This window comes from Punica granatum, chromosome 2, assembly GCF_007655135.1.
Source record: "Punica granatum isolate Tunisia-2019 chromosome 2, ASM765513v2, whole genome shotgun sequence".
Classification (NCBI taxonomy): Eukaryota; Viridiplantae; Streptophyta; class Magnoliopsida; order Myrtales; family Lythraceae; genus Punica; species Punica granatum.
Window position 1 is genome coordinate 33,859,922 of NC_045128.1, and position 63,237 is coordinate 33,923,158.

The 63,237-nt window shown below is 39.8% G+C and overlaps 10 protein-coding genes and 1 long non-coding RNA gene across 13 annotated transcripts in view; 4 read left to right on the plus strand and 7 right to left on the minus strand.

Annotated features, from left to right (window-relative positions):
- LOC116193896 (probable leucine-rich repeat receptor-like protein kinase At1g35710) overlaps positions 1–3,913 on the minus strand; it is an 11,161-nt gene extending 7,248 nt beyond the window's left edge. Inside the window, exons 1-5 of the mRNA XM_031522639.1 lie at positions 3,770–3,913; positions 3,459–3,639; positions 2,678–3,004; positions 255–359; positions 1–42 (exon numbers count right to left, since the gene is read on the minus strand). The exon at positions 1–42 is cut by the window's left edge and continues 110 nt beyond it. Coding sequence (XP_031378499.1) covers positions 1–42; positions 255–359; positions 2,678–3,004; positions 3,459–3,639; positions 3,770–3,913 — 799 coding nt within the window. The remainder of the gene's footprint in view (positions 43–254; positions 360–2,677; positions 3,005–3,458; positions 3,640–3,769) is intronic.
- Positions 3,914–11,694: 7,781 nt separating this feature from the next.
- On the minus strand, positions 11,695–14,196 carry LOC116195101. Its single transcript, XR_004154579.1, has 3 exons — positions 13,942–14,196; positions 13,106–13,211; positions 11,695–12,322 (listed from the first exon to the last, which is right to left on the minus strand). It is a non-coding gene; the product is annotated as an uncharacterized LOC116195101 (long non-coding RNA).
- Positions 14,197–14,734: 538 nt separating this feature from the next.
- Positions 14,735–15,493, minus strand: LOC116193897 (leucine-rich repeat receptor-like serine/threonine-protein kinase At1g17230). Its single transcript, XM_031522640.1, has 2 exons — positions 15,103–15,493; positions 14,735–14,799 (listed from the first exon to the last, which is right to left on the minus strand). Exons 1-2 carry the CDS (start codon positions 15,491–15,493, stop codon positions 14,735–14,737), a joined length of 456 nt encoding a protein of 151 aa, XP_031378500.1.
- A 2,358-nt stretch (positions 15,494–17,851) lies between these two features.
- LOC116193898 lies at positions 17,852–18,427 on the plus strand. Its single transcript, XM_031522641.1, has one exon. It carries the CDS (start codon positions 17,852–17,854, stop codon positions 18,425–18,427), a length of 576 nt encoding a protein of 191 aa, XP_031378501.1.
- A 1,693-nt stretch (positions 18,428–20,120) lies between these two features.
- On the minus strand, positions 20,121–23,804 carry LOC116197945 (receptor-like protein EIX2). Its single transcript, XM_031528227.1, has 2 exons — positions 20,884–23,804; positions 20,121–20,338 (listed from the first exon to the last, which is right to left on the minus strand). Exon 1 carries the CDS (start codon positions 23,760–23,762, stop codon positions 20,907–20,909), a length of 2,856 nt encoding a protein of 951 aa, XP_031384087.1. The 5' UTR covers positions 23,763–23,804; the 3' UTR covers positions 20,121–20,338; positions 20,884–20,906.
- Positions 23,805–32,971: 9,167 nt separating this feature from the next.
- LOC116197066 (non-specific lipid-transfer protein-like protein At2g13820) lies at positions 32,972–34,733 on the plus strand. The gene is made up of 4 exons (XM_031527080.1): positions 32,972–33,407; positions 33,502–33,528; positions 33,677–33,730; positions 34,237–34,733. Exons 1-4 carry the CDS (start codon positions 33,059–33,061, stop codon positions 34,449–34,451), a joined length of 645 nt encoding a protein of 214 aa, XP_031382940.1. The 5' UTR covers positions 32,972–33,058; the 3' UTR covers positions 34,452–34,733.
- Positions 34,734–35,194: 461 nt separating this feature from the next.
- Positions 35,195–40,068, plus strand: LOC116193564 (ATP-dependent RNA helicase SUV3, mitochondrial-like). 2 transcript variants are annotated; one of them, XM_031522309.1, is made up of 16 exons: positions 35,195–35,537; positions 36,269–36,389; positions 36,548–36,669; positions 36,770–36,960; positions 37,305–37,445; positions 37,603–37,725; positions 37,864–37,941; positions 38,059–38,227; positions 38,312–38,424; positions 38,525–38,605; positions 38,700–38,765; positions 38,848–38,912; positions 39,098–39,143; positions 39,236–39,352; positions 39,503–39,594; positions 39,686–40,068. In XM_031522309.1, exons 1-16 carry the CDS (start codon positions 35,477–35,479, stop codon positions 39,801–39,803), a joined length of 1,704 nt encoding a protein of 567 aa, XP_031378169.1. In that variant the 5' UTR covers positions 35,195–35,476; the 3' UTR covers positions 39,804–40,068. The 2 variants fall into 2 exon arrangements, with proteins under 2 accessions (XP_031378169.1, XP_031378170.1); XM_031522310.1 differs by lacking the exon at positions 37,864–37,941.
- A 162-nt stretch (positions 40,069–40,230) lies between these two features.
- LOC116193565 (pentatricopeptide repeat-containing protein At3g22670, mitochondrial-like) lies at positions 40,231–42,086 on the minus strand. The gene has a single exon (XM_031522311.1). The coding sequence runs from the start codon at positions 41,944–41,946 to the stop codon at positions 40,306–40,308; it is 1,641 nt and encodes a 546-aa protein (XP_031378171.1). The 5' UTR covers positions 41,947–42,086; the 3' UTR covers positions 40,231–40,305.
- Positions 42,087–42,166: 80 nt separating this feature from the next.
- On the plus strand, positions 42,167–44,215 carry LOC116193568 (protein RDM1-like). 2 transcript variants are annotated; one of them, XM_031522313.1, is made up of 3 exons: positions 42,167–42,302; positions 43,079–43,245; positions 43,712–44,215. In XM_031522313.1, the coding sequence occupies exons 2-3, from the start codon at positions 43,089–43,091 to the stop codon at positions 44,092–44,094; spliced, it is 540 nt and encodes a 179-aa protein (XP_031378173.1). In that variant the 5' UTR covers positions 42,167–42,302; positions 43,079–43,088; the 3' UTR covers positions 44,095–44,215. The 2 variants fall into 2 exon arrangements, with proteins under 2 accessions (XP_031378173.1, XP_031378174.1); XM_031522314.1 differs by having other exon boundaries at positions 42,186–42,302; positions 42,996–43,245.
- LOC116193563 (pentatricopeptide repeat-containing protein At3g22690-like) lies at positions 44,207–47,003 on the minus strand. Its single transcript, XM_031522308.1, has one exon. The coding sequence runs from the start codon at positions 46,791–46,793 to the stop codon at positions 44,235–44,237; it is 2,559 nt and encodes an 852-aa protein (XP_031378168.1). The 5' UTR covers positions 46,794–47,003; the 3' UTR covers positions 44,207–44,234.
- Positions 47,004–47,095: 92 nt separating this feature from the next.
- On the minus strand, positions 47,096–50,375 carry LOC116193566 (serine/threonine-protein kinase STY13-like). Its single transcript, XM_031522312.1, has 6 exons — positions 49,315–50,375; positions 48,687–48,808; positions 48,335–48,543; positions 48,056–48,230; positions 47,839–47,973; positions 47,096–47,651 (listed from the first exon to the last, which is right to left on the minus strand). Exons 1-6 carry the CDS (start codon positions 49,649–49,651, stop codon positions 47,442–47,444), a joined length of 1,188 nt encoding a protein of 395 aa, XP_031378172.1. The 5' UTR covers positions 49,652–50,375; the 3' UTR covers positions 47,096–47,441.
- Between the last annotated feature and the right edge of the window lie 12,862 nt (positions 50,376–63,237).

The window sequence follows — 63,237 nt, forward strand, 5'->3', positions numbered from 1 at the left end:
GCAGCCGCCAGCCTCCTCTCCCAGTTTCTCTCCACAGAAAAACTAAACTTCCAGCAAAAAAAAAAAACCCTAAACCTAAATGATCATAGGTTTTTATATCTCCCTCAAAAATAGGAAACAAATAATGAACATATCTTAAAGATTTCCTAAAAAACTCCCATTGTAACTGAAAGGGATTCTAAGATTTGCAAATAAATCGAGAATTGATTCTAAACTCCCTCTCGGATCGGTTGTGCACGTGGTGCACCACTAACCAGAAGTCCTTGTATCCTTGCAGTTCCATCTAGATACTTCAATGGTCTCCAATTCATCCCGAACATGCATCAAATTGCCTTCAATTCTTTTCTTGGACAATTTTCCTATAAATCGTCATCCAAGCATCAGATACCATGAAAACAACATAAAACCGAGTCTAAATTTTACCATTTCATGGGACAAATCCTCTCTTATCAAATTCCCCCACACTTAAAAACATTGCTCGTCTCGAGTAAGATATCAAGAAAAATCTAGCTCCCCAGTATTAACAAGACGATACATACCCAAATGAGTATACAACTAAATCATTTGAGAGCATAAAATTGCATAAATGAACTTCCCTCTTACTCCAAGAAACGTCGCCTAAATGTTGACATAGTAAATCCTCACTAGGGATGTGTATGCGCTCTCTCTCAAGTGTTTAGGCTATGTGTTTGTCACTCAAATCCAATTTCATGAGCATGCACTACCATAAGCTTGCTTTTACATCTCATCTCCATTATAATAACTTGCAAGACATGAATCTGAAGGACTTTTTTCTGAATGTAATGTAGCTTGGACAAAAAGAGGTGGAAAAATTCAGGTTCATATAAGCACAAGACAACCATAAGAAAAGCAGAGCATTTAGACTACTAGAACACGATTCAAACAAATTAACACATTTCTCCCTATATTCCAGATCCCATGATGATGTGCAATTGATACCGATATGGATGAGCACCTTTTTTTCTTCTTTCTTTTGATCATTTTCATTTGCAGCCTTTCTTCTTCTTCTTCTTTTTTTTTTACAGCCCTCTTTCTTCTTTTTCTTTTTTTTTTTTTTTAATTTTTTTTTGAATAAATAACTTCATCTCATTGTTCTCGCACACGAAATATTCACCACTCATTTCCCCCATTCATCTAAGCTAAATGCTCGACTTTCCTTATGATCATGAAGAAAAAAGGAACATGGTTTTTTCTAAAAAGACGTCTTGTGCATAGTTTAGGATAAGGCAATATGGATGAAGAAAGGAAAGGCTTACGTCACCAAGGCTCGAAGGGGTTCACTAAGGGGATAAACATGATGGGCAGGTTGTTTGGCTCAATCGATAATCCTATGCCTTCATCATTTCCATGCTTGCAATTAAACAAATTTCAACAAGATTCCAAGCAAGTTCTAGAGTACTTAATCATGAAATGACACATTCAATCAAAAAAATTGATGATAGAGAGGTGTATCAATCATTGGCCCAAGACCTCACATAGGTGTTTTTTTTTATTACTGTATCAACCACGCTTCGGTACCGGATTCACAACTCGAGCTATGGGCTAATTCTCTTAGGCAATTCATCTATCACATGACTTAGCTAATCTCACTCAAACATGTATAATCTTGCTAATCATATGGGGGTCCCTATCATGCAAATGTCATGAGTATGCAACTATCTAGAATGCAACATGTGAATGTCAATGAGATGTAAGTGATATGCATATAGAATAAAACCCCCCACACTTAAGACGCAAATGGTCCTCCATGTGGACAACACAACACAATATGCAAGATGCAAACACAAACTATAAAACAGAATGAGATACACAAAGAAAAGAAAGAGGAACAAGACTCCCTACGACTGGTGGGGCTGTGTGTGACGGTGATAGGGATGCGTTCCAACATCCGACCTTGGTGCCTCTGTTCTTTCTCGTAGCGGTCCAAGTGCGGGTGTTGGATCGCCATGGGTAGCTGGAGAGTAGCTGAGAGGCTGCGGCAGTAGTGAAGAGGTAGGAAGTGGACTGTGTTCCTAGAGAATCGGATAAGACTCGATCAGTGCAATGTGTCCGCGTAAAAAAAATAAATAAATAAAATAAAATAGGGAAACTAAAATAAAATGGAAAATTCAAGATTGGGTTGCCTCCCAATTAGCGCTAGTTTAATGTCGTTAGCTCGACGATGCCGTTGACCTGCTAATCCATGTAGATGGGGTGCGATAAACGCATTTCTTCCAATAGAGACACTGCAAAATTCTCGACAAAAGGTTTCAATCGATGTCCATTCACCTTGAAAATTTGGTTCGTCTCCAAGTTTTTGAATTTCAATAACCCCATTAGATAACACATTATAAACCACAAAGGACCTTTCCACCGGGAACGTAACTTACCGGGCATGAGTTTCAATCTTGAATCAAAGAGTAATACCTTTTGGCCAATGGAGAAATCCTTCCGAAGGAGTACCTTGTCATGAAGCAATTTAGCGCGTTCCTTATACATGGCTGCATTGTCGTATGCCTCAAGGCGGATTTCCTCCAGTTCTTGCAACTGGAATTTCTTTCCTCACCGGAACGCCTCAAATCCATATTGCATTGTTTGACCGCCCAAAAGGCTCTGTGCTCAATTTCAACCGGTAAATGACAAAGCTTCCCAAAAATCAAACGGTACGGTGACATACCTATTGGAGTTTTATACGCAGTTCTGTAGGCCCAAAGCGCATCATCCAATCTCAAACTCCAATCCTTCCTTGATGGGTTGACCGTCTTCTCTAAAATGCTCTTAACTTCCCGGTTGGACACCTCGGCTTGGCCATTGGATTGAGGATGGTACGTGGTGGCTACACGGTGATGGACTCCATACTTCTTCATCAATGCTTCGACGGAGCGATTGCAAAAGTGGGTTCCTTGATCGCTTATGATGGCTCGTGGAATTCCAAACCTGCTAAAGATGTTAGACTTCAAGAATCCTACAACAACTTTAGCATCGTTAGTCCGAGTAGCTTTTGCTTCAACCCATTTAGAGACATAATCAACGGCAAGCAAAATGTAGTTGAAACCAAATGAACTAGGAAAAGGTCCCATGAAATCCATGCCCCAAACGTCGAAAACTTCACAAAATAGCATGGGCACTTGAGGCATCTCGTTCCTACGAGATATATTCCCGACTCTTTGACACCTTTCACAACCCTTACAAAATCCATGTGCATCACGGAACAACGTTTCCCAATAGAATCCACTATCCATAATTTTCCTAGCTGTTCTCTTGGGCCCAAAATGCCCACCACATGCATATGAATGACAATGTGCTAGGATGGAATGAATCTCATTGTTGGGAACACAACGACGTATGACTTGATCGCTACACGAACTTCCATAAATATGGTTCATCCCATATGTAATATCTAGAGTCACTACGCAGCTTGTTCCGTCTTGCCTTAGTTAATCCAGGGGGAAATGTACCTGTTACAATGAAGTTTACCAAATCGGCATACCAGGGTTCTTCTCCTTGCACGTGAAAGAGGTGTTCATCTGGGAAGGAGTCGGAGATAGGAAGGGGTTCCTCATCTCGCACAAGTCGGCTCAGGTGGTCTGCCACAGAGTTCTCAGATCCTTTCCTATCCTTGATCTCTAAGTCAAATTCCTGCAGCAAAAGGACATACGAATTAAAGGAGTGGACTCTTTCTTGGCCAATAAGAACTTTCAGCATGAATCAGTAAACACAACAATTTTCGATCCAGCAGATATGATCGAAACTTTTCTAATGCAAATACAATGGCCAAAAGCTCCTTCTCTGTGGTCGAGTAGTTGCGCTGCGCTGCATCCCAAGGTTTGGAGGCATAATAGATCACATGGCTGCGTTTATCCATTCGTTGCCCCAAAACAGCTCCTATAGCGTAGTCGCTTGCATCGGTCATGATTTCGAAAGGGAGCTTCCAGTCAGGTGGTGGATGATTGGAGCTGATGTAAGGAGCTCCTTGAGCTTATCGAACGCTTCCCTGCAATTCTTTCCGAATACAAAATCAGTGTCCTTCTGAAGTAAATGACACAATGGTTGAGCTATCTTTGAAAAATCCTTTATAAATCGCCGATAGAAACCTGCATGGCAAGAAAACTTCGAATACTTCGAATGTTAGATGGGTATGGCAGATTTAAAATTAGATCAACCTTGGATTTATCAACTTCAATGCCTCTAGAAGATATCACATGACCTAGAACTATACCGTGAGTCACCATAAAATGGCATTTCTCATAGTTAAGTACTAGGTTCGACTCAATACAACGGTGCAAGACCTTGGACAAGTTAGCTAAACAACGATCAAAAGAATCACCATGGACTGTAAAATCATCCATGAACACTTCTATGCAGTTTTCTATCATGTCAGAAAAGATACTCATCATACAACGTTGAAATGTTCCAGGGGCATCACACAATCCAAAAGGCATACGACGATAAGCAAAAGTACCGAACGGACAGGTAAAAGTTGTTTTCTCTTGGTCTTCTGGTGCTACCACTATTTGGTAATATCCCGAATACCCATCGAGAAAACAGAAGTATGACTTACCAGCTAGCCTTTCAAGCATCTGATCGATAAAAGGCAAAGGAAAGTGATCTTTCCTAGTAGCCGCATTAAGTTTTCGGTAGTCAATGCACACTCGCCACCCGTTCTGCACTCTTGTCGGAACCAACTCACCCCGCTCGTTTTTCACCAAGGTGAGTCCTGTTTTCTTAGGAACCACATGTATCGGACTTACCCATTGACTGTCAGATATGGGGTAGATAATTCCTAAGTCCAGGAGCTTAAGTATTTCCTTCATAACGACTTCCTTCATTGTTGGATTAAGCTTCCTCTGTGGGTCTCGCTTTGGTTGTGCATCTTTCTCCAATAAGATTCGGTGCATACACACAGAGGGACTTATGCCTTTGATGTCTGCGAGCGTCCATCCAATGGCGGTTTGGTTCTCTTTCAAAACCTGAATTAGTTGTTCTTCTTGTACCTTTGTTAGTTCCTTTGAGATGATGACTGGTAAGGTCTCCTTTTCACCCAAATAAACGTACTTCAAATTCTCTGGAAGCTTCTTCAATTCTAACTTGGGGGCCTGCACAATAGAAGGGAGAAGCCGATCGGTGGAAGTCGGTAATGGTAAAACTGAACTTTCAAACCTTCTCGACACATCTATAAGTGATTTTAAAGGCTGAATTGAATCTTTTGCTCTTCCATCTTCTTCCCATTGGGCATCATAATCCTTGTTTTGTTGGATTGCCCAATCGACCTCTTCCTGCACAAAAATCTGTTCTGCCACATCTCGAACAAACGAATCAATTACATCAACACAAGATATAGATTCCAAAGTATCTGGATGTCTCATAGCATCGAATATGTTGAATGTAATCGTTTCTTTATCAAATTCTAAAGAAAGTGTCCCATTATGCACATCGATTTTTGTTCGGGCCGTTTTCATGAATGGCCTTCCAAGCAAAATGTGTGACGAGTTAGAATTGTGCTTGTCACCCATGTCAATGATATAAAAGTCTACGGGAAAGATGAATTCATTGACCTTAATTAACACATCTTCAATCATTCCCTCTGGGTATGAATTAGACCTATCAGCAAGCTGAATGATAATTTTAGTGTCCTTCAAAGGCCCTAAATTCAAAGTCCTGTAAATGGATAAAGGCATGACATTTATGGATGCACCTAGATCTAGCATGGCCTTCTCAATTCTTTTCTCACCTATAGTGCATGGAATGGTAAACATACCTGGATCCTTGCACTTTTGTGGCAATTTCCTTTGGATGACGGCCGATGCATTCTCCCCTACACTTATTTTTTCGCCCTTACTCAGTTTCCTCTTGTTGGTGCATAATTCCTTGAGGAACTTAGCATATCTGGGCACTTGTTTGATCGCGTCGAGTAGAGGAATGTTCACTTCTACCTTCCGGAAGGTCTCGAGAATTTCTTGTTCCGCTTCCTCTTTCTTAGCTCTCGCGAATCGACTTGGGAATGGTGGAGGAATGACTATCTTTTGGATGGGAGTGTTAATGATGTCTTCCTTCGTCTCGTCGACCGACTTCTCTTTCTTTGTTTCACCCTCATCAATTTTGTCTTGTGCCCGATTTTTAGAAGGAACTGCAGGTTCCAACACCTTCCCACTCCTTAGCGTGACTGCACTTGCATTCTCCCTTGGGTTTATTTCCGTTTGGGATGGTAGCTTCCCTTTCGCACCTTCTAGTTTGCTTACGGTGGTGGCAAGTTGAGACATTTGATTCTCCAGATTTTGAATGCTCGCCCTTGCCTCTTTTTGAAATGAAAGGGTGCTAGTTGCTAAGCTCTTGACGATGTCTTCCAATGATGTCAAAGAGTTTGATTCCTGGTTATGTGGAGGATCGGGTTTCTTATATCTGAAAGCTTGTGGTGGTGTCTGCTGATTCTGCTGTCCATATCTCAAATTGGGGTGATCTCTCCATCCCGAATTGTACTGATTGGAGTATGGATCGTACCGCCTTTGCTGATTTGAGAACCCGCTAATGGCATTTGCTTGCGGATCAGGTTCATCTTGTAGCTGTGGGCAAGCGTCGGTGGCGTGGCCTTGGAGGAAGCATATGCCGCATTTCTTGGTGTTTTGTACTTGGCCCAATACCACTTGCTTCATCAAAGTTGTTAATTCTGATATCTGGCCCTCTAGGCTCAAGCTTCCCACCTCGTTCACTCTACTGGGAACTGAATCTTGTCTACCTCCAAATTTTTGAGAATGAGCTGCCATTCTAGAGATCAAATCTCGAGCTTCACGTAACGTTTTATCCTCTAATGCTCCTCCACTTGCTGCCTCTAATAAGGTTCTATCCATAGGGAGCAAACCCTCATAGAAATACTGGAGCAGGAGCTGGTCTGAGATCTGATGATTGGGGCAGCTCTCGCAGAGTTGATTAAACCGCTCCCAATATTCATATAGCGTCTCGCCCGAGAATTGTTGAATGGCACCGATTTGCTTTCTGATGGTGCCTAGCCTCGAAGCTGGGAAGAATTTTTCGATAAATTGTCTCTTCAGATCGTTCCATGTAGCGATGGACCCCGGCGGTAAGTAATAGAGCCAATCCTTGGCCTTGTCAGCTAAGGAAAAAGGAAAAGCTCTCATCTTAATCTGCTCCTCTGTCACCCCTCGGGGTTTCATCGTGGAGCACACGGTGTGGAACTCCTTGAGATGCCTATGTGGGTCCTCTCCTGAAAGTCCGTGGAAGGTAGGTAGAAGGTGTATCAGCCCTGATTTCAGCTCGAAGGCGGCCTCTGTTTCTGGGTATGTAATACACAATGGTTGTTGGTTCAAGTCAGGAGCTGCTAGCTCCCTCCATGTTCGTTCTCTAGCCATTGTGGTTGCAGTCAATTCTTGTTCTTCTTCACTCTCACTGTCGTCGAAAGAAGAGGTTGGCTCCACGAGCCCGTCGGCTAGCCTTTTGGCTCTTCGATTCGCCCTTGCGGTCTTCTCGATCTCTGGATCAAAGATAATTTCACCTGTACGAGAAGAACGGGGCATATATTAGCTCAACAATTAAGAGAATTAAATTGCCTCCCCGGCAACGGCGCCAAATTTGGCAAGGCCTGTCGAAGCCCCCAAAATAAAATCGGTTTCCCCAAAACTTGTAGTAAGAAAAGGGTGAGAGCCGAGTCGAAATCCCAAAGGAGGCTAAAAGATTCTCTAAACCAATGAGCTAGCAAAGTAACGATAGGGGAATTTTGATAATCAAGAAACTAAATTGCAGCAAAAACAATTTAAAAGTGCAAGGGAGAGTAAGTAATCAATAATCGAGAGACGTATGACTTGAGTTCGAAAACCACCTAGCGTTTGGTTGATCATAGAAGCATCAGAATGTAAATTTCAGCAGCTAAGATTCGATTCCCGCGACCGCAAGGAATCAACTAGCATCTAAATTCTAACTAGTCAAAACACCGTCTAACTAGTAAGTTCATCAACTAGTTAACAAGGTATCAACCGATTCCCTAATTAACTAAGCGACAGCTTTAAGCGCAAGGATGCCTTAACCTGAGCGATTAATTGATTCATCAATTAATTGACTCGTCCTATCATTCTCTAACCAATTAGGGCAGCAACTACCGTTTGTTCCTAATTAGTCTTGCTTCGAATCGATTTCTACAAACACCGTAGTAGTCGTCGATAAGCTAATTTACAAATATCCTATTCACAACCATGACAGAATACTTGTAACGATGACATCCAAGAATAAATAAGTGCTGAAATCGAAATATTAAAACCTGCTCCTCACAACCAAACCGTGAGGTTTCCGTTCTCAAGTCAAACGAAACAAATTAGCCACGCATGGCTATGCAGGGATCCATGAAAACTGATGATCGTTGGAGGAACACTCCGCAGCCGCCAGCCTCCTCTCCCAGTTTCTCTCCACAGAAAACTAAACTTCCAGCAAAAAAAAAAAACCCTAAACCTAAATGATCCATAGGTTTTTATATCTCCCTCAAAAATAGGAAACAAATAATGAACATATCTTAAAGATTTCCTAAAAAACTCCCATTGTAACTGAAAGGGAATTCTAAGATTTGCAAATAAATCGAGAATTGATTCTAAACTCCCTCTCGGATCGGTTGTGCACGTGGTGCACCACTAACCAGAAGTCCTTGTATCCTTGCAAGTTCCATCTAGATACTTCAATGGTCTCCAATTCATCCCGAACATGCATCAAATTGCCTTCAATTCTTTTCTTGGACAATTTTCCTATAAATCGTCATCCAAGCATCATATACCATGAAAACAACATAAAACCGAGTCTAAATTTTACCCATTTCATGGACAAATCCTCTCTTATCAGTCGATGTACTCTAGTCTCTTAAAGTGCTCGATTTCATTGCCAGTTTACCACTGAAATTGTTCCAGCCCAGATCAAAGAATCTCAATTTATCTTGAAAGCAGCTGGAAGGATTGGCTAGTATTTTATAAATATCTCTGGTGAAGTAGTTGAAGGACAACCTCAGCGCAAACAAGTCGCAGAGGCTGCTGAGATTCTTTGGCAGTTCGCCTTGCATGGAATTGTTATTATTCGATGTTGTCTCAGAGCGGATGTTCTTTGTGTTTTGATGTCTTTGAGGCAGTTTGGTCAAGTCCTTTTTTTAGGGTAACTAGCTGTTGTGTTTTTCTAAGATAAGTTTGTTCTGTTTGTTGCTGGTTTTGTGGACCAAATAGTCGTTTAGTGGAGTAAATAGTTGGTTGGTGGACCTAGAAGTCGTTTAGTGGACTAAGTGATTGGTCAGTGGAAAAAACGTGTAGGTTGTTCAGCAGTTACAAGGTATCGTTTCTATATATATGCAGTTCTGACATTTAAATAATAAAGTTCCCTTCCCCAAAATTCCAGTTTTTCTCTGCAGTTTTTCCTTTTGTCCACTGATCTACAACAGTGGTATCAGATCAAAAATCAAAAACAGTGGTAGCGGAGCTCCCCTAATCTTTGTGGGACCTGTGAGAGACTTCTGAGTTTGATCGAGTGACTTGTGAGATTGATTTGAGTGGTTTGTCTACATCCATAAAAGTCAAGGAAAGATGGAGGTAAGATCGAGTGGCTTCTCAGCCATGGCTCCACCAATGTTTGATGGAGAAAAACTATCAAGCCTGGGCTGTGAGGATGAAAGCTTATTCGGAGGGTTACCACTTGTGGGAAGTTGTGGAACAAGACTACAATGTTGATCCTCTTCCTAACAATCCAACCATGAACCATATCAAGTATCATAAGGAAAGGACAATTAGGAAAGCAAAGGCCAAATCATGTTTGTATGCTGTTGTTTCCCCAACCATCTTTAGAAGAATCACGGCGTGTGACTCAGCCAAAGCTATATAAGACTTCCTTAAAGCCGAGTATAAAGGATCAAAAGCATGAAAATGCTGAATCTGATAAGAGAGTTCGAGAGACGGCAGATGAAGGAGTCAGAGACCTCAAAGAGTATTCTGACAGATTGACTGACATTTTAGACAATGTGAGGATTCTAGGCATTGACCTCTAGGCTGGTGCAGAAGATCCTTGTCTCTCTACCTAAAAAATTTGAGGCGACCATTGCCTTTTTGGAGAACACCAAAGATTTGTTAACTAGTAGGCTGGCAGAGTTGCATAGTGCTTTGCAGGCACAATAGCAAAGGAGATTGGTGAGGCAAGAAGGAAGTGTAGAAGGGGCTTTGCAAGCCTAAGTCCAGCGGAGTTATGGTGGAAAAGGGAAGAAATGGAAAGGGAAGAAACGGAATGGCAGTGCATTTGAGGTTGCTGTGAGTGAAGGAAATACAAATGCTTCAAGCAGCAACACAGGGGGAAGATTTCCTCCCAATCAGCATTGTGGAAGAAGGAACCATCCACACTACAATTCTTGGAGGAAGCCTGATATGAAGTGCAGAAGGTGTCACAAGCTGTGACATGTTGAAGCCATTTGTAAGGAGAAAGACACTCAGCATCAAGTTGAGGCACTATAGTCCAACAAGAGGTAGACCAATTATTTGTTGCTTCTGGTTTCACCTCTTGTGCTTCAATTGATAGTTAACTTGTTGATAGTGGTTGTACAACCCACATGACAAGTGATGAGAAGCTGTTAAGGGACCTTGAGAGGTCGGTAACAACAAGAGCCAGAATTGAAAATGGAAGGTATATCTTTGTGAAAGGGAAAGGAATAGTAGCCATTGAGAGCTACACAAGAGCAAAACTGATATATGAAGTTTTGTATGTTCTTGAGATTGATCAGAATTTACTTAGTGTTGGCCAACTTGTTGAAAAAGGTTCCAATAATATTCTAGAATCTAATGATTATACAACTACTAATATACTGATAATTAATATAGCGATATATAATTTTGATCTATTTATCATTTAGATGTTTATGAATAATTAATATCTTAATTAGATAGTATATTAAGATTTTTTTTCATATCATTTTTTTGAATTCAAATAATATTTTTTTTACAGTTTTTTTACTAAGCTAATTCCATTCCTTTTTTACTTTTCATTTTATCACTACTCTTTTATTGCATGACTTTATGTCATCTATAACAAAGTCTAAATAGAATTAAATAAATAAATAGAATTTCATTTCATAATAATAATTTCTTAATTTAATAATTCGATTCGAATCTTCCAAAATTTAGAAAAAAGAAATTCTAATATATAGAATATAATGTATATGTATTAGAATTAGAATAATATGCAATCCAGACCATACATAATGAATGAGACATTCTTCTGTTGTGATTCAGAGAAGAAAGGTGAGAGAAAGTGTCTGATCATTGATTCAATTGGTCAGGAGTTACCCAGAATTAAGATGCATGGTAAAAGCTTCTCTTTGAATCCACTGGAGATGAAGCTTGATGAGCTAGTGGATGATCAACAAGTCAAAGGGACACAGTCACTTGCAGATATACACTAAAGATGCAATGTGGCTGTTCCGGAACCTGTAAGATATAAAGAAGCTCAGGGAGATCAAAGATGGATATAAAAGGAGCCATCCATGATTGAGAAGAACCAGACTTGGGAGCTGGTGGAAAAGCCTTAAGACAGGAAGGCGATTGGAGTCAAGTGAGACTTCAGGACAAAACTAAATCTTGATGGCTTAGTGAAAAAAACCAAAGCCAAACTAATGGTGACCTTATTTTCTTAAATGGGGTCACTCAAGATGAGATTTATGTTGAGCAACTAAAAGTTTTTCGTGTACCAACACAATTCAGCTAAATGGATGAACACTTGCTGAACTTAGGCTATGGAAAAAGCTTGAGTGAATCAACACTCCATGTTATACGGGTTTATTCTAAGATGGACCAAACACTTCAAGGTCAAGTATTATTTTCTTCGAGAAGTACAACAAAGTGGAGAAGTGAAGCTAGTATATTGCAGAACAGAAGATTAGCTGACAGATATTTTCACCAAGTCTTTTCAAGTTGGAAGGTTCGAGCAGTTTGAGGAAAGATTGAAGTTTGCAGCAGCAGTGTCACAACCCGAAAATCCTACAAAGTTTCCTTTAGAGTATCACGATATCCATTTTACCAAATTTAAACCAGTTAAACAATTCCATAAACTCTCAACTACATCTATCCCAGCCAACCACGTCATATTTATATCGAAAGAGCATATCAAATCTTCAAAGTAACTTCTAGCATGTTTTTCAAAACCACCCATGAACAACTAAATAAAATTTTTCAGATCGTAACTATTCACGAACATTCTATACATAGCTTAATACCTACTATTTATACAAGTCTAGCTACAAATTTTCCACGATGATCCCCGAAGTCCAAAAAGTCCTCCGATATAGCTAGTCTAGCCTCTAATTCATCTGTAACAAGAAATATGCAGGAGGTGAGTTGCATCTCAATGAGTTGCATTTCAATGAGTACTAAATTCCATAAGAAAATGAAGTATTAAATTCACATTCTATATCACTTTATATAACTCAACTCACCACCAAAATATTTAAATAACAACATATCTTACCTACATCAATTTTAGTACCAACATCCAATTTAACATCAGTAAACTCAAATGAAATTTTTATTCAACAATTTAACAATCATAGAGGTCGCATTCCCTCGCAACAGAGTTATGACGGTACCGTAACCCCGCACACCTCATCTCCAACTCCTCAAATTCATTACCACAAGCAGGGGCCGCCTATTATTCTCCGGCGGTAGGAGTCTAGTGTCCATTTTATATTCTATCGGATCAGCGGTCTAGTGTCCTTGTTTATATCCCGTCGGATCAGCGGTCTAGCGTCCATTTTGTATCACGCCGGTTCAGTAGTCTAACATCCCTTTTATATCCCGCTGGATCAACGGTCTAGCATCCGTTTTTATATCCCGCCGGATCAACGATCTAGTGTCCATTTTGTATCCCGCCGGTTCAGCAGTCTAGAGTCCCTTTATATCCTGCTGGATCAGCGATCTAGCATCCATTTTTATATCGCGCCGGATCAGCGGTCTCACAGCCATCACAACAACAGTAACCACACTATATCGTAATGATTGAATTTCACTTACCTTCATCTTAACAAATAAGCATCTAGATTCATGTATTCTCTTAATTTCATTAATCTTAACTCAATGCACTTTCATATATTTACCCCGAATATAACCGCATTCTATTATGGAGTAGAGTATTCACCGAACTCCCAAAATTATCTTATTGAGTCGAGCCTTCAGGATGTATGGTCTCGGTCTCCTTGGCCCCTATTAAGTTCAAGCATAAAGGTTAGATTATATACCAAATAAGAGCATAAATATATGTCAGTTCAACTTGCTTGTTCCTTCATTTATGTAGCTATAATATAAGACTTTCATAATTAACAAGTTCTTTTACTTATCCCTTTCGGGTTCCGATTAACTCTTCAAATGGGGCACGATGCAAAATGATATGCATATGTATTTCTCAAATCACATCAACTTAGGATATGTTGCAAATAATATCAAACGGATGACCGATTCAATTAGCCAAGTTCAAGCAGAGGGTACAAGTAATTCTAAGTACTTCCTTTATTATAAAATACTAATAAGCAAGAGCTTAGTCACTCAATCCACCACATAATATCACCATAGTGTATAATAAATTCCCAAATCAATTTCATACGCACATTGTTCTCAATCAGAGCAAGTCAAACTCAGCCAAAGAGTACATATATGCATTGGAGACATACTCAATTCAATCAAGAGATTCGCTTCCTGCCTCAAGACCGAACACTTCAATTCCCATTTATCCCCAACCCCACCAACCTCTACTCTAAAAAGGATTCATCAGCCACAGAAAACATGAAACTCAATATTAAAGAATGAATAACCACGGAGAACAAAATTAAAGCCGAACTACTTAATTTGGCAATAGATAGAATCCTAGACCGATTAAAGCCGAACTACGTCTAAACTCAGTGAACAAGGGTGTCTAGGGTAGGGAATATCAACTTACAATCAAGAACTCCAATCTTGACCCTCTTCCTCTTCGACTTTGGTCACCTCAGATCGTCACTCTCTCTCTCGCTGTCTCTCTACTATCTTAAGTCCTGTTTTGCTCTGTTCTTTGTTGCCTGAACAGAACTAAAACTCAGCTAGAAGACTCCCCTGAACCTATCCTTCCTCTTCTTCTTCTCCACTGTGTCCTCTCGACTCAACTCTCTCTCTCTCTCTCTCTCTCTGTGTTTTTCCTTCGTCCTCCCCAGCCGGAAATAAAACACAGAGAAAGAAGGAAAAGAAAGGAACAAATGAACTGAGATGCATGCGGTGGAAAAGGGTTGTTTAAAACACGTGGAGCCCATGCCAATTTATTCTTCCTCTTCTTTTTTTCCCTTCCTCCAGCCACATATCAGTATATTATATAATATATAAACATATGTAAATATATGTATATGCATGCATGTTGAAAATTAAGTGCCGGGTCTCACAAGCAGCTGATCCAAGGAGGAGTATGTTGGATGTTGCCTCAGAGATGATGTTCTTTGTGTCTTTTGATGTCTTTGATTCGGTTTGGTCAAGTCCTATTTTTTAGGGATAACTAATTGTTGTTTTTTCTAAGATAAGTATGTTCTATTTGTTGCTGGTTTTCTGGACCAAACAGCCATTTAGTGGACTAAGTAGTTGGTCAGTGGACCAAGAAGTCGTTTAGTGGACTAAGTGGTTGGTTAGTGGACAAAACGGGCGCTGAGGTTGTTCAGCAGTTAGAAGTTATCAAGTCTATATATATATATGCAGTTCTGACGTATAAATTAAAAATGTTCCTTTCCCCAAAATTTCAGTTTTTCTCTGCAATTTTTTCTTTTTGTCCACTTATCTACAATAGAGGTATCAGAGCAAAAATCAACAACAGTTATACAGATGAAGAAAGGCGAGCTGTTTGTTATTATTAATAATCTCAGCGGGAAAGAAGAGGGCTCCTTGAAAACTAGAAGAAAGATCGAGATGTCTGATGATAAGTTCAGCAACCAAAGAGGAACCGTGGAACCTAAAGCATTGTCACTTAGGTCGAGAAACTCAAATGAAATGAATTTAACGTGCATGGTGGGAGCAACGTCTAGAAGAAAACAGCCCCCTAACCCCCAAAAACTGAAGAGAGTGCCCACCGACTGCAACCAACCTTGGCCGTTCCTGACAGTAAGGTCAGACAGGTCAAGGCGTTTCAAAGAAGGAATGTCTGATAGCCACTCGAGGTTGTCGACTGATATGGCGCTGGAATTATAGTTGTACCCGATAATGATATTGAGATCAAGATACTGCAGACTAGAAAGCTTTCCGAGGTGAAGCAGAACCTTCCCATAAAAACTTTCATTGGAGAGGTTAAGATAGACCAAATCTGAGAGGGAACCCAAGAATGCCGAAATTTCGGTGTACAAAAAGTTTTTCCAGCTTAGGTTGAGGTACCTTAAGTGCAGCAGCTCGATTAGAGAAAGATGTACCTGACCTGTCAAACTGCAGTCCCCGTACTCCAGTACCGGTTCAATCATCACGTCATAATGGATGTCAGACATAGCACATGGACTTCGAAAGTCAAGTGTCAAGACGTGGCCTGTTCTCTTACTGCATCCGATTCCCATCCAAGAACAGCAATCATCCTCAGTCCATGATGAGAGGCAATCAGAGTTGTCGACTAAACCCAGCTTGAATTTCAGAAGAGCCTCCCTCTCGGCCTCGATGAGGGATTTATTTGGGAAACCAGCACAGGCAGCATACCCTCAATGTCCCAATGACCACAAGTGAGAGTGCGAGCAGAGGCATTGAGATCGAAAATGACATTTATGGTCAGCCCCAGGCGAGATCGATGTTTACCATATGTGCTTGTGCTCTCATATTTATAGCCGCGATGCAAATAATATTAGTAAGAGCAATAGTAGTACTACTGTAGTAATTTATGTAACATCAATAATAATTCTTTTTGCCGCTATATTATTAGCCTAACAGTGAATCTGCAAAATTTAATTTTTCTCAAATTATATTTCATATCAGTTTGTACATTCGTAAACTTTATATAGTAAAACTCACTTGAGTAGGAATATATGCTTTTGAGTTAATGTAATGAAAATAGAAAAAAAATTACTTGTTAATTATTGGAATTAAAAAGTACTTCAAAGATATAGCAAACGCGTTGTAAATACAATTTTTTATACGTATAGTAAAACTCACTTGAATAACCATAAATGTGCTTGAAGGAAAGACTTCATAGGGATTACCTTTCGTAGGAAAGAAGTGCCAGTATTCTAGTACCTCGACGTTACGGCATTAAGTCAATCACTAGCATCCATGAAGGAATTACTTCTTTAAGTTCTAGTCTTCTTTATTTTTTGGGCATATCCTTGCACGCCTTCACACAAATTTCACACAGCAATCCTTGCCCATCGTTTGATGTTTTACCCAACTCCGCGTATTATGGGATGGAGTTGTTAACCCCATAAATCAACCTTATCCTTGAGGTGTTTGTCCTACAATTGCAGAAGCATTACCTTATCTTAAAATTAAAAGAAAGAAAATTTGGGGGATTGACTTACTGTAGACTTGTTCACATCCTAAAATCAATTTTGTCCAAGTAACATAACTGCGACACAATACACACCACAGAGGGGAGATTGCTGGATACTGAGGTGGACTATGGAATCACAGTATACACAATGTAAAAATGCTTATATGTTATTAGTTCGTTGGAGAAACAGCACAATCAAACCCCAAGTCGGATGAGAGCAACAAATATTTAATTCCCAGATAAATGTTTCTATATGATTCTATCTGGTGATTCTGGTGGCCCATCTGTTACGGCAAAATGAATAGGATCACAATCCCGTGACCCAATACTTAATTAATCTGAATGCCATTCCATCATGATGATGATCTGCATCCCAAATATAAAAGTGAAATGAAGTCGGCACGTACCCCCTAACCAGTTTCAAGTGGTCGAATTTCGCTAATCTGGCTCTACTTTTCCAATTTTGGCCAATATAAAATATTCAATTTGTTCAGTAATAAAAGTTTCTTCCAACTTGAGCCTGTAAGGTTATGAGCAGCAAAACACAGAAAGGAAATTCTGGCCTTCCACAAAGAAATGTAAAGCTTAAAAGTGAGCAGAATTTCTTAAATCTGATCAAAAACATTCACACTCAGGCCTTAAAATGCTTTAATTTAATAGAAGGATCAACCTGATACCTCAAACCGCAATTCATTGGGAAGAGTTATCCTTCAAAGTTCAACCTGAATGTGGTGTCGTGTTAATTTCTGGTGATCAAGTTTCGAGATAAGGCCAATTCTGCTGAATATAGATTATTATTCCTTTCCAAAACGATCTTCTGCGGCGCATAATGATAGATGATTGGATTTTCTTTCTCCTGTGAGACCTTTCTGACTTCATGAAGGGCTGCCATCTTGACCTCGATGCTGGTTAACATCGATGGATTCAATTTTCCTTTGGGAAAATTCAGAAGTACTGATAGCGGAAAATGTGTAAATGTTGGAGATAAATGCATCAGAGCTGTTGTGTTGTTTTTCTTTTTGGTCAAATGTCAGTTTTGTTTGTTTCCTTAGTTGCTATTTTTAAGGATTCAATTAGCATTTGTTTAGGAGTTTTTTGCACGTTAAGTGCAGTTATGGTCATGTTGTATTTAAGCTTTCTACAGGAGTCCAGTGGTGATAAGAAAATGAAGTTTTCTTCTCTCTCACAGTTATCCTTTGTTCTCCTCTCCCTCTATGTGTGTAAGTGATTTTGAGAAACACTAAGAGAGTGAGAGTTTGAGAGATTTAACAGTGGTATCAGAGCACCCTTGATCTTAAGGGACCTGTGTGGGTGAAAGACTTGTGAGGTTGATCGAGTGTTTTTGACTGCATCCATAGAAGTTCAAGGCAAGATGGAGGCAGGTTCGAGTGGATTCTCTGCCATGGCACCACCAATGTTCGATGGGGAGAATTATCAAGCATGGGCTATTAAAATGACAGCTTTTATGGAAGGTTGTGATTTGTGGGAAGCGGTGGAAGAAGACTACGAGGTGGCTCCCCTTCCTAACAATCCAACCATGGCTCAGATCAAGCTGCACAAGGAGAAGAAGACCAGGAAGGCAAAGGCAAAATCGTGTCTTTATGCTGTTGTGTCACCCACCGTTTTCACCAGAATCATGAGGCTTGAGTCAGCAAAAGCTATTTGGGATTACTTGAAGGAAGAATATGAAGGAGATGAGAAGATTAGAGGTATGAAAGTGTTAAATTTGTTGAGAGAATTTGAAAGGCTTCAGATGAAAGAGAGAGAGACCGTGAAGGATTTTGCTGATAAGCTTGTGGAGATTGCTAACAAGATTAGAGTGCTGGGAACTGATATGAAGGATGATAGGCTAGTGCAAAAAATTTTGGTTTCTGTACCAGAAAGGTTCGAGGCAACTATTGCTTCATTGGAGAACACTAAGGAACTTTCAAACATCAAACTTGCTTAAGTTCTTAGTGCTTTGCAGGCTCAAGAGCAGATAAGTATGATGAGAAGAAAAGGGATTGCTGAAGAAGGAATGATTGAAAGAGCTTTGCAAGCCAAAATACAGCAAAGTTTTGGTGGAAAAGGAAAGAAGTTATATGGCAATGCTTATGAAATTGTTGCAGCAGAAAGATCGAATAGCAACCAAGGGGGAAATCATCCTCCTTGTCAGCATTGTGGAAGGAGAAATCATCCACACTATAAATGTTGGAGGAAGCCGGACATGAGATGTAGGAAGTGTCAAAAGTTGGGGCATGCTGAGATCATCTGCAAGGAGGAGGAGACTCGGCAGCAAGGTGAGGCACAAACTGCAGTTGAAGAAGAGGTAGAACAACTCTTTGTTGCTTCTTGTTTTAGCTCAAGTGTTTCAGATGGTTGTTGGCTTGTTGATAGTGGTTGTACTAACCACATGACAAGTGATGAGAAGCTCTTTAGGGAGCTTGATAGATCAATAACAGAAAGAGTAAGAATTGGGAATGGAGAGTATTTGGCAGTGAAGGGTAAAGGAACTGTCCAAATAGAAAGTTGTGTTGGTACAAAACTGATATCTGAGGTTTTGTATGTTCCTAAAATTGCTCAAAGTTTGTTGAGTGTTGGTCAGCTTGTAGAGAAAGGATACAAGGTGATGTTTGAGGAGAAAAATTGTTTGATTTTTGATTCAAAGGGTCATAAGTTATTTGAAATTCCAATGAAGAATAAGTCTTTTTCTTTGGATCCACTGAAGATGAAGTCTAAGGTGGATGATGATCAATCTGTTAAAGGGAGAAGGTCCATTGCAGACAAAAGTTGGAGTTGCAAAGTTGCTATTTTAGAATCTGCAAGATGTGAAGAAGGCAAAGCCCATCTAAAAAGGATAGATAAAATGAAGGAGGAGTTGGCTTTTATAGAGCCCAAGACAAAACTCGTTCTTGATGGCTCTATGAACAAACAGGAGGAGAAAGTCTATGGACTGAAGGAGACTCCTAGAGCATGCAATGGTGTTCAGATTGTGGAAGAAGGAAGCACTGATGTGTTCGTGAACGATCAAGCAAACTGGAGAAGTGAAGCTAGTGCATTGCAGAACAAAAAACCAATTTGCAGATATCTTCACCAAGTTCTTTCTGATTGGAATGTTTGAGTTTCTAAGGGAGAAGATTGGTTTGTGCAACAGCTACTGATCCAAGGAGGAGTGTTGGAGATAAATGCATCAGAGCTGTTGTGTTGTTTTTCTTTTTGGTCAAATGTCAGTTTTGTTTGTTTCCTTAGTTGCTATTTTTAAGGATTCAGTTAGCATATGTTTAGGAGTTTTTGTTTTTGCACGTTAAGTGCAGTTATGGTCATGTTGTATTTAAGCTTTCTACCGGAGTCCAGTGGTGATAAGAAAATGAAGTTTTCTTCTCTCTCACAGTTATCCTTTGTTCTCCTCTCCCTCTATGTGTGTAAGTGATTTTGAGAAACACTAAGAGAGTGAGAGTTTGAGAGATTTAACAGTAAACTATAGTATATGCATATATACACGAAAGAACTGTTTTATTGCATTCTCTCGGGCCATTATGCTCAGCTAATCACACTGCACGAGCCTTGCTGTGATATATAAAGGCTGCTTTGAGCAGAGCATGAAGAGCAGAACCAATCAAAAGCCACCAAAGTCAGAGCCACTCGACTACCAGTGCACCAGTCCTCAATTGGAGCTTGATTATTGGAAAGGAAGTCGAGGTTATTGACACTTATACATCAATAGAACACGAGAGAAGCTCCCACTTGCTCACTTATACAGAAAACCTTAAACAATATTACATCATGATGATTATCCCACTGTGCAGTTGCTGGAATCTTCCACGGGTCAGAATTCCTTCCGCATGAAACCATCTCTTCACTTTGGACATCATTTTTATTGCTGAATTATCAGATAAGAGATATCAATAGTTAGTACATTTCTGTGGACTGAAAGTTGCTCTTAAAGCACCCAACTGAAGAAGAAAACGTGTCTATGTTACATTCGTAATTATGTCCGAAAGCCCTGGTATCAGTCAAGACTTTTAGATACTCAATGCTTTCATATCACGGTCAAGTATCTGAAATGAGTCATAAACTAAATACCGGGTGCAAGTCTTAATATAAACATGGCATGCGAAAATACTTTTGCTTTAGACCACTGGGGTTCACTGTGATTTTTCCCGAAATGATGGCATGCTATTGAGAAATGATCACTAAATCAAGAAATAATCGAATCAGTCCAAAAGGATATTTCAAAGTTTCTAGTTACATTGAACTAAAAGGCAGTAGCTATGGGATTGGATTCGAAATGAAACCAAGGGTTCTGAATTCATACCTCTACAGCCAAAAAAAAAAAACAGAGAGAGAGAGAGTGCAACTACAAGTACCTTCTACAATAGCTATGGTTGGTGAATAGTGAAGGGAGTGAGAAAGAAGCAGACTCACCCGATTTGATTGTTTTTGCATTTTCAGGAAGCCTTCCGTAGCCGAGCTATATTAATCTCTACCATCACTAGCAGCTGTGTGAGAATTTTGTCTGACCAACGAAAGAAGGACTGCCTCCAAGAGCGCTTGAAATATAATGAGCCACAGACCACTAAGAATCCCGTGGCAAAACCCGGTGCAATGCCTGCGTATAACCAACGAGTATAGAACTCATCTTCGCTTTCTGAATCATCATCAATCTGTTTATGAATATCAGGCTGCTCATGATCTCCTGGGCAATTCTTCGAAAGCGGAGGCCCACACAGTCCATCATTTCCGAGATAGGAGTCTCCTTTTAATGTACTTAGCTGGGCACCTGAGGGAATCCTACCAGACAGTTGATTGAAGGACAGGTTCAGATAACTTAGGAAGTTTAACTCAGATAAGCTCTGTGGAATGGGACCCGAGAATTGGTTGACCGATAAATCAAGAGACTCCAGCATCTTCAGATTAGCAATCTCTGAAGGGATTCTTCCTTCGAAGTTATTCCCTGATAAGTTCAGATTTTGAAGGTTGTAGAGCTGCATCAACCCTCCTACAATATGGCCATTTAACCCATTGTTTGAAAGGTCAACAGAGAACAGATATTGAAGTGTGGTGGTGTATAATTGGGTTATGCTCTTAGTGTTCACCTCAACTCCGAACCCGTAAAACCCAAAAATGGCAGATTTTGGGTCAGCCAAGATGGTTAAGTTGTCAAAGCAGAGTGGAATGACTCCTGAAAGCTTGTTCTGTGCTAGGCTTAAAACCCGGACATTTGCAAGTTGGCATATTTCCCTAGGAATTTCCCCATTGAAGGTATTGGACTCAAGATTCAGCACACTTAACTGAAACATTTGACCAATCCAGGAGGGAATCCGACCAGAAAATTCATTTCGACTCAGATCAAGCACACGCAAGGAAGTCATATTGCTCAAGCATCTTGGAAGAATCCCATGGAAGTCATTATCGGGTAGTCCCAGAAATGTGAGCGGTGGGGAGCACAAGGAAGTTGGAATCTGGCCACTGAGATTGTTGTTTCCCAAGTTTATTCCATCTAGTTGTCCTAAGCTCTTCCAACAGTCGGGGAGTGTTCCGGATAGCTGGTTGTTTGAGAGGTCAAGCGCGAACAAGTCTTTCATCTTGCACAGAGAAATGGGAATGCTGCCATTTAAGTGATTTCTTGTAAGAGTTATGTCGCGTAATTTTGGCATCATATCACCAAATCTTTCGTGAATTTGTCCAATCAACTCATTTTTCGACAAATCCAGACCTTGAATTGTTGAAGAACTGCTGTAAAACCAGTCAGGGATGGCATCCGATATGCTGCTATTGGACAGAGCTAGCATTGAGATGTTCCTCTGTGATCGAAGCCAAGAAGGAAATTGAGGCCCGACTTTGCAGTTTGACATGCTCACAAACTTAAGTTGAAATGGAGGAACCCATGTAGGGTTGATATCAACTGCCAAATCATTTGATGATATCTCCAGTAAAGATAAGCTCGTGAGATTAACCAAGTGATGTTCGTTCAGTACTCCACTCAAGAGATTGTAAGATAACTCTAAGCCGACTAGATTCGACAACAGTCCAATTCCTTCTGGAATACTACCAGTCAACTTGTTATACATAAGATTCAAATACTTCAAAGAGGATAGCTGAACTAGAGATTCTGGAATTGGACCCTCGATGGAGTTGCTGGCAAGGTCGATGTACTCTAGACTCTTGAAGTGCTCGATTTCATTGCCCAAATTACCGCTGAAATTGTTCCAGCCTAGATCTAAGAATCTCAGTTTATCTTGAAAGCAGCTGGAAGGATTGGCCAGTATGGTAGCAATATCTCCGGTGAAGTAGTTAAAGGACAACCTCAGAGCAAACAAGTCGCAGAGGCTGCTGAGATTCTTTGGCAGTTCGCCTTGCATTGGATTGTTATACAGATGAAGGAAAGCGAGCTGTTTGTTATTATTGATAATCTCAGCGGGAAAGAAGAGGTCTCCTTGAAAACTAGAAGAAAGATCGAGATGTCTGATGGAGGTTAGGTTGAGCAGCCAAAAAGGAACTGTGGAACCCAAAGCATTGTCACTCAGGTCGAGGAACTCGAGCGAAGTGAAGTTAACATGCACAGTGGGAGCAACGTTTGGAAGAAAACAGGCCGCTAACCCCAAGTGCTGAAGAGAAGGAAGCATGCCCACTGACTGCAGCCAACCTTGGCCGTTCCTGACAGTGACGCCGGACAGATCAAGGTGTTTCAAAAACGACAAGTTTGATAGCCATTCCAGGTTATCGACAGTTACGGCACTGGAACTATAGTCGTACCCGAGAATGGTATTCAGATCAAGATACTGCAGATTAGAAAGGTTACCAAGGTGAAGTGGAACCTTCCCAGTAAAACATGCATTGGAGAGGTTGAGATAGACCAAATCTCGGAGGGAACCAAGGAATGCGGGAATTTCAGTATGAGAAAAGTTGTTCCAGCTTAGGTCAAGGTACGTCAAGTGCCGCAGCTCGATTAGAGAAGGATGTACCTTACCTGTCAAACTGCAGTCCCCGTACTCCAATACCGGGTCGATCATCAAATCATAATGGATGTCGGACATAACACATGGACTTCGAAGGTCGAGCGTCGAGACGTGGCCTGTTGTCTTACTGCATCCAACTCCCATCCACGAACAGCAGTCGTCTCCAGTCCATGATGAGAGGCGACCGGAGCTGTCGACTAAACCCTGCTTGAATTTCAGAAGAGCCTCCCTCTCGGCCTCGATGCAGGATGTATTTGGGAAACCAGCACAGGCAGCATACCTCAATGTCCCTATGACAAGAAGTGAGAGTGCGAGAAGAGGCATCGAGCTAATCGAAAATGACATTGATGCTCAGCCTGATCGAGGTCGATATTTACCATATATGTATGTACTCATATTTATAGCCATCATAGACATACTTATAATAGCAGTACTAAATTACCAATATAATAATTGAGATATATAACAGCAATATTTTTTCATTTTGCGACTATAACACGAGTGATCATTTGGGCGGGCCCAATTCTATGGGCCATCCCATGAAAGACGACCATCCAAGTAGAAACAAAGCATCCATCGAAAATTTTCTCCATGTAATAGTAATTTCTAGCTGCCGCCCACTATCCATATGCAAGTTGCTTCTGAATGAATCACCAACCCATTTTGCCAGTTGCAAGGGAGAGACTCTCATACGGCATATCTTTCCAAAATGGAAATCCCTTTTACTTTCTTTTTTTTTTTAATGTATTTTGATATCCGGAAATCCATGGACTTTCGACCAATCCAGGGGTAAAATCCCTTTTACTTTGCAGCTCTACATACGTGCAGCCGGATTCTGGATGGGAGAGACGGAATGTGGCCACCGATGAACTATGGAACTCAGTTTAGTCTGCTAGGAAAGTCCTCCGGTAATTAATTTTATAAACTCAGTACTCTGCTCACCGAAGGATGGGGACCGCTCTACCCAGTATATATTATTTAATAGAATAGCCCAAATAACTTTCACGAGATGCACAAATATAATTGTTTGAAACACGCGTTCGAGATAAATTAATCAAGCTTTTTTGAATTCTTTTCCAGCGTGCACCATGATATTCGAAAATACAATGAGATTTGACAAATCAAGTTCGAGCTGAATCGACCCATTAAGGGATATAAAGTTCTTCCATTCATGGATTTTTTGAAAATTTATATTTGTTTTCTTTTCATTACCTACGTAAAAAAAAAAAAAAAGGGAATAAACTCTACGTTTGGAGGCTCAAACGACGCATCCATCCATCCATCCAACCCGACATTTTTCCATGGAAGACTTTAGCAAGTGGCCTTAATGCATGCATGTGATGCTTTTGAATGATAGCCCGCCACCAACTAATTTTGTAATCTATATATATAATAATCCTATCTCTTACTGCTAAATTATTTTTATAGGAAAGGCACTACTATACCGGAAAAAGTGTGTAGAGTAGAATCCAAAAGAAGGCAAGACGAGCCCCAATTAGGTCTTTAAAGTCTTTGTTTTTGCTGTTCCAGAATCCAATCATTTTGACCAATAATTTTCTCTTGGCAAAGGTGGAATGGAAAATTCAAACTACTCCGGCCAACCATGGAGCTGCCATTGATTCTTAATTACAAGAGATAATCATACGATTGCCTCTACGGGCCCCCCCCCCTGATGTCTCACAATTCGTAGCTGAACTTGACTAAAAACTGTCCTTATCTCCAGTTTGTATTCCTATAGATCTACTTATCCAAAAAAAGATGCTTCGCGTGGTCCCGAAAATGGCCTTTACTTTCTGTCCATGCTAGCACGGAAGAGCCATTCCCATGCTCCGGAGTACTCTTTTGGGCCAACCCCAAAATGGCCTGACATTTCGTGATCATGATATCAAGGATGTGTTTGATTTCAGAGTTAAAGTAATTTTGATTTTGATTGTGGAAAAAGACAAATGAGATGAGATTAAAAATTTGACTTGGAAAACGTGTATTTTTGTTGTGTAGTGTGTTGAGTTAAAATCAAAATCATGATTCTAAAATCACACTAATAAATCAAACGCAGCATATTCTGAGCTTCAGCCATTTGCAGGATGACATTTTGTAACCACCCGAGTGGCTAGGCTTGGGTATGTAAAAACGCTTCTTATATGTTATTAGTTCGTCGGAGAAACAGCCCAATCAAACCCCAAGTCGGACGTGGGCAACAAATATTTTAATTCCCAGATAAATGTTTCTATATGATTTTATCCGGCGTTTCTATTGGCCCATCTGTTACGGCAAAATAAATAGGATCACAATCCCATGAGTCAATAATTAATTGATCTGAATGACATTCCATCGTGATGCACGATCAGCATCCCTAATATTAAAGCGAAATGAAGTTGGCACGTACCCCTGACCTGTTTCAAGTGGTCGAATTTCGCTAATCTGGCTCTAATTTTCCAATTTTGTCCAATTTAAATCATTCAATTTGTTCAGCGATAAAAGTTTCTTCCGACTTGAGCCTGTAAACTGTAAAGTTAGGAGCAGCAAAAGACAGAAAGGAAATTCTGGCCTTCCACAACGAAAAGAAAAGCTCAATCAAAAGCGAGCAGAATTTCTTAAATCTGATCAAAAAGCGTTCACACTCAGGCCTTAATGGAGCAAAGTTAAGTTATTTAAAATTGAATAATAGTCCCACAATTTTTTCAATTTTAGAAACTTGCCCCCAGCTCCCCTCTCTCCTCTCCATCACCGCACTGTTCATCTTCTTCCTCAAGTCGATCATCGCACTGTTTATCTTCCTCCTAAGCACCTCCCGAGCAAATGTAGAGGTCCATCGAGCCGGTCGTACAGTCGCCAAAAGCCAAGTCTAAACCGGCGGCGTCCATTTCCGTCTCCGAACAGAATCCGAGCTTTGGCCTCTGCGCGGATTCGAAGCCCAATCGAATCTCTGGTGTCCGTGTCGAAGTTTCAGATCATCCACTTCTTCTTCTGGTGTTCGTGTCGAAGCTCTGGTGTCCGTGTCGAAGTTTCAGATCATCCGCTTCTTCTTCGTGTCGAAGCCTAATCGAAGCTCTGGTGTCCGTGTCGAAGCCCAATCGATCCGGATTCGAAGCCCAATCGAAGTCTAAACCGGCGTGATCGGGGCGGATCTCGCCTAGTCGAAGTAGAGGGCGGGTTCGGGGCGATGAACAGTGGAGGGGTAAAGAAGAGGAAGATGAACAGTAAACGAGAAGGATTGGGGCAAAATTGGAAAATTTAAAAAAATATGGGTTGTTCTGAAATTTTAAAAAGTTTGTAGTAAAGTTGAACTAAGTTTAACACTGTTTCAAACAGGCAAATTCTTTAACTTAATAGAAGGATCAACCTGATATCTCATGCCTTAATGGTGCGTTTGGTTTCAAAATTAAAGTAATTTTAATTTTGATTATGAAAAATGATAAATAATTGTCTAGTGTGTTGAGTTAAAATTAAAATTAAATTTTTTGTGATTTTAACTGCGAAGTCAAACGGAGCTTAAAATGTTTTCACGTTGATGTGTATAATATATTTTAAAGATATATTTGAATTTTTGAGTTTTTAATAATTGTTACTGGATTAAAATTTGTGGACTGGTCATTTATTTTTGAATATTTTCATCATATCTTTTAGATTTATGAATATTTCACTTTTATTTGTATAACATATTTTAAAATGTTTCAATTTTCAAATGATAGCTTAAATCTAAATAAGTATTTTTAAATTTACGAATTTTTTTTACAAATATGAGTTGGTTCAAGCAATTTGACGTTTGTTCCCCTAAGCATGTCTCGAGTTCGAGTCTTGTAAATGGAAAAGTTTATATTATGAGAGGTTTACCTCTTAATTGCCGACCCCGGCTCGACTGGATTAGTCAATGACCAATTGGACTTCCGGATACTTGAGTTCACACTGAAAAAACAAGTATTTTCAAACAAAATATACTATCTACAGAATATTTCTCAAGCTTTTAATAATTTTAAAATTTTCTAAGATCAGATATCTTTTGAATTTGAGCTTTCAAACTTTATATATTTCATGAGTTTCTCCATTTCTAATATTGTCTAAGGTTAGTTACCTAAGCAAGTATTTTTTAACAAAATATATAATCAACATAATATTTGTCAAACTTTTTATAATTTTAAATAATATCACATCATCACATAAATAATATGTTAAGAGAACTCAACAATAGTACAGGAAATATAAAGGTAAGGGAGATCAAGATGAGATGAATGAATAGAAAAAAAAAATAGCGGTTTGATCAGTTTGAAAGTGATTTTTCCTATTGAAGAGGTAAAATTGCTCATAACCTTATTTTGTTCAAACAAAAATAAATGCACAAATTACTCAATGAGATTTTCTAAAACTCTTCATTTATTATGAATTAAGTCTAGAACATTTCAGTTTTAAATTTTTAGTATTATTTAATAGTTATCAATTTCTAGAAATGTTAATTTTAAATGACTATTTTCCAATAAAATTCAATTATCCGTAAAATATTTTTAGAATGTTTTTATTTATAATATTTTAGAGTATTTTTAGAATATATTTGATATATTTGTAAATTTTGTAATTTTGTGATAGTTCATTTTTCCAACTTTTAATTTTAAATTTTGATATATTATAAGAAGATGTGTTATCTATATCTTCTTTTGAGTTTTTTGACTTTTCAAATAAATTTAAGAGACCCTGGTATTTTTCCAAGTCTCTACCATCCATGACATGTTAGTCTCTTTTCTTCTCTTAATGATTCTCACCACTCCGTGTCTTGCGGTGTAGAATTTACCAATCCCATAAAATCAACCTTATCCTTGAGGTGCTAGCCCTAAGCTTTGTGGAAGCACTGCATTACGAATTCTTCGAGCAGCAGATTAAACTGAATCTGGTAGATTTACTTCGTATGAAAGTTAAATCGACGCTCTATTGATTTGAATGTATCAGTACAAAAGAGTTGGCAACTTTTCCTATTCTGGATTTAACAGCGGCCTTTATTTATGCCTCGAAGTGATGCTGTTTGGTTTAAGTTTTTCCAAGCGACAGTATGGTTGAGATGCAGTTCACGACAACCTACGCCAGAAGAGAGCAAAGAATGTTCAACAGATGACTAGTGCGCATATTGCCCAAGACGACCAGCACAAGACACTATAAGAGAAAGACCAATTAGCGACCAATGTTTGCCACCGAGAACCAAAAATGGACTTTTTCTTGACAGAAAATCGAAGAAAATGGTTAATACAAAAAATCAATCAAAGGTGCAAGACCAAAACGAATGAAGGGCAAAAGAAAAAAGGTACTAATTAAGAAGGAAAGACCTCTTAAGGTCTAGTCTTTCTTTAGTTTTCTTTAGTATCTGGTCGAAGTCTTTGATTAACCATCACACACACATGTATTCCTTTTCTTCTTTTGATAATTTTCCGACTCCATGTCGTGGCTGGAACTTATAGGCAACCCCATGAATAAACCTAATCCTTAAGGTGTTAGCCCTAAAATTACAGGAGCGCCACATTGCTTCGAACTTGAAAGAAAAAGAATTTGGAGGGAACGGTTAACCATGACCACATAGTAACTAAATATCGAGAACCCACAGACTGTAGACTTGTTCACGTCCATGAGTTATAATTAACATCGACATCCCGAGGAGGTGACCAATAATGGAATATATCAATTGGAAGCCAAAGAGAAGAGATTACTCAGATTACAATTACTGGACACATCCAAAAGAAATTTATCAGAACAAATTTATCAGAACAATTAGAGTGTGTTTGGATTGAGAGTTGAGTTCAGTTCAGTTTTGGTTTTAATTGGTTTGTAATGATTGTATTGTTGAATTATAAAAAAAAGTGTGAAAAAGTAATAAATAATTGAGAGAAAATAATGATTAAGTAATAATTGTGTTGTTGAATTGTGAAAAAGTAATGAATAGTTGATAGAATTTAATATAAAAAATTGAATTGAATGGTTAAAAATATTTAAAAAATAAAAAAGTAATAATTGTGATGTTGAATTGAAGATAACTGGAGTTGAGTTGAGTTCAGCTGAACATTGTTCCGAAAACAAACACACCCTTAGCTTTCCATTCCCTTGACTCGGTTCCTCCACAGTTGAAATATAATACAGTCGTGTTATGCTGCGACTGAATTTGTGATCTCGGAAGGCCACTATATATGAAGTATATAAACCCTATAACTAATTAGAACTATATACACAGATGTATTTTTTAAAATTTCTAGAACTATATATACATATGTATTTAATAAAAAAAAATTATAACTTTTCATTCATACTTTAATCCTTGAACTTTTGATGTATCTGATAAAATTTTACTTCCATAATTTCAACAAGTCCTAAAATTTGACTCGCCAAATAAGTCGATGTAATATTTCATCGGTAATTGATCATAATTTATTTATATGATAGCCACATTTACATAATTTTAATCCGATGTAACTTTTTAATTTTATTTTTGTATAATGATTTGTTTTACTCAATTCATAATTTTTATTTACATAACTTTATTTCCTGCCTATTGCATTGCATTAATTCTATGTATTTGGGCCTAGTTATTATGCCTAAGCTTAAACTTCTGACGACTGTCTCTCAATATAGATGCCTGGTGAAATATGTGTCATTGAAAGTTCCTAGTTATTGTTCATGGAATTTGCAGAAATTGCTACAGTTAAGACATATGCTCTTGCCTTATGTCAGTTGTAAAATTGGTTCGAATGCAAATGTATCTTTTTGGTTTGATCCCCGGCTGCCTATAGGACCTTTGATTAAGTACGGTGAAAGGGCAACCAAGTGTTTCCCAAATATAGGACGGCATGCCACAGTTAGTGCAGTGTTGGTTGATGGTAGCTGGGTTTGGCCGAGAAGTTCAGATCTCCAACCTACGTCCATTCATGCTTTGGCTATTCAAGCAGAACTTGTTGCGCAAGATGTTGCGGTCTGGACACCTCGTGATCTGGACAATACTCTGCTTCCAGCGCTTGGGGCCGCCTTAGGCCAAGAGGACGCAAAGTGCAATGGGTGGGTGCAATTTGGTTTGATGGGCATACGCAGGGGCGGAGCCATTAAGGCTCCAGGGGGGGCAATTGCCCCCCTGACTTTTCCATTTATTGGAAATTTTACATACAAATTTATAAAAATTTCAATTTTTGCCCCAAAAAAACATCATTGCCCCCCTGAATTATTCTAACATTTGACTTTTGTCTCAAAACTTTTAATTTGCCCCCCTGAACTTTATTTCTGGCTCCGCCCCTGATACGCATAGATCATCTTTTATTATCTGGTTATGTGTGCTCATTAGATTAAGTATTAAGGACAGATGGGTAAAGTGAAAAGTTGATGTTGCAACTACAAAGTGTGAGTTTTACAGTAGTCATTTGGAGTCTCGTGATCACCTGTTCTATCCCTGCGCTGTTACACAAGCAATATGGAGAAGTCTACTAGCTCGAATTGGAGTACAGAGACCTTACCTCCATTGGCATATAGAGTTGCAATGGATATCATCCATCAAAGGCACGAAACTTGACACAATATATTTGAAACTTTTCTGGACGCATTATATATATTAAATATGACGTGAACGAAATGCAAGAATCTACAAGAAGAAGGCAATGTCCATATCAGTTTCATACAACAAATTCTAGTTGAGGTGAAAGAATGAATTTTGGTTCTTCCTAGCGTTTCTTTGAAGCTTTTACATTCTGTCTATGCTAAATCATTAGCTAACTGAATGTGGTTAGGGGAGATTGAGTTATATTATATCCCTTTGGGGATGGTTTGTTGCTTATTTGATGGACTGCTTGGGTAAGTGGCCTCTATATTGTAAATATTTCTTGGTTTTTAATGAAGTTTTACCACTGATCTATGTATATAGATGCCTTCTCTATCTTCCAAGTTCTATGTACTTGGGAGTTGGGTTTGCTGTCAATCTCCACTTCCTTGATCTGCACAACGTTGACAATTCCTCTGCTCAACCAAGTCTGCAAAAAAAATTGGGTATTTAGATCCCTATCGAGGAAATTCGTCTTTTATTACGTCCTCTTGATGCTTCTAAGCTTGTCTCAAAAGCTGCTAATGGATCGCTACTTCACGATCCGTAGGCTTGGAGTTCGCCCGGAACAGGCCCCCCACGAGACAGTACCCTTCATCTCCTCGTTGCGGTAGGTTTGTGAAAGAGGTGCTTTCGGCCTTTGAGGAAATCATCATTACAACCTCCAGCCTGTCGAGATAAATCCTTTTAGAACCCACAATTCAAGTCAAGCAATTCAGGCCCAGTATGACAAGCAGAACGGAGAATTTTACATGAAATTAGGGAATAAAACATAGGTAATAAAAATTAAAGCAACAAAAGAATTAGCTAATATGGGAAAAGAAAAAAAAAAGGACATGATAATATGATTTCAAAGAGGTAAAACGATAGTTATTCATAGAGGGGACAGTAGAAAAAATAAGAAAAAGTTATACGACTTCATCAAGTATCACGAAATCAATTTTCAGTAAGTCATACTGAATAAAAGAAGCAATACTATAATATACTCGCAAAGAAAGATCAAGAAGTCCAAACGAAAGGACATAAGATGCAGTCTATTACAATACATTCTCTGCATAGTTGAAGGGCAATTGACTCGCTGCAAAAACAGTACAGCTAAAAGAAGCATGGGTCATCTTTAAATGAAATTAGTACAAGGAGGACCCTATAATCCTCGATGATGCTGGCTCAATCCTTTCAAAGTGCAGAGTATCTAAGTCATGTCCATCAATGGGGCTTAACAGCAGATTCATCGATTCAAAATTCTGCTAAGACAGCGAATTCATGCGACAGTAATACGCCATAAATAATGTGCTCAAGGTATTTAGTGGGAGTGATCTTCATGCCTCTGTTCTGGCTAGCCACCTACTGTGAGTAACTGGAGGCATATAATTATGAGTAAAAAAAAAAAAGGTGCTCATCAAGTAAGACTACTAATCGGATTCTGAATTCGTATGAATCAGCACCATAAATGCCAGAAAGAAGAAAGAAGGTAACCCGGGTTATAATTTGTACACAAAATTAAGGCAATTCAGTACAACACCAGGCCATTGAAATATGCAAACAGAATAAGTGTTTTTTTTTTTTTTAGTGAGAAAGACCTCCAGTATTTATTTATTTAAATCAGTAGTTCGAATCAAAAGTCTGATACAAATGCATAAATAACCATCGCATTATATTTCTCATACCAATATGTTTGGTCAATCACATCGCACAAAATATACGAGCGAAATTGCGCATTAGGCAAGAGATATTGCTGCAATATGTAAAGGCTGCTCCGGGCAGAGCATGAAGAACAGAACCAATCAAAAGCCACCAAAGTCAAAGTCAACATCTGGGGTCCACTAGAACACCAGTACACCAGTCTTCACCTATGCTTTAACACTTGCCTTCCATACACTGAAGTTAGTTATATGGTAGTTGATCTCCAACACCAACTTCAAATTCCGTTCCCTGCTTTCCCTCCACAAACCACTCCATATATATATATATATATATATATATATATGTCTTCTTCCACTCTCTCCCTCTCAACTCGAAAACTTTCTAACTCGATCTCCATCATCCACAAAACTTTCTCTACTTCGAAGTCCTTCGAGAATAAAATACAATGGAGTTCTCTGCTGCACCGCCTCGCTTCATTTCGGCTTTATTCCTAGCTTCATTGGCAATCTCCATTAGTCCCGTGAACTGTCAGGTCACGACATCATGCACTTCTTCAATGATCTCGAGCTTCACTCCGTGCATCAATTTTGTGACAAACAGCAGCCCAAATGGGACTTCGCCTTCCCCGACTTCTGAATGCTGCAGTTCCCTCAAGTCCCTCATGGGCAGCGGGATGGATTGCTTGTGCCTGATTGTTACTGGAAACGTCCCTTTCCGAATTCCAATCAACCGGACACTCGCCATCTCTCTCCCTCGCGCTTGTAAAAAGACCGGAGTGCCCCTCCAATGCAAAGGTGACATAGCTCGTAAATTGATTTGCTGTGAGGTACATCTACAGATGTTGGAACTAAATTGCTGATGGAAAGTCGTTTTCTCCTTGATTTGCAGCCTCTGCTGCTCCCCTTCCTGCCCCAGGTAAATTTTCTTTTCAAATCAGAACATTTTCTTATATCATCATCACTACACGACTGATCCAAGTTCATAGAACTAAGCAAATTTCTTATATCCCATTCACATGAATAGCAGATTCAGTATGCTGAATATGTTTCCTTCTTTATTTCAGGTCCTGCAGCTCTTGGACCAACCCGTCCTCCGAAATCTGCTGACACTCCTCGAGGTAATTGCTCAGTCAGTTCGAATTAGTCCATCCACTCCCACATAAATAAATACCTGTCAGGATCTTGGTTTTTTGGACCTTAATCACCTGCAAATCACGAGCCTCGAGTGACTTGCAAAAAGGGAAAGAACGGGAGTGTGCTAAGAGGGTTTAGGGGTTCTTGGTCGGTATTTATAGGAGTCCCGAGATATTTATATCGGAATATCGTAATCTGTGCAGAATATTTAATAACAAATAACAAATAGATGTATTTGCCATATAATATATATATATATATATATATCATGAGAATATTTTAAAGATAATATGAAAGATATTAAGAGATAGAGGCAGAGAAATATGTTTAATAAGATTTAGTTACCCAATTTAGAGTATTAATGTGGGCCCAGAAAAGTAAGTCGGGCCCCAGACCGAATGGGTTGGTCTGATTTTCTGATCTCTAACAAAACCGATTTGCTCTGTGCTACATTTCTTATAATTGTGTTCTTGTTCTTACTCTCGAGCAGCATCACCTTCTGTTCCAGAAGCTGAGACACCCTCTCTGGCGCCAGAAGCAGACACGACACCATTCCTTACCCCGCCATCTCCCCCGACAGATTCAGGGACCCCAACAATGCCCACAGGAGTCCGTCCAGTTCTGATTCCATCCTCCACCACGACCTCTTACGTCGTATCACCAGCTTTACTGCTAGTTGCTCTCGGATCTCTTTTGTTCAACTAAATTCAATCTCTCTTTCGCCCATTTTGGCTTCATTGTTTTTGGGGCGTGAGGATTGTTATTTATAGAATTTATTTGATTCTTTGGAGCCGTATTGAACAATTATTGAAATAGAATATGAGTAGTATGAGAGTTTGTGTACTACATGTATTGTAAGGGTGGAAATAAAAGCATTTTTGTTTGTAAGATTTGCCCCCATAACCGCATGACAGTACCGGAAATAACTTGTATACCAAGCTTTGTGTTTGGTAGAATCAAATGCCATGCTCGTATTTGTTCATTGAACTACAAAGATCTGTCGAGTTCTGCTTCAATAGAATCGAATTGGTGGAGATATTGGCACTTCATAGTCAATGAGTGAAAGGGAAAATGTCCAAAACTTCCCTCCAAGAGAGTCGCCTCAATGCCAAAATTGTCCAACCACCGCCACCGGCCAGTCGGCCACCAACGGTTTGCTTACAAATGGCCATAACCACACAGGGTGTAGCGCATGTTCTTGGAAGAGGTTTCAGGTGGTGGGACTACTCATATACTATCCCTTTATTAGCTATTAGAAATTTTATTGTGTATTATATTAAGTCCGTGTGCCCTCTTTGTAATCGAGAAAAAGAAGGGTCAGAACCAGTGCCACATCCTGACCACGACAGCATGCCCAGGCCACGTTAAGCCTCAGAGCTCAGCCCAGGGGGCCCTCTGAGCCCGGCCCATTAACCCGCGCACTCATTTCCTTTCCCTCCCTGTTTCTGTGGGCACTCGCCTTCAATGGTGACCGTACCTCTCCTCTTCACATGGTCAAGCCGACACGAAATCAGCGCCCGAAGCTAAATGAAGGACATGACTTTCTCTCCTTCGAGCTCCGATAAACCAGTAGTTACTTCGTCAACCAAATACATACTTCGACCAGAACCGAACATGTCAAACTCGTCCTAGACACCCAGTTCTCGCTCTTGATGTTCCTCTGAGAGAACACTGCCAATTGGCCCAATTCATCATCGTCACCAACTGGGCAATCCCGGAAAGGTCGGAAAATGGCTTCCTGGTTGCTTCGCCGGAGAGTCTTGTCTCGTGCTGTCTCAGGCATTATACATGGTTCGAGCTCTGACTCTTTCCCATCCTCTTACTTGGTGATCTCTCTTGTGCTATCAATTGGTTGCTAAGAAGCTGGAGATAAGGGGAGCTCAATTACTGTCACTGCGCCTTTTTACGAATAAAGATTTTTCTTTCTTTGGTGGCAGTGTAATTTTGTCCATAGGCAATAAGAAATCAAAAAAATGTAACCAGAGCTGGTGATTTGCTGTTTTCTTGCGCATGTGGACCATTTCTGAATTTCTGGAAATGCCCATTTTGTCACTTCTAATCCGTTCTATCTAAAATCTGGAAGAAGAATATGTGAGTTCTGACTAAGGCGATCTCAAGGGACATTTTTTTTCTAAAATGTTCAACTCCACTAGAGAAAGAGGGAGCTGAGAAATATTTGTTGGGTGAGTGTGTGGAAAGACAAGAATGTTCATTTGCAGCAGCTTTTCATTAATCCGCCAACGTTGTAGGAAGCGAATACTGCAGCTTATGGAAGCTTAATCTTAGTACTATGACTCAAAGGATGAGTACTCAAATGTATCCATTTGTATTGTTGGGGTACCACTATGGTCTAGCAGATTTACAACTTCTTGTGATTCATTGAGTTGGGATCTAGGGGATTTAGAGAGATCTGGAGTGTGTGTATATATTAGTTCTGTGGAAGCTTAAAGAAGTGGTCGTGTGTAATTGCTCATATCGTTCTGCTGCTTCCTCAAGTTACTCACTCCTGTGTATGTTCCCAGGCAATGTGGAGCCCTCTTGGCTGCAGCTGGAATTGAAGATCGGATGTCTGAATAGGGTATTTAATGTAAGACAGTATGGAAGCATTAGCGGCACTAATAAATTTGACGTCACGGACTTGACGTAAGATGCTATTATCTTGCCACAATTTGTGACTTGATTTGATTATGATGATTATGAATGGGATAAATTCAATGACAAGAAGATCCGTTTGTATTACTGAAAGAAGTTAGTCCTACCATTATCTGTTCAAACTTTTACATGTATGTTAATCATTCCAGTTGCCCTCATAAATGGTACCCAGCTGCACGAAGGAAAAATCGCAAAGTTATACTCCATGTGGGTCCGACAAATAGTGGCAAAACTCATGGTGCTCTAAAGCAACTTGAGTCGAGCGCTTCTGGTATGTTGTCTGTCTCTTTGAGCAATCCAATGTTCTTCACTTAACCATGTTACTATAGCATTTTGGATTATGCATCTGCATCACTTATGTTATTCCATAGGGATATATTGTGGGCCTTTAAGGTTGTTGGCATGGGAGGTGGCCAAACGCTTGAACAAGGCGAAAGTTCCTTGCGATTTGATTACAGGACAAGAAAGGGAGGAAATTGAAGGTGCAAAGCACAAGTCTGTGACAGTGGAGATGGCTGATGTAAGCTCAGAGTACCAGTGTGCCATAATTGATGAAATACAGGTACGTGAACTCTTTCTAGCTACTTTTGCTTTTTGGTAACAAGTTATCGCGTGGCTAGTAGGTACTTGTCGGAAGTGCTTGGGTTCACAAAAACAAGAAATTACTAATGGTCCATCTAATGCTCGGAAAGAGAGAAAGGATGCATTTCCGTATTATAATTTTTATGTAATCCACTCCTGAAAGAGAATGCATGTCATTCCGTCATGCTGAATGGACAATCAATGGTAGAGGAAACAGTCTGCTTCGGAAAAGTGGTGACTTCTATTGGATTTCATTCCCTTGCCATTTCATAGTACCAAGGTGTGGCATTCCATTTATGAATTTTTATCTTGTGGTTGTTGCAGATGCTTGGATGTTTGACAAGAGGATATTCATTTACAAGAGCTTTGCTAGGAATAGCTGCTGATGAACTACATCTCTGTGGAGATGCAGCAGCAGTCCCTCTAGTTCAAGAAATACTGAATGTGACTGGGGATGTTGTTGAGGTCTGACATGCGTTCATAGGAAACTTTCTTGCAAGCCTTTTTTTTCTTTTCTCCTTTTGTGAGAGACAGATCTGAGGAATTTTATTTCAAGCAAACTTAGTAATTCATTTGAAACCGATGTATTCTATTTCACCAATTTTTCTCTATTATATTTTAGGTACAATATTATGAGAGGCTTTCACCTTTAGTCCCCTTGAAGGTTCCTCTTGGACCTTTTAAGAACATAAGAACAGGAGATTGCATTGTGACCTTCTCACGCTATGAAATATACAAATTAAAGGTCTGAATCTGTTCTGCCTGTAATTTCTCGTCTATTCATAATCTTAAGTGTGCAGAATACTGTTTGGCAATTTTTCTTAAGTTTGCTGCACTATCATTTAGTAATACTCCCCAAATTTGTCTCGCCTTCTAAATTTAGAGATATATTGAAAACGGAGGGAAGCACCTATGTTCTGTGGTTTATGGTTCTCTCCCACCTGAGACTCGAACAAGACAGGTATATGCACATGGTTGTTCCTTGATAATTATAAGAATGTTTTGCTACTGTCTTATCAAATGGTGCTGTTCTCCCTCCCCCTTGTTTTCCTAACTGAACTGCCCTTTAGGACTGCAGGCAACAATGTTCAATGATGCAAACAGCGAGTCTGATGTTTTAGTCGCGAGCGATGCCATCGGGATGGGTCTTAACCTAAACATCTCCAGAATTATATTTTCAACAATGAAGAAGTTCGATGGAATTGAGATGCGAGAGCTCACCATACCTGAGATTAAGCAAATTGCAGGTACCCTGATAATGATAAGTTGCCTAATCAGACTGTTACTTTTTCCTGAAAGTAATTGGTTTTTCTCTTTGATAATTACTTTAGGGAGAGCAGGTAGGTATGGGTCAAAATATCCAGTCGGTGAAGTGACTTGTATAGATGCTGATGATCTACCATTGCTTCACTCTGCTATCAATGCCCCATCTCCAACTATAGAGGTAATTGTACATTAAATTGGAGTGTGCATTTGTGTTTACTTAATCCACCAATTCTTGCTGATAATAATCTTTTTCAATTGACAAACGTCTTACTCTCTAGCGTGCTGGGCTATTTCCGACATATGACCTCTTGTTCATGTATTCACGCTTGCACCCAGAATATGGCCTTCAGCAGATTCTGGTACTTTGTCTTCTATTTGTTTGTTTTTATACATATCTATTTTTGTCCAGTGCACTTTTTTCCGTGTTCTTACCCTCATAACACCTTACAACAGGAGGACTTTGTGGAGAATGCAAAGTTATCTGATAATTACTTCATCGCTAATTGCGAAAATATGTTGGTATGTCCTGGCAGTTCATAAAAATATTTGCACAATGCAGTTTTGCCTTTCATAAATATTCTAATTTGTTAATCTCAATCAGAAAGTCGCTGCTGTTCTCGATCAGCTGCCGCTTGGTTTGCAGGATAAGTACCTATTCTGTATGAGGTAAGAAGATCCCACATTCAATAAGTGCTGTCCTTTCTTTACTTAGTCTCAACATTTTGAGATTGTGATATGATGATATCGTGTCTGCAAATGCTAGTCCACTTTTACTGTCTCCAACAAAGGGTGTAATTATGTTAAATATCGAGTCATTGTGCTTGCTGATATTAGTAAACATGGTTTTGCAGCCCAACAGAGATGGACGATGAGATTGTATCTCAAGGTCTTACACAGGTAAGATCATGTTTCATCCCTCCTCGAAATACTTTAGTATAATCTTCACGACTGGTGAAGCTGAGATAACAAATATTATTGTGCTCAATCAGTTTGCCCAGAATTATGCGGAGAGGGGAATCGTTCATCTTCGAGAAATATTTACACCTAGGACTCTGGAGGTTCCAGAAACCCATACGGCAATGAGGGATCTTGAATCAGTTCACAAGGTGAGGTATTGAATTAACATCAGTAAATATTCAGCAAATTATATGGGAGAAGTTCAATCTTTTTTGCAATTAAGGGATCTCATTTTCTGACTATTCTTCCCAGTGGATCTGCTGCTAAATTTTTTCTATTGCCTCTGCTTTGCAATTAAGGTCCTCGATTTATACGTGTGGTTGAGTTACCGATTGGAGGATTCTTTCCCTGACCAAGAAGTGGCTGCTTCACAGAGGGCAATGTGTAGCATGTAAGTAGAGATCAATTCGATGTGCTACTATTGATTTATCAGCGTATTTCTTTGACTGCAATCTTATGTTTTTTGCGTGCAAAATAATTAGGCTGATTGAGCAGTTCTTGGAAAGATTCGGGTGGCAGAAGCCGAACAGCAGGAAGTTACCATTGCGCAGAATTTCGGTTTCTCATTTACCCAAAGAAGTTCGATTGCATCTTCAATGACTAACGCTTGAATTCTCATGTTTAGCGATACCCATTTTTGTTCAGTTCTCTTTTTTTAGTCCCAAACATAGGATCAGAACAGACCAAAACAAGGTATCAGAACAACTGATAATCTGTCATTCCGTCTTGTTTCTATCGAGAAGTTCTTCCTTGGGTCATAGTGTCTTTATTTTGTTATTAGCAGAAATCTTTCAAGGTCACAATAATGTAATATCTATGTACATTACAAGCAATCCAATGTTATTATGATCATTCCAATTCAATATGGAAAGAGTTTCTTCCTCGCAGATCTGTTATAAATACTCGCCGAGTTTAAACACCTAGCCCACATCCAAAGGAATTACGTTGCGTCGGGCAATTTCTATGTTATTTGCATTCAGTTCCACTGTCATTCATCATACTGATTGAACACATTGGAGATGACTAATAGAGAAGAGAGCATGGAATCGATCCACAAGGTTTCCACTCAATTTCGAGTTGAACAAAGATATTCTTATTGCTGTTATTTTACAGTTGACATCAACTTCTCAGCATGCTCCTTTTCTTTCACCATACCAGCAGCATCCAGCTTCTCGATCAACAATTTACATATGGTCTCCCTCGGGGTCCACCCCTTTGACACCATTTCCTCAAGGAAAGAGCATGCTTTGTCGAGTTTGCCGCTCTTACAGAGCCCACGAACCAACAGCTCGTACGTCCCTAGGTCAATGCTGACATTGTTTCGCAACATATGGCTCAGCAAGAAGTGAAGAACCCTCATCCTCTTCTTCCTCGTGCACATCTTCAGTAGAGGCGCGTAAGTCTTAAGATCGGGTTGGCAGGATTCCTCCTCCATCTTCTTAAGCAACTTCAGGGCCACCAATTCTTGCGAACGCTCACAAGCGGCAGCGATCATGGTATTATATGTCAGTACATCACGGTCAACTCCCTCTGCTTCCATGTCCTCGAAGATCTCTTGTGCATCTTTAGACCTTCCAGCCTTACTCAAAATGTATATTAACGAGTTGTAGAACGAGGTGTCAGGGACACATCCTCGACTCTTCATCTTCTCGTAGACTCCCAGAGCCTCGTTTATCTGCTTGGCCTTCCCCAGAGCGTGCATGTAAATTGTGTAGGTAACAACATTCGGAGGACAGCCCTTTTGCGTCATTTCCTTGAGGATGGACTCAGCACTGCGGAAATCCTTCTCTCGGCAGTGCGCGTCAACGAAACACGTATAAGAGACAGAGTCAGGTCTAAGCCCGTGTTTCTCCATCTCTTCCATAACCCGTCGCGCATCGTCCAGCTTCCGGCATTTACAGAATCCGTGTATCAAGATATTAAAGCTCTCCGAACTGAGGCCTACTTCATCCTTGAAAGCCGAAAAGGCTTCTTCAGCACTCTCGACGCTGTCTCCCTTAACCATCGCGTCCATTAATACATTCAATGATTTGATATCCTTACTAACTCCGAACCGGTTCATGCCCTTGAATGCTTCAATTGCATCCTCGAACTTCTTGGCTTTAGCAAGCCTCCTGATTATTTTGCTCATGGTGACAAATGAGACATACCCTTCCATTCCACTCATCTCCTCGGCCAATTCCCACATCAAATGGAACTTCTTCGACTTCCCCAAGATATCAACCATGAGGTCACACACTTCCGGGGAATGCACATAACCTGTTTGTGATTTGGCCCAAGAGAAGGTCCCGAAGGCAGGCACCCAGTCATTGCTGAACCTCCTCAGAACCTGCTCAAGCAAGCTCTTTGACGGACTTGCGCCGCACCCATTTAGAGCCCGGACAACATCCTCCAGCGACCGACGATGGGTCTTCAAGATTTGGCACATTCTGTCGACATCGGAAATCTCTTCCTTGCCGCTCTTGGGCTTGTGCAGGGCCTTGGTGTGGTCGAGAAGAGGGTAACTCTGGACCCAGTCAGCTAGAGAAGGGATCACGAATTCGTCGCCGGAGTCTGCATTCTCCGGGCCGTTGGGATCGGCATCGAAGTCAAGCCAACTCCGCGTATCATGAAAACCGGACGACTCGGCGGCGGAACAGAGAGGGCGCCGCGAGATGCAGCGCAGAGGACAAGGAGTGGAACTTCTTAGGATTCCCGAAAGCTGAAGGAGCTTCGAGAGCTCAAGTCGGGTCTTCGGCACCATTTCCGGCGGAACTCCGGCGGGAGAAGCAACTGATCAACCGCGAGCGGAGAGAGACTCAAGATCAGCAGAAATGGCGGCCGACTCCAACTTCCACCGTATGAACGGCTTGGGCCGGAGGCACCAGGCGCTGTGAAAATGGGCTGAGCCCGGGCCCAACCCATCTAAGCTCAGTATGTGCGGGTTATTTTAACTAAATCAACTAGCAGGTGAGACTAGCAACGACAACACCTCAATTGGAAGGGAGAACGTAAATGCAGATTACGCTGGTGCGGATTCAATCCGCCATTTTCAGGCAAAGGGAGAAGAAGAGAAGACAGACAGACACATTCTCCGCTGCTTCATTTGTAGTATCCGAGGTATGTATGGCGGTCGTTCTCCCTCTCCCCGATAACCCATTTCCTCATTGGACACGCCCACTTCGTTTGGTTGAGCTCTGATTCTTGTTCTGGGTCAAACTAATCTTGAATTCACCGACGTCTGTGTTTGTCGCCGATGGGTTTCATGCGCACAGTGAGTTTAAATTTTTGTGGGTAGTTGAGAAGTTTAGTGCTTGATGATGTCGCAGTTTGGAGTGTCACTATCTGCTCTGATTCGGGGTTCTCTGGTCAATCTGCTTCTTGGGGATTTTTTTTCTTGATGGCATGCAGGGGCCTTGGGACTAAGTATATGCTTCAAGGTCGGAGTTAGGTTTCACCAGTTCTTTGGGCAAAAAAGAAGCATTTAACAAAACAAAATGGACAATTTGATCTAAAAAGTATATGCTTCAAGGTCGGAGTAGAAATTTGTGATGTTGTTGTCATTAAAGTCTTTCACTTTCGATGTTCGAGGCATCAAGCAGTATTGTGAATTTACCTAATATTGTCTTCCCTGTTGATCAATCAACAGAGTTGTCATTTATCAACCTGATCTGACATTCCGGTAAATAAAGTTCGATTTTGTATGTTCTTTGGCCTAGTAGCCTCCTTGGTGCACTGGGTTTAGATTCAGAAGCCACTTCACAATTCATCCATAGGTGTTTGTTTGATCCTTTCCGGTGTGTTTTGTGGCAGAGTGCCGGTTGTCAACGTCTAGTGAAATGAAGCGGAGGGGCACTTATGGTAATTTACTAATTCAACTCGTTCGTGTTTGGTAGTTTCGGAACCATGAAGAGGGCAAGGCCATGGGATGACCCAGTGGATTTCGTGCAGTCGGAGGAATCCTCCTCTTCTGATGTCGAGATGGAAAGTCCCTGTCCCATCAGCAAGCCTTCATCCATTAAGAGCACCATCGAGATCCCGACCAGGCAATTATCATCGGAAGGTACTAAGAGCACTCTTGAGTTGAAATTAGTATTTTCTTGCAGACTGTACCAATGTCTTCTCGAAAATTGATTCCCATCAAGTGTTAATTGTCACTGTGCTTCAATAGGTGAACCTAGAATACTCGGCGCTATCTATCATGGTGAATGAAATCTTGTCTTGTCTCTTTACATTTAATTGGAATCATAACCATTATCCACTCTAATCAAGGGCAATAGTCTGGAAATTGCGTTTTCTCGCCTCAGGAAATTCGAAGGAATCCATTATATAAGAAATTTTGTTTGCTTGTACTGGTTGCCGTAAAAGCAAAATCTTAGATGAGGAACAAAAAAGCTATTGAGTATGCATAATTCAGTCAACTGTTAGATTTCATGACAAGAGGTAACCCCGGAGGTCTCATCATCTCATTAGATGCTCTCTCTGAGCGAACTCTAAAATAGTGATCTTTTCAAAATGCTGAGATGCAGAAAGACTTCTCCAAAGGGCAGAGATATATCAGCTTTACATGAAGCAGATCCCAATACCCACTGAACGTGGTTCTTTGGTTCCTTGTTCCTCATGGACCGAGCTCGGAAGATCACTGAAGGTACTATACCGACAGCCTCTTCATTACCTCACCAACATCCTCCTCAAGAAGTGGGACCAGGAGAGGATTGGGACCAAGGATGAAGACCAGCCATTGGATGCGATAATTCACCCAGCCAAAGCCGAAGCCACCATTTGGCTCGTCGAAGAAGTCCACCGGCTCACCTCATCTCATCATCATCTTGCCCAACTCTGGCTCCTCAATCCACTGTACCAGGCTTATGTCGATTCTATTGTACCAGAAGTTTACTCTAAAAAGCGTTGAATCTGGTGCAGTTGAACCTGTTTAATGTAATAACTGAGATCTGTGCTGCTTGGCTCTTTGATAATTTTTAGCGCAGTTTAATGAATCTACTACAATCATGTAGCTTATCCGATTGCGAAAATCAAGAAATGCAATTTCATTCACCAATATTCCCCGCAAGAACACAGCCCCTGTCTGAAAAAATGAAACCTATTATTATCTCTTACAACAATTTCCCGATCATATACTACTGAGACCAACTTAGCAAATGCATGACAATCAGAGCATATTCGAAGATTTTTCACGACACGAACTGGCATCTTCTGGCCTGTACTTATAAGTCCATAAGCAATGGCGAGTTTCTCACTGTGTCGACTGAGGAGGAACCCTTTCTCTTGCTCATCGACATCGAGCAGAACAGTGCTTAGATCAGGGACATGACCGGTGTCCCTGAGCCTGCAGTTTATCTCATCAAGCATCCTCGTAATATGTCTCATTTCCGGATGAAATTCGTCTCCTGAAGTAAACTCGTGAATCATACCACTGATCTCTACCGAGCTTGACCCAGGCACCTTCTGGATCCCCTTCTCCTTCATCCGAAGCCTCACCTTGGCAACATCTGACCATTTTCCTTCTGATGCGTATACATTCGAGAGAAGAACAGGGATCCCAGTCTTATTGGGATTCAGTTCGTTTATCCTCTCAGTAGCATATGCTGCCATCTCAAGGTTCTTGTGTTTCCGACATGCCGCTAGAAGAGAAGCCCAAATCACGTCATTGGGCTCAGACGGCATGCCTTTGATGAAATCTAGTGCTTGTTCGAGCAGCCCAGCTCGACCCAGCAAATCGACCATGCACCCGTAGTGAACAATCAGCGGAGAGATTCCGTAGATTTCCTCCATAGATTTGAAGACACTCCATCCTTCTTCCACCATTCCGGCATGGCTTAAAGCTGTGAGGAGCCCAACGAATAGCACTTCATCGGGCTTCAATCCTTCCCTTATTATTTCATTGAAAAGTTCCATTGCCCTCTGGCCATTTCCTTCCATTGCCATAGCACCGATTGCTGCAGTCCATGCAGAGACATCCCTTTCCTTCATCTTGTCAAACACGAGCATTGCACTCTGCGGGTCCCCACACCTACCGAACATATCGACTAGGGCTGTAGAAAGTCGCATATCACAGTGGATATCGTTCTCCCTTATGTATCGGTACAACCACTTTGCCAGACCAAGGGCTCCTAAATACCCGCAAGCAGATGCAACACTTACTAAAGTCACCCTATCAGGTTTAACTCCCTCCCTCTGCATTGTTCGGAACAGTTCTATCGCTTCCTCGAATGAACTTTCTTGTACTAAGGCACCAATTATAGTATTCAAACTGACGAGGTCTCTCTCTGGCATCTCTAAGAAAATTTTCCGTGCTGACTCCAGATCACCATTCTTGATGTAACCTGCTATTAATGAGTTCCACGAGACTGTCGTTCTGTTTGGCATCCAATCAAAAACTCTACAAGCTAGTTCTGTTTCTCCACACTTCATGTACATGTCGATCATCGCATTTGAAATATTTTCCCACCTTTCTAGTCCATTCCTCAAAGCATAAGCATGGCAGGATCTACCTAGAGCAAGCTCATCCAAATGTGCACAAGCTGAGACTACAGATAACAACGTAACCCTATCAGGTCGCAGCCCCTCCCGTAATAGCATCTCATTCAGTATATTAATTGCTTCTCTTGCCATCCCTTCACGGACATAATTTGACATGACAGTGTTATACAGAACCAAGTTTCTATCTTCACATTCATCGAAAATCTGCTTTGCATTACCAAAAGCTCCACATTTCATGTACATATCAACAACAGCATTCGCCATGTGAGTGTGAAGCTTCACACCCAGATCATCAATATAAGCACATATCCTCTTCCCCAGTGAGAGATCCTGCAACTTCGAGCATGCAGAAATCACGCACACCATAGTAATAGAATTCGGCCTAATACCCGAATCCACCATATCAAAGAACAGTGAAACAGCTTCCCTCGGATTTTCCCCTCTAGCATAACCACAAATCAAACTAGTCCAGGACACGACATTTCGCTCACCCATTCCGTCGAACACCTTCTGCCCATCATCCATGTCCCCGCACTCGAAGTAGAAATGTATGAGAGAGTTCTGCACATAAACATCCCCGTCCCAACCCGTCTTAATTGCAGCTCCATGGACCTGCAACCCTTCCGCAAACCCATTAATCTTCGTGCAAGCACTCAACACGAACGGAAAGGTGTACTTATCAGGCACTACACCCTTCACCGCCATCTGAACATACACCAAGATCGCATTTTGACCCAGATCCAACAGAGAATACCCTCTAATCAACGAGTTATACGTAAACAACGACCCATCATCAACACCCTGGCTTTCAGCGTACTGTTCGAACACCTTCTGAGCATAGGCCAAGCTCTCGGGAGTGGCCAACTCAGTGCATGCGGAGACGAGGTTACTGACAGCCGAGGAGCTGCACGAAAGGCCCTTCTTTGTCATGTGGCAGTGTAACTGTGAGATTTCATTCAGGCTCTTGCAGCTCTTCAGCGACCCGATTACAGGAGTCGAGTGTTCTGTGGCGAGTGATTGTTCATTTTGGCGGGGGCGAGCGTGAGGCTCAGGGACTGCCGAGACCGGCGGAGGCGACGGAAGAGTGGAGGGTAGAGTGGTTATCGTCATCGTCGTTGCTCCCTCAGGCTTTTCCAGCACCAAGGATTCCTAAACTAGCTTGTCTTCCTTTTATAGTGTTCGATTCGACTTTGAAAATGCTCATTTGATGCGAATAAGGTTGACGCCAACAACGGTTGATCTTCCCACAAAAATTTATCAGTAACATGTTCTAACTGTAAAAACCGGTGCGTTTTCAGCATTTCATCCCCCACAGCATTTGCTCGCACTAAAAAACAATTCCTTTCTTAATCTGGATAAGCCGATACCCGAGTGAGAATTATTATATATCGACTGAATATCTCATGATTTCATCGTGAATAACCAACTCTTTTTCCAATATGTCAAATGTTGCTTACAAATAACCATCATTGAACTTTAACATCTTCAAATTAAAAAGAAGAAAGGAAAAGATCATATGCAAGCAGCTGGAGAGTGAATTTGAGTAGCACGATTCAAGAAATCGTGTTGCAGACTTTGTCGACCTGAATCGAATTACATGAACCATGAATTATTACCCAAAAAAAAAATTATTACCGGAATAACATCCAACCCGAATCACCAAATTGCTCATCTCCCTTCCTCCACCAGTAAAACATGAAATATAAACTGACGACAATCAACAGACTAAGATTGGTCACTGGCTAATGGCGGGTGGTTTCATGAACCACGGGTAGGAGCAAAGCAGAAGCATCCTGGAGGAGCCTCATCATCGGGGGTCATTCCTCTGCCCTTGCTGATATCAATCGCCTGCAGCATCCGAACTACCTCTTCCATTTCTGGGCGCTTCTCAGGGTTCCCATCCCAGCATTTCCTCATGACATTTGCCAGGGAACTGGGGCAACATCGAGGAATCTCAGGTCGAAGATTCTGTCAATAAGAACCAAAATCAAGTGTCAAAACAGTCGCAATGAACAAAACGTCCGAGCCATTCTGAAGTAGAAGCAGAATCCAATCCAACGATCGCATAACTTGTCCTTCCACGGGGCAACTTTTCCAGCTCAGAACTGCCAAAATGTTCATCTAAAAAATTGATACTTGAGAGTTTAGATACAACCTGACGGACAACCGCTGATGACACATCTGCAAAACTCAGATCGGGATAAGGCATGTCACAGCAGTAGATTTCCCACAAGCAAATACCGAAGCTATAGACATCACAGCTTCTGCTGTAAGGCTTTCCAACAAGAACCTACAAAAAAACGCCATCTTAGACACACTGGACTGGAAAGACCAACTTCCACCGTATGTAGCACGAGAATCCAGAGGGTTACCTCTGGAGCCATGTAACCCAGCGTCCCCGTCTCCCCAGTCATGTCCCTCGGATTTTGAGCTTCGACACGTGCAACTCCAAAATCAGCAATTTTCATTCTTCTCTGAGAGTCTAACAGCATGTTCTCTGTTTTAACGTCACGATGCACAATCTTCTTGGAATGAAGGTAGCTCAAACTGCACGTAGAAAACAATTACGCATGCAACTTTTTTCCAGGATAAAACTTATCGTAGACTTTTTTATCAGAAAATGAAAGAAAGATGAAAATGATTCCATCTACCCTCTAGAGAGATCAAGTGCAAGCTCGATAACCGTCTTGTACGAGAGCTTCTTTCGCCTATTCCTTATGAGGAAATTTTTCAGTGACCCACCAGGAAGATACTCGACGACCACGCAACATGCTGTAGATGGGACAGAATGGTTAGCATCGCTTGTAGAGTTTTTCGATGGAATTTTGAGGCTTGAAGTTCCCATTGAAGCTCCGATAAACTGCAACAAACATAAGTTAATGCATTAGAAGGGCCAAATAACGAAGAGGTTTTATTATCAGGAACTCAATGCCATGTTCTTTAGTAGGAGAGTTTTCATCACTAACATTAAACCAGTAAAAGGCTACAAAGAGGTCTCATTACTTTTGTGACGTTAGGATGGTCGAGCTTGTGCCAAACAGCAACCTCTTGCCGAAATGATGCCCGCAGGGCAGCGGTTTCAGCTGATGTGGCAATTCCATCCTCACCCCAGTCCAACAACTTCACTATAATAAATGCAAAATGGTATAGCATTAAGAAATCTAAAGTTCATGAGAAGAAAGGAAGAAAAAAATTATTTAAATTGTAGGCACAAATTGCCGTTGGATCTGGAACATTTCTTTCGATGCAAAGTGTCTCAGATAACAACTGATTCACCGAGCTTGTTGTAATTCCATGAACCGGAGAGGAATTACGAGACCAAAAGTCAATAGATTATGAAATAAATCGTCTCAGCTCATCACTATAGCACTTTGTAGCAACAAAGAAATGTAACACAGAAAAAAACAATGCCAAAAGTCAATAGATTATGAAATAAATCGTCTCAGCTCATCACTATAGCACTTTGTAGCAACAAAGAAATGTAACACAGAAAAAAACAATGCCAAAAGTCAATAGATTATGAAATAGATCGTCTCAGCTCATCACTATAGCACTTTGTAGCAACAAAGAAATGAAATACAGAAAAAACAGACAGCCGCAGAGGAAAACAGAGCAGATGTTTGATTGCTACCTGCAACAGCTTGGTTATCATAAGTGCCCTTGTAAACAATTCCATAGGTTCCGTGAGCTAAGACACTGGCGATCTCCAGCTTCGACAAATCAATCTCCCACTCTTCCTTGGGCCTTTGCTTCTCGATGTTCCTCGACCAAACCCGACTCAAGTGCTTCTCAAGCTGTATGTCCAAGCTCTTTATGTCAAACTTATCAGCCCTGACATACATATCTTTGCTACTCTTATTTCCAACACCCTCCTTCACTTTCGAGTTCAAACCTCCCGTCTCCTCCTCCTTCCCCAGTTTCTCAGGCGTCTCCACGCCCCCGACATACTCAGCTTTCTCAACATCCATATTCAGGCAACCAAGAAGCCCTAAGGATCAAGAATTAACGACACCCAGATAGAAAGATCAAATTTTGAGGCAAACCCGACAAAAGTTCGATCAAATTATTAATCTTCCCATAATACAAATAATATAGGAACTCATATTCTGCCAAGACAATCCACGTTCCTAATACCGATCTTTGACTCCCCGCAAAATTGGCCCGGTTTTGGCCTTCAGCAGCGCCAGGACCGCTAAGAAAAGGACCTCTTGATACAGCAACGATATCAAGAAAATGGTCAGAAGGATTGCAATATGGAAGTGCAAATCTCAGAAAACGACCCCTGAAGCGACTGAGGCCAATGACCCTATAAGAATATTTCAATAATGGCGAGGCAAATCAACAAGACTGCCCCCTCTGTGCAAGAGGATGGATGTCTGACTCCTGCTAAAAGGATATTCGGAACATATTATTAACCCCAAAAAATAAAGGAATGAAATTTCGAAAAGGGAGAAGTTGACTTGGAAAACAAATTAAAGAAAATGGAGGATGACGAGAGAAAGCAAAGAGTCGGTGGCCGTTAAAGCCGCGGAGGAGCAAGTTTGGCCATGATCCACTCCTCGTGACATTGGAGAGAGAGAGAGGGAGGGGATGTTTGTTCTTAAATAAGAAAGTCCCACGTAGGACGATGTCAAGCTGGTCGATTAGGATGAGGAACGAGAAGAGAGAGAGAGAGAGAGTTAGTTGAAGCGCAGGATCAGCTCTGTAATCTGTTTGCCGGGTTTTCGCAACGAGATTACCGGTATTTTCTCGGTGGACCAGTTTGTTATGCCCTTCGGAAGAGATTATCCATTTTTATCGATCAATAGATGAAAGGATATTATATTTTTTATTTTATTTTTACCCTGCAGTTTATTATTGAATCTTTACTCCTTAATAGGCTCATCAGCTCGATCATCGATCAGTCTGAACTCATTGAATTTCTAGATATCATCAGGTAGTGCATGCCTGAAAGAAAACATTGAATAATAAGATCTAAAGAAATCGTATAAGAACCACATTTTTTTTTTGGTTACTTTGTTCTGGTGAATTAAGTGTCGAGATGGTCATGAAATGGATATGAGACTGAACATTTAGGGTTTGTTTGGATTAAGAATTAAAATCACTTCGATTTTAACTTTAACTTTAACTCAACACACTACACAACAAAAATACACATTTCTCAAGTCAAAAATTTTAACTTTAACTTTAACTCAACACACTATACAATAAAAACACACATTTCCCAAATCAAATTTATAATCCCAACTCATTTGTCCTTTTCCACAATCAAAATCAAAGTTATTTTAACTCTAAATCCAAATGCACCGTTAATCTCCTGTCCAAAATTGGTTGACCAGACTTGGTGGTATAGGATGAAAAAAACTTATTAAGTGCGTACTTTACAATATATTATAAATCCGAAATTTAAAATTTAGATAAGATATTGGTTTGAGGAATTTGAGATAACCCGCTAATTTGATCTTCGAAGGAAGTTATGATCATGAGATTCTCTCTCATAATACTGAGACTTGGTAGTTTGGGCTGGGCAAGGTCGTCCCCAAAATTCGGATTTTAATGTATTTATCCAATATAACCATGTGTCCAACAGGGTTGCAGTCAAGTGGATTAACGAGTACAAACCAAAAGACCAAATTAGAGGCGTCATTTACTAAGAATAGCTGAAACAATCGACATACCGTAACATCCACGCCGTCTATGACGTTGTCGGAGTCTTCGAGTTTAGAGGACAAATTCTCTAGTTATATTATGCATTCTTCTTAAAATACGAAAATAAGCTCTTGGCACACTTCTGTTCATTGCCAACACAAGGCATGAATATATGTATCCAGCTCAGTGTATACCAAAATACATTCTAAGAAAGATGTATGTGCGGATGTGGTCATCAGGATGGCGCCAGGGCTTGTCAAATTATTACTATTAATATAACCAGTAATGTCGTGAAGCTCCAACTTATACTTAGGTAGTTCTGAATGATTATAGCAATGGTTGATTATCTGTAATTTAATTACGTTATACAATCTTCAAAAGAATTTTAAAAAGACGGCAAAAAAAAAGTTTTATAAGTAGATTGTCGTTGCATGCCTTATTAACATACATGTCGTGCCATACGACTCGTCCAACGAACTATTTGCTCCGTAACACAGCTAATAGTTGAATATTTTTTTCAATCAAATCATGGATATTATTTCCGTAGTAAAATGAAAAGTTCATATGTCTATTACAACAAAATGAAATATTCAATAACTAATAAAAAGACATAATTAGTTTCACCATGAATATCGAATCTCAAATCTCTTCGTTATCAAGCGAGAACGTGCGGTATCGCACTGCAATCTCTTTGATAAATGATTGGCATGTTTACCTATTCACATTCACATTAATTAGTATATATATAAAAGGCCACCTGGCGGTTCCTTAGATACTTTGGGGCAGAACATTCTGCTGTGCTATTTGGACAAAAGATGCATCAAAATTGGCAGCCAGAGTCCTTGTCTACTTGGAAACCATATCAACAAGGACAAGTTAACAATCCAAGGGGATTGATTTTTAGGATCTATATGTGGGTGGCTTCTCAGGGGAAGATTCCTAGGGCCAACTGGTGCTTGCTCAGATACTATCCTTGTGAACCTATTTGATTCCAATTTAAGTATCCTCCAATCAGGATTGACCGAGCAGCTGATAAATTTTAACGACTACTAAATTTACCAAGTAATAGTGATACATAGTGATATGTAATATTGTCTTATCCGATCATATCTTGAATGTAGACGATGAAACACATATATCCACAATCTATAAATCATAATTTGATGATGTAATCATGATAGAGGGGCTGCAATTGATAAGACATTGACCCGTATGACATTTCTCATAGGGCTCTCAAGTGACACGAAAGGGTTCATTACTGGACAGTCTTACATACCGAACATAATCTTATATAATGAGTCTAAAAAAGAATATCATGTGATTTTAGAATCAGAACTGATATGATGCACAAAATTCGACATTAACATTACGAATGACAGTAATCTATGCAGTGCTGCAATGTGCTAAGATTTGCATAATACAGGCTGGTGAAATGAACTAAAAAACTTTTTGGCAATGTTAACAAAGCTCCACGGAAATTTGTATTGGCATGCAAAGAAAGCCAGCTTTAGGTCGTTCTCTAGTCAAGAGACATGCTCATAATTATGGTTGGAAAAAAAAAAAAAAAAAAAAAAAAAAGGACAGTGCAAAGATTTCAACTCCAAAAAGGAAAAAAGACTGTTTGTCTCCCTGTCTACTATAGTGGAAAATTCAAGTCAAATCAAAGTTTCAATGCATGGTTACTCTCATCAAGTTTAGTCAGATTTTGGTGGACCATGGCACTGTAAATGAGTTGAAACTCACAAATGAGTTGTTTTTTACTCTCTTTGTCTCATGACATCTTCTTTAGAAAAGTTTCATTAGCCAATTGATTTCGGGTGCCATATAAAATACCCGTCATGCATCGGAAATTTTATAACAGCACAAGCAACACCTAGCTGTAGGTTTTAATGTATATCCATCAATTAGACCTTGAACGTTAATAATCGATTGAAACTCACAGTCTTCTTTATTAATCAAAACATTATTAGTTTCCAATAATATGGTTGAAGAAAAGAGAGAATGCGGAAGAAAAATATAAGATGTTTTAGAGATTATTACTTTATTAGGCTCAGGCCCAGTGGTGAGAGGCCCATCAACGATGAAGGCCCAATACACAAGGTATTGAGTTGGTTATATCTATATATATGTGTGTGTGGATCTTTTTCATGATAGAACATATACTATTTGAATATATTAGTACCTAACTAACTAGTACCGACTATTGTGACCCGTGAGTTTTTTTCTTTTTTTTCCTTGGGAATCATATTGATGAAACTACTTACTTCGGGAAAGCTGAAGATTGAAACTGATGTCCCTTCAAAATTTTGGGGTAAAATCAAAAAACCAAACACCCCCAACGTAAGTCAAAACTATGATTAAAAAAAAATAGAGAGAGAGAGAGAGAGAGAGAGAAAAGGAAATTAGGAATCATATTCTCTCCACATGGGTTAAACCGAACCCATTACTGGGAGTTGGGGGTTGACAACTTTCGAGTTCAACACTTCATCATCATATGCCCAAAACACAATGCTTTTGTTTAATGAGTTGGAGAGGAGTCATAATTTCACAAATAATCCAAAGCTAGATGCAAAAATTCAAATAATGACTCTTCCATTCGTATATACACACATGAATTTGCAATACATAAATTCAAATGATTATTACGAAAATTAATTAGTGGGAATTTTCTAACAATCGCGCTCACACTTGAACTAGTGCGGGACTAGTGCCAATATTATATAATGTGGGACGAAGACTTGAGTGAGCTACGTTACCTAAACAAATTGCTGGCATTCTGCAAGGCATATATAATATATATGCACATATAGTTGTGTGTGTGTGTATATATATATATATATATGTAAAAGAGATGTCCTCATGCGCTTGTCGATAACTCCGTTTCAAAGTGTCATCACCAAAACAACAAATGCAACTCTCCAAAACAGCACGAGTCCGTCCGCTTAGCAACACCACAAGGAGCAAACCAAAGACCCACCGCTCATCGACATGCATGCATCGTGCCGAGAAAAATTGAACAAGCAATTGGGTCAATAATCATCGATTGCTATGTTCAATGTGTTGAGCTTTCATATTCGGCGAGTTGCATTTCGAGGACAGTCGCTATTACGCTAATGTAGCTTTCTTAGTACCGTACGGGTAATCAATTTATCCGAGCTGTACAGGGAGCTTGTAACTCAAATTTTCTGATCCAGCTAGCCCTTACTAAATATAATCGTTGGAATTATAAACCTTGCACCTTTTCTTATATAATTTATGCTGAGCGGAATTATAAACTGTACTTGCTTAAATGTGTTGCAGCTAATTACATATGGTTTAAGCATGAGAAGACAAAATAATTTGAGCATCCCCGTATATAGAGAAGAATATAGAAACCAAGACGTCCTTTATTGTTTGTCATTTGACTTTAATCGAAGTCAGTCCAGTATAAAATATAACACCATGCACAACAAAAAGAACAGCAACATCCATATATACACACACACATCCACATATATATAATATATGCATTTGTATAATATATATATATGTGTGTGTGTGTGTATCATGTACACTGAGCAAAGTGAATTTGCTGGGCTTCCATAAGTCCAAGAAAAGCTCTCTGCGCCATATCTGACATGAATGAACCCACTGAGAACTTGGTCTGATATACATATTCCAACTGTGCATTGTTTTGTTTTTTCAGATATATATTTGTACTTTGTCGAAACTACACTTATACACAGATTCTCCGACTAAAAGCACAAAGCCTGTTGTGTATATATCAATCGTGCTCTAATACATTTAATTAATGAGTTGCAAAACGAAAAACGCTCAACTGAGCACTTGCAACCAATCGGCCTAAATGTCTGGGGGATGTATGGCTTATCGATCGAACCTTTTGGTTTACGCATTCTTTTCATGGCATTTTGTAGCCACTTAAAAAGTTAAGAGTAACGAAAGGAAAAATGGACCATATTTTCCATTAATATATAACAAATTAACTATATTCTCAATTGCCCTCGAAATTAAATAAAAATGGACTTACGTACTCATAAAATGGAAAAATATAAGAGATATATAACTGTACGTTTTCTTGGTTACAACAAAAAATTCATAAATTTAGTCTCATCATAAAAATTGAATTCGAAACAGTATGTGTTCTTTTGCACCCTCTTTTTCTATATAACCCGTATATTTTCAGTTCAATTCGAAGAGAAGTATCTTTTTGTGGTACGTGAATTACCATATGCCTATAGAACCAAATTAAAGCGAAAAAAGATAAAAATTGTCAAATTTCTGTAAAATTAATTAAAGGAAAGGCATGGGTGAATTGGTCAATGTTCTACATTAGTTTTATCCTGGTCTCTTGCATGCTGCCAGAGCATCCTGAAACTAAGGGAAGAAGCACTAAAGTCCTACTATGGATGGTCAACTATGCTAATTTTTATTAGAGAATTAAGGGAAAAGTCATTTTTGGTCATCAATCTTTGATTGCAATTTCATTTCCGTCCTAAACCTCTATCTTTGTTCGATTTCATCTAAAACATTATGTCTTTTGTTCAGTTTGGTCTTAGCATTACATTTTCCATCAAAACTAACAGTTTTAATTAAAAATTATATTTGGAAATTTAAAAAAAATAAAAAGAAAATGCATTGCAAGCGTCGAGAAGCAAGAAGAGGGAGAGGGGGCAAAGGAGACCTGCCACTACCCCCACTACTCCGGTGATATCACTGGCAAACACTGAGGTTACTCACAGCTCTGGAGAGGTCTAGACAGTGGCTGTTACAGCGGCAGATCTCTCTTGCTCGAGTTCTAAGAACAGGGGCATCGTAAGCTACTTTACTTCTTCAAGAGATTTTCAACTCAAATCTGTGAGAAATTGGACCTTTTGATCTCTTACAATTGTAATACAAAAAAAAAAAAGAATCGATTCGAACGAATACCCTATAATCTTAATATTGCTCTTTCAAATCTTATTTTAGTGCTACTATAATCACAATAGCCGCAGACTGAAAACCTCTCAGTGACACATGATGAGCCCAAATTTCTCAACGAGGATGAATGCTTTCCATTCCCAAGTGTCACCCTCCTCCTCCTCATCGATTTTCAGATCCCCTACTCCTGCACCTTCAAATTGAAAATGCCCTCTTGCTCCTCATAGCAATTTGGGCTAAAGGGGAACCTGCTCCTTACTAAAACTTGAAAGACGAGGATGTTTCTCATGGGAATTTCAAGAGGCACTTCAAATTGAAAAATGCCCTCTTGCTCCTCATAGCAATTTTGGCTAAAAGGGAACCTACTCCTTACTAAAACCTGAAAGACGATGATATTTCTCGTGGGAATTTCAAGAGACAGCTTGGGTATACAGAGCCTACTGTCCACAAACCCCGGCATGCCTCTGCATGGACACGGGACGTAGAGCCCAAACAATTTCAAGAACTTGGAGTGGAAGGACCATAGGATAATGCACGCACAGACCAGGAAGACCAAAAATGGTTGGCAGTGACCTCATCTGAGTAATGGGGGCGATGGCAGGTCCCCGCTGTCCCCTCCTTCTCCTTGCCTTGCTTCCTAATGCTTTGTATGAATACCCTTTTTTCGTTTTATTGTTATTTTTAAATTTTCAAATTAAATTTTTTATTAAAAACGGTTAGTTTTGGATGGAAAAAGTAATGGAAGGATCAAATTGGACAAAAGAGGTAACATTTAGGACGAAATCGAATAAAGAAAAAGGTTTAAGACGAAAACGAAAAAGCAACCAAAAGGTCGAGAATCAAAAATGGCTTTTTCCTATTCTATTAACATATAATTAATTAGTTACTTAAATCACATAATGTAAGACACCCACTAGAGATCAAGAAGACTTTAAATTCCTTTTTTTCACCTAATTCCCATAATAATAATAATAATTGTATTAATAACCCCCAATTATATAATAATAATCAGTAATTTCCCTGAGAGCAAAGATCATCCGATCCTCAAAATCTTGCCTTTTGGCTTTCTGTGGCTACACTACCCACTAACAACGAGAACAGCACAGTGAGAGAGAGAGAATAAAAAGTGGCTCGTGTCAAAAGCACCGCATGAAGTCGACACCATGATGGTTTCGCATGAATTGTTCGTCTCGCGCAGAGAATTATGTGGGAAGTTTTTTTTTTTTTTTTTAAAAAGGGAAAATCAATCATACATCTATTCGTCATTAATTTATCTCGGAAAAATCTTCGGATCGATTCAAATTAAATATGAATCGTGTAACGGCATAACATTAATATATCAATCAATCATCATAATGAAAATGAAATATTGCGTCAAAATCTATTATCAATATTATCGATGTTATTGATTATACATGCGTATGTTAGTATATACAGTCGATCTTGCTACAATTATGTAATGACTTGACCTTTCGATCAACCACCCAAGTCATTTTTTAATAGGAATTCGCAATGTAGATGGAGGACAACCATATTAAATGCTTGGGGTCCTAATTCATGAGTCACATGACTTTCGAGACTAGAGAGGCCTTATACACATAGGACCACTTTTTTGTTCCACTTATTATATGTAAGGGCCCCGACCCCTTTTATATATATATATATATATATATATATATAAATCATCAATTATGTATGTGTACAAGATGTGGACACATTTACCTTTGGAAAAGTGAAAAAAAGAGCTTTAAAGCATCCAACTTCCTAACTTGAACCCAAAGATTGGAATATTACCGAATGGGAGACACATTCGATTCATTGATCCATATCGGGAATTACCCATTCCTGGTCAAAAGAACAAAATATAGAGATTGACAACAAAGTGAAATGCCGAACCAAATCGAACAGTAGATTAACGTCTCACGGGTAAAATTGAACGGCTATTGACGTCACGTGATGCAGGTAAAATTGAACGGCTATTATCGATGAACTGAACTGTGAAGATGAAGATGATCTATAAGCTTCTGGTGTTGCTGACTGATGATCATGAAAGAGTTGTTGTAGAGATGATTTGGAGGGCCGACCCGACCCGACCCGACCGGACCGGACCGTACCGTACATGTGTTCGGGAAGACTCGTAAATCGGGGTAGATCTCATCAGGTGGAGCCCGGTGTGGAAACTCTGACGTGAACGGCCCAACCAACCCCATATGCCATCCATGTCGTGTCGCGATGTCCGGTTTTCCTCATGTTGCTGGGGAAATAATAACCTACACGCGAGTACATTTGAATCTCCGCAAAGCCCCCCTTCCGATCAGTAGCGTTGACCCCTGGTAGTCCAATCGTAGGGTCAACCGTCGCGATTCACATGAGGGTGCAGCGTCTGTCCAGAGGACTGCGCTCCAGTGGAGTAATCTCGTTTCAAAACATTTGCGCGCCAAATTGAGAGGTTGCTGGCCGCATGTTACTCGATCAGGAGACGGGGGCTGAGCTTTCTTCTTCTTTTATTTTCTCTTTTCTTTTTTGATGTAATATTTATTTTTCTTTATTTGGCCTTTTTCTTTTTCTTTGTTTTTCTTTTTTGGTTTTTATTGTTTATGTTTGCTGTCGTGAAGGGGGATGAGATCTGTACCATTTCACAGAGGAAGGTTCCAACTGATTCATCAGACATTCTTCTTAACATTATTTTGGAGTTTCAACCCCCTTTTGATGCAAAAAAATTTCGATACCAATCTTCACCTTCACGTACACATAATTTTTCGACTTTTGCTGGAACTCATATGCACCTATAGGGAGTTGGCCGATTCTAATTATAGATCGCGGGAGACTGAGGGGAATAATTGCCCCCTTTAATTTTGATATTTTAAGAAAATTGACATACGATCCATGAAATTATTGATATTTACACCTCCCATTAACTTGAAAAACTTATGATTCTATACGCCCCTTGAGAACCCCATCTCCCGTCAATTCAAGTCCCGCATCGTCCCCGGTTCCAATGCAAGAACATCCTCGACGATTGAACGAAGACTCCAAGCTCTTTAGATCAAAATATGATGATATTTTTTTCCGGCTACAAAAGAAGTCCGTGCACTTAGTACAATGAAATAGAAATCTTAATTGTTAGTAAAGGGGCACGGGTAGTCCTATTAAGTGTCAAACCTGGAACTTCTTAATTAACAGACGAGGGCCTGTGCCATTACACAACATCTTTTTTTTATCAAAATATGATGGCATTGATCTGATTAATTTTATGTATTTTCTTAGGAAAGAATCTAAATAATATGATTATCACCTTATATCGGGCGCGGAAATTTATGTAATCGCAATCCTGCCGACCGATACTGTAATATTACAATTCTCATGCCATTTACTGCCTATGTAGATGTAGATATGCGAGCACGATCAATTGGATCATTCCAATGCAATATACATCTTCAAATTTATTTTGCATTGATTTCCCCCACCCCGTGCACCGAACATGAAATTAAATTTCTGCAAAGAGGTTGTAATAAGAGGTAGGAGGATAATTATTCTGCCATTTACAAGGTTCACGGGCAAGACATGTCTTGCATTTAAATTATCCAATGGGGCGGAAATTCAATCAATTCTCTCCGACTACTCTTCCAAGATTGTCATGGCCATATCATATATAGTACATATTATGATATGATTACGAGTTCAATGGATTTGCGTACCATATTATGCGTGGACGAAATCTCCGTTGAAGCATTAATGATCAAATTTCTTGTGAATGTGAATCTATATCGTTGTCTAGTACAGGCGGTCTAACAAAATGCAACAGAGAACATACACATTTTTTCTTTTTTTGTGCAGTCCTCCGGTTCGGTCTTCATTGATCTAGAAATGAATTCTTTACTTATAATACGAGACAATGGTTAAATACGTATCAATGATCAATTAAGTGGCATGATCGAACAATATCGAAATATTGCATGAGGGTTATGTGAAATTACATATGTCCTTTGGGAATCCAAGGCTACTTACATACAAGATACAACATGTATATATATATATAGAGAGAGAGAGAGCAAAGTTAGGATAGTAAACTAAGATAATGTCGAAATTGCTCAATAATTATTGTTCCCGACTTATTTAGACAGTACCCAAATCTTGATAAATGATTTATCGAAAATAAAAAAGGTAAAACACTTAGCGCATTTTTTTTATATTAGTAATGACAGACTTTTTCGATAAGCACGAGCAGTGAATTAGAAGCCATGTGTTTTTTGACATCAGAAAACGTACGTATTGATAATTATGAATTTATGCATGTGCGGAGAATCTTAATTGGTAATTATTAGGATATAAATTCTGATAATCTTTATGTCGATTCTCTATTACATTTATAATGAGAATCAAAAGACTTTATCGAATCATGTCACTAATAATAGAATGTACTTTTGGCAACTATTTTTTGCCGACAGATCAAAATGGGTCGGCAGAAGTCATGTGAAACGAGTTTGGGGCGACCCAAAAAAGTTGGTCGCCCAAGATAGGGTTTTGGCCGACCCTACCCAATGGGTCGGTAAAACTGGTGGTCATTTGCAAGCCTATACCGACCCACAAAAAAAGGGGTCGGCATAGGTATGATTTTTTATGACCCATGATTTAAGGTATTCAAAAGTTAGTCTTCCTAAATCGGGTCTATTTTGGCTTTTACAAATGGGTCGCCCCATGCCAAACTTTAGCTGACATTTACAAAAGAGTTGGCAAAAAAAGTCACATACGCCCTACATTGGGTCGGAACATGAGGTGCTCAGGGCGACCCGTCGGTAACGGTCGGGAGTAAAGGTCGCCAAATGTCTCCCTCTCTCCCGACCTTATTGGATACGTCGCCATAAATGTACATGGATAACCCTTTTATAGTCGGGAAAAGCTTATTCTATTTCAAATGTTTTGTATTCACAACTGGCAGCACGCTAGTAACATGGTTCCAGTAGGAGCAAAGAACAAAAGGGAAATCGAATGGCCGTCAAATAGTACGTAGGTGTAGTTTGGGTCGGCCAAGCAAGGTTTATAACGATTTGTAATGGGTTGGCCTAGACATGTCAAAGTCGACCCATCTTTTTTGGGTTGGACAAACAACCCATATGCCAACCCATTCATATGGGTCGCCCAAGACCAGACATTAAGTGCTAAAATGAAAATTTAATGGGCCGTTTGGATTCACGGTTAAAGTTACAAAACTTTAACTTTGATTTTGATTGTGGAAAAAGACAAATGAGATGTGATTATAAATTTGACTTAGGAAATGTGTATTTTTGTTGTGTAGTGTGTTGAGTTAAAGTTAAAGTTAAAATTTTTGACTTGAGAAATGTGTGTTTTTGTTGTGTAGTGTGTTGAGTTAAAATTAAAAAATTTTAACTTGCAATCCAAACAGGCCCTAATAATTTTAAAATTCTAAAATTTTGAAAATTTAGAATTTGAGAATTTAAATTTAGAAGTAATATAAGTGTGCTGCTCTCTGTATCTCCTTCCCTTTATTTATGTTTGTCTCTATCTTTCTTTATCTTCACCTTTGCTTCCTGTAGCACGCCAGATTTCTAAGTCTCAACCGCCTTCAGCGCGTCTTCCTCCTCGGCCCAAGCTCCTCTGCCACTGGGTTTCTCGTCTCAACCTCTAGCTCTGCTCAGAAAATGTGTTTCCATATTGATGTCTTAGGTCTTCTGACGTTAATCAATTGACGTCTATGAGCTCAGCTCGTCTTCCTCCTCAACTAGCACTACAACGACCCAACATTAGCTCTTCCATAAGATCTGTTGATGTCATCTACATGCTCGTCGCCTTCACCTGCTTCCTCTTCTCTACTACGATAAGTCTGATGCCTACTTGAAGATCAACCTGGGTCTGCACTCGTCATGGCTACCCCTCTTATCATCCCCGTTATGCAAGTCATGTACATAAAGGGATGGTTCAGGTTGCTTTAAGTGGTTTGTTGCTTCGCTAATTCCTTTTCAATTTTTCAAATTACTCAATTTTATGGATTTAGGGTTTGCTGTTGTAGCTTTAATTTCAACCATTTTTCTATGATATGACTATTATTTGGTAGAATTTTCTGGTGAATAGAGTGAAGCAGGTCAACAATATGTTTCAAGGTTGGCTTATTGGGGTTAAATAGAAAAATTCATAAGGCGTTTAGATGTTCTTTGATTCCATGTGATTTCATTTAGCTCAGTACTAACTGTTCATGATTTTGTTTTGATTTTTGCAGTCGAATTTAGATGGGGAGTTTGTAGTAATACTTAAATGCATGTTCTTGAGAATTTATCTACAGAAAAGGGAAGAGGAGGAACAAACATTGAAGGTGAACATGTTTTGGTTGCAAAATTTCAGAGACGAAGGACAAGAATGGAGTGAATAAGAAAATTTAAAGAGAACAAGAACTATGTGAAAAAGCAATTCGAGTTGAAGTTGCTGCAAAAAAAGTGTAAATTTGTTTCACATGCATTTGGCTTTGTGATGTCTTGTAACCATATAATTCATAAATTATTTTGTCATGACTCTGGGTATAATTATTCAGGTTGTCAATTTGATTCATGTGTAGATATATTTTTTCATATTGCAATTTGTGCCACAACTTGTTAATAGGATTTAAATGCTAATTTGCATTCTTGTATACTAATAACAAGCTAATAACATGCTAGAAACGTGCTGAAAGTTGCACCCATTATTTTTGCTCGTAGACTGACAGCATAACATGCTGTCAGAGGACATTCTATATAAACATATATCATGACCGGGCCAACCCTTCGAAAGTCAGCCAAAACAAAATCTCACGACCCAAAACATAGGATTAGCCTAAGCAAGTCTCTCCCAACCCAAATTTTGGGTCGGTTCTAGCCATGACTTTACCGACTCAAATTGGGTCGGCCCAATTTCTCCTTGGGCGACCCAAAATTTTGGGTCGTCTCAAGACAATGCATGAGCCAACTGTCACTTTAGTCAACCCATCGTAATGGGTCAC

What these genes read in the sequence shown, in the direction of transcription:
- LOC116193897 (XM_031522640.1), bottom strand. Translation starts at nt 15,493, where the DNA reads ATGTCTGACATCCATTATGACGTGATGATTGAACCGGTACTGGAGTAC. An exon ending in TACTGTCAGGAACGGCCAAG is followed by an intron (nt 14,800 to 15,102) that starts GTTGGTTGCAGT and finishes CCTCTATTGTAG; the next exon opens with ATAAGTGGACAAAAAGAAAA.
- LOC116193898 (XM_031522641.1), top strand. Translation starts at nt 17,852, where the DNA reads ATGGAGGCAGGTTCGAGTGGATTCTCTGCCATGGCACCACCAATGTTC.
- LOC116197945 (XM_031528227.1), bottom strand. Translation starts at nt 23,762, where the DNA reads ATGTCATTTTCGATTAGCTCGATGCCTCTTCTCGCACTCTCACTTCTT.
- LOC116197066 (XM_031527080.1), top strand. Translation starts at nt 33,059, where the DNA reads ATGGAGTTCTCTGCTGCACCGCCTCGCTTCATTTCGGCTTTATTCCTA. An exon ending in TGCTCCCCTTCCTGCCCCAG is followed by an intron (nt 33,529 to 33,676) that starts GTAAATTTTCTT and finishes TCTTTATTTCAG; the next exon opens with GTCCTGCAGCTCTTGGACCA. An exon ending in ATCTGCTGACACTCCTCGAG is followed by an intron (nt 33,731 to 34,236) that starts GTAATTGCTCAG and finishes ACTCTCGAGCAG; the next exon opens with CATCACCTTCTGTTCCAGAA.
- LOC116193564 (XM_031522309.1), top strand. Translation starts at nt 35,477, where the DNA reads ATGGCTTCCTGGTTGCTTCGCCGGAGAGTCTTGTCTCGTGCTGTCTCA. An exon ending in ATGGCCTTCAGCAGATTCTG is followed by an intron (nt 38,606 to 38,699) that starts GTACTTTGTCTT and finishes ACCTTACAACAG; the next exon opens with GAGGACTTTGTGGAGAATGC. An exon ending in TATCTCAAGGTCTTACACAG is followed by an intron (nt 39,144 to 39,235) that starts GTAAGATCATGT and finishes GTGCTCAATCAG; the next exon opens with TTTGCCCAGAATTATGCGGA.
- LOC116193565 (XM_031522311.1), bottom strand. Translation starts at nt 41,946, where the DNA reads ATGGTGCCGAAGACCCGACTTGAGCTCTCGAAGCTCCTTCAGCTTTCG.
- LOC116193568 (XM_031522313.1), top strand. Translation starts at nt 43,089, where the DNA reads ATGAAGAGGGCAAGGCCATGGGATGACCCAGTGGATTTCGTGCAGTCG. An exon ending in CAGGCAATTATCATCGGAAG is followed by an intron (nt 43,246 to 43,711) that starts GTACTAAGAGCA and finishes GCTGAGATGCAG; the next exon opens with AAAGACTTCTCCAAAGGGCA.
- LOC116193563 (XM_031522308.1), bottom strand. Translation starts at nt 46,793, where the DNA reads ATGACGATAACCACTCTACCCTCCACTCTTCCGTCGCCTCCGCCGGTC.
- LOC116193566 (XM_031522312.1), bottom strand. Translation starts at nt 49,651, where the DNA reads ATGGATGTTGAGAAAGCTGAGTATGTCGGGGGCGTGGAGACGCCTGAG. An exon ending in GCACTTGATCTCTCTAGAGG is followed by an intron (nt 48,231 to 48,334) that starts GTAGATGGAATC and finishes TTCTACGTGCAG; the next exon opens with TTTGAGCTACCTTCATTCCA. An exon ending in CATCAGCGGTTGTCCGTCAG is followed by an intron (nt 47,652 to 47,838) that starts GTTGTATCTAAA and finishes TCTTATTGACAG; the next exon opens with AATCTTCGACCTGAGATTCC.